General features: G+C 35.2%; 1 protein-coding gene across 3 annotated transcripts; it reads left to right on the forward strand.

Moving 5' to 3' along the window:
- The first annotated feature begins 3,473 nt into the window (after positions 1–3,473).
- On the forward strand, positions 3,474–40,414 carry LOC104891041 (sugar transporter ERD6-like 5). Of its 3 annotated transcripts, XM_010676684.4 has the most exons (18): positions 3,475–3,772; positions 4,788–4,850; positions 12,755–12,844; positions 12,962–13,021; positions 13,947–14,012; positions 15,027–15,092; positions 24,813–24,888; positions 24,968–25,032; positions 26,540–26,632; positions 26,750–26,830; positions 34,014–34,098; positions 35,060–35,103; positions 35,204–35,266; positions 36,133–36,192; positions 36,294–36,347; positions 36,651–36,710; positions 39,995–40,109; positions 40,200–40,414. In XM_010676684.4, exons 1-18 carry the CDS (start codon positions 3,593–3,595, stop codon positions 40,322–40,324), a joined length of 1,446 nt encoding a protein of 481 aa, XP_010674986.2. In that variant the 5' UTR covers positions 3,475–3,592; the 3' UTR covers positions 40,325–40,414. The 3 variants fall into 3 exon arrangements, with proteins under 3 accessions (XP_048499242.1, XP_048499243.1, XP_010674986.2); XM_048643285.2 differs by lacking the exon at positions 36,133–36,192 and having other exon boundaries at positions 3,474–3,772; XM_048643286.2 differs by lacking the exons at positions 12,755–12,844; positions 12,962–13,021 and having other exon boundaries at positions 3,474–3,772.
- Positions 40,415–56,437: the final 16,023 nt, after the last annotated feature.

Raw genomic sequence — 56,437 nt, forward strand, 5'->3', positions numbered from 1 at the left:
GGATGTTGTAAACAAAACTCAATGAAATTATCAACTCCTTTCACAAACTCAGTTCTAAGGGAACGCCCATCAAGTCTGTTATACATCCATGCCAGCTACGTTTCTTCCTTTTCATAATTTAAAACTCTACATACAACTAGAAAATATCAATTCACTATATTCACTACTTGTTAATAGAAGTACGTAAGATATGTAGTAGACAAGTTGATGAACAACACCAATACTAAACATGTTCTTTTATCAACAACACTTAACATATTCAATTATCAACAACAACACTTAACATATTTAATTATCAACAACAACACTTAACATATTTAATTATCAACAACAACAACACTTAACATGTTCAATTATCAACAACAAATTCACTTAACAACAATAACAAATTCACTAAACAACAACAACAATACAATTAACAACAGCAACAACAAATTCACTAAACAACAACAATACAATTAACAACAACAACAACAAATTCACTAAACAACAACAACAATACAATTAAAAACAACAACAACAATACAATTAAAAACAACAACAGCAAATTCACTAAACAACAACAACAACAATACAATTAAAAACAACAACAAATTCACTAAACAACAACAACAATACAATTAAAAACAACAACAAATTTACTAAACAACAACAACAATACAATTAAAAACAACAACAACAACAACAACAACAACAACAACAATCATCACACACCACAACAACCACTATCAACAACAACAACTATACATCAAAAATACCAAAACCCCAATTAACAACAAGAAATTCAAGCCAAAAATCAACAAAACTAAAGTATAAATCCATACCTTAAACCACTGTAGAAGAAAGAGAAAAGGTGGCGGCGGCGCGCACAGCGGCGGGGCGCCGGTGATGGGCTTCAGCCGTAGGCCACGTGAAGAGAGAGAGAGAAAGCAACGGCGCCACGTGAAGAGAGAGAGAAAGCAGCAGCGAGTGCGGCGGCGTCGCGAGTCCGGCAGCGGTGGGAGTGTCCGGCGACAGGAGGTAGAGATTCGCCGGCGAAATATGGAGGTTAGGTTTTTCGTTGTAGCGATTTGGTGAAGGTGTGTGGTCGAAAAATTCTAGGAAGGGACGAAGTATTCTTAGTATATCCGCGCCATTAGCGTCCGCTTAGGGACTTTACCGTCCGCCTAACGGACGCTAATTTACGTCTGCCACAAAATCGGACGCTAATGTCCTTTAGCGGACGCTAAGTGGCGTCTGATATATAGACGGACGGTAAATCAGACGCTATTTACTGTCTGATTGGAAATCGGACGGTATTTCGACGTATACCGTCGGCTTTGTTAGACGGACGCTAAAGGCAGACGCTAAATACACGCATTCTTGTTGTGAAAATAAGAAATATATAAAATATTAAGTTCGGATTAGATTCAAAATAAGCTAAGTGCGAGATACAAATTATAAATTTAGATTCGATATACCTCTTACTACCGAATTTCAAATCTCTCTAGTTATTTGAAGTTGCACCCTATCCATTTTTTTTGTTGCGCAAGTCATTGAATATATCACAATCTGCTCTACTTAGCTTGGTGTAATATTTACGGTCCTTGAAATCGGTATATCCAACTCATATAATTGGATGAAATTTTGGAGTGTGAATGCAGAAACCATAATAGCCAATTGATACAGGACATCCATATTCGGCATGTTTGACAATATTTTCCATCACTTTTTAAGGGTTCCAAAACATCTTTCAATTGTAGTACGGAGAGATGAGTGACGATAATTAAAGTTTTCTAACATGCCTTCTGGAGTGGGCCATTTTGAAATTTGGGGAATATGATATCTTATATTTTTATCTTTAAATGGATTCAAGTATCAAATAGTATTTGGATATTCAACATCTACCAAATAGTATTTTCCTGTTAAAAAAATGAGAATGTAAATATTTTTTTTCTTATATCATAGTTGCAGTAAAACAAACTTTTTTACTAATTCATACCTGCAGGGGGATGTGGAAATTGTAATTTTGGTTCACTTATGCAATGACTCCAAACTGTGATATCATGAGCACTCCCTTCAAATCCAACATTGACGAAAGTGAATAATCTATCAAACGAACATGCAGCCAAAACATTCGACGTTTTGTTTCCTTAATTTGCGTCCCCGAAATGCTACTACCATCATTGTCGCTTACAAGTGCATTTATATGAGTCTCATCTAGAGCTCCAACACAATCCTTAAAGCATGACAACAAATAATGCATTATTGCCATTCTAGATAGAAGATATTATATGCAAGTAATGCAGTGTAAAATTATAAGATGGTGTGAAGTGTTACCTTAAAGAATGGCCAATATAGTTGGTTTTGCACTATTTGTGCAGGCACTTCATTCAAATCTTGATATGGTCTTATGATCTTAGTAGACATATGAACCATTGCTTTCAATACTTGTTTAAAATAGAAACCAACAATTGTTGCAATTGAATGTTGAAATCGATCAGCAACATCACGATAGGAACTTCCGTTAGCCATAATTTTCATTTTATTGCATAATAGTGAATTACAAAGTAATAATATAATAGTAATAATAAATTTTATAAAAAATAAGATCTTGTAAATCAGATCAGACCATATAAGAAAAAATAAGTTTAGATCAGAACAGATAAATTCAGATCAAAAAATTTCAGGTGAACTAAACATAGCTTAAGTAGACAAAGTTTTTTCCTTTTATAAATTTCGGGTAGTATATTATTTTCGCACCGAGTTACGCAGTTTTTCCACAGATCTAGTAAGAGGAATGACAAACCTCTTTTTGCTAAATATTTGCAAACATCTAGCAGATAAAGAGGAATAAAACACTATTTATATTTCATGAACACTATTTGTTAGTTGCATGAACACTATTTTTAGTTACACGAACACTAGTTTTAGTAGCATGAACACTATTTTTTAGCATCGGAATTTTCGCGACTACTTTTTGGTTTGACTGACACTCTGCAATTTTCGAGATAACTTTTTGGTGATATGGGTCCCATGAAATAGAAGATAAATAAAACACTATTTTATATTTCATGAACACTATTTGTTAGTTGCATGAACAATATTTTTAGTTACACGAACACTAGTTTAGTAGCATGAACACTATTTTTTAGCATCGGAATCTTCACGACTACTTTTTGGTTTGACTGACACTTTGCAATTTTCGAGATAACTTTTTTGTTTGACTGACAACTATTTCCTATATATATTGACAGTTTTACCCCTGCTAGATGTTTGCAAACATCTAACAAAAAGAGGTTTATCATTCCTCGATCTAGTAACCTCCACTGGGCACTGACAAACCTAACTTCACAGTCACCCAAAAGATTATAATAAAGAAGAGATAAAGATTGGGCCTCCTGCTAAATGCTAATCGATGGGCCCGAAAATAATCAATGATCTGACAAGGATTTTGCATTGGCTATTTTGCTTATAGCCACAAATGGTACCTAACTCTTTCAAAATGTCCAAACAGTTAAAAAGAATTAACAAATAGTTATATCCATCTTTTTTCCTGAAAAAGAAGAGAAAGTATAGTTCATTTGCTTGTTGTTTGGCAGAAGACAGAAAAATGAAGGAAGAAATAAGAGTCCAACTTCTTTCGAATACTAATGAGGAGAATGTAAGCAATGAGAAGCTGCATAAATTTACTGGAGATTCAGCAATTCATCATACGACGTCGTCTATCACTCCTATGCTACTTTTCTCTGCTTTCATTGCCTTTTTGGGTTCTTTTTCCTTGGGTTATATTGTAAGTTCATTCTTCTATCTTATAATAATGCATTCACTCATTCCATTTGTAAGCAAGCATGCAAATCCAATTATCATAATTTTCGGATTGAGAATTTGAGATCACATGTTTTGATTTATATCTCATCTTTCTTCATTTGGATTTAAGGTTAATAATCCACTAAGAGCGAGAGAGCTACAAGGAAAACGATGTAGTTGGGATTTGATTCCAAGTTTTGGGCACCACCTCCCGAAACTTTAACCAAAACTTTAGCTAGTTTACATCCACAAAAGATCTAATTACTATTAAAATAGTATAAGTGACCATTAATTAGATATACATTAAGAATAATTGATTATAATAATACAACATTTCACCGATTAATTTCTAATAAACCAACCTTTTAATTATTCTTGAATGATGTAACCTTTATACCCTATTTAAAATGATTTAAAATCATCTTAGGCCTTTTTGGTTGTATATAGGAAGTTATTTTTTCCATGTATTTGAAATTCCTAAAAAGTGTAAAATTATGTTTGGTTGATAATGGGAAATAACCCCTAGGTAAGTAACTTCCTCCATTTTGGAGGAAGTAAAACTTCATAGGAAGTGCAAATTCCCATGGTTTTGCCAACCAAACAAGTTCATATACTTCTACTTTCTAGGAATTTGCACTTCCCATGATTTATTTTGTCAACCAAACAAGACCTTAAACATTAACTCTTTCATAGAAGTAGGGACATAGAGAAAAGAAAAAGGAATAATGAAACAAGCTGGAAAGCGAGGCTTACCAAACAAATTGATTATCAACACGTCAAGCCTATTAAAAGCAAATACCCCAAAAGGTTGCATATTTCAACAATAATTGAAATATTGACTTATAAAAATTAATCATAAAAGTTGTATTATTATAATCAATTGTTTTTATACATTATTGATTATTCACTAGAAACTTTAATGTGAATTTGGCTGCGGACAGAGGTGAAAAATTGAAATATATGGTAATTGACTAATATAGTGGATATAAAAATTACAGGTGGCATATACATCACCTGTGCAAGCTGAAGTCATGAAAGAACTTAATCTTTCAACGGCTGAGGTAACTCTTGTTTCTTTCCATATACATATTTTTGAATAAAAGATGGTTACGCGATAAATTATTGAGAGTACGATAACTTTTTTAACTAGATGAATCACTTATATAGAAACTAGTCTTATATGCACGCGATGCGTGCTTTGATTTCAAAACTTGGTACTTTATTATAGATTTTTTTTTTTGCTAAATGCATCTCTTCAAAGTAATCAATTTGTTAATTGCAACCCTTTGATTGCAATCTCTTCAAATTACAACCTCAAATAAACCAAACACTTTTAAAGTTGTTGCAGTCTAAACCCAACGTATCTTCATGCCTTTTGGGTAACAACTTAAAATTGTTTGCTTTATTTGAGGCAGCAATTGAAGATATTGAAATGAAAAGGTTGCAATTAACCAAGTGATCATTTTAAAGGGATACATTTGGCGAAATTATTATATATACTCCATTCGTACTATAACTATGCTTACAATTAAAATGTCAAAGATTAATAGTTAGATGAATTTAGATATATTAATTTGGCAATATAAAAAACTAATAAAGGTTGTGAGTAATTTTTAATATTAATATTGTGTGATTGAATTAAAGAGTATCAAAGGTAGTGAGTGTTTCAAAATTTTCAGGTGAACGTCATGTATACCATATTCTCTTATAAAAAAAAGTGAAGATATTATGTTCGTTTAATTATCTAATGGAAATATTTGACACTACCATTTTTAACTTGTTTTAAATCGCAAGTTCAAATGAGAAATGATTCTTAAATTGTTTTCTTTTGTAACTTTTCTATTCCATTAGATCATTAAGGGTAATTTAGTACTTCCAAATGAGGACACCATCTTCCTCCCCCCTTCCATTATATAATAGAGATAATCGTTTTATATTTATCAGATGAAGTAACATTTTGTTTTATACGAGTCATTTTCATTACATACAAATGATTTGTTTTAGGTAAAAAAGTACCTTTCATTTAGAAATGATCCTAATAGACTTGAAAAGTTATCTATTTTTACTTTGAAATGATACATTTTGGTTAAAAATAAGTAGTCTACAATAAAATTATTGTATACCCAGTGACTTTTTTTTAGGTATAGTCCATTTGTATAGTTCCAATTGAGTAACAAATGAGTAATGAGCTCCAAGATAGTCTCGGGTGCTACAAAACAATTAACATAACTTATACCATACAACTTTGATAAATAATAATTGTAGGCTTGTAGCAAATAGCAATTAGGCATAATTGTTATTACCAATTCTTAAAAGCAGCTTCAATTATAATTTTCAACGAAATTCCAACCAGAAAACGATGACATGACACGCTCTAACAAGTAAAAATTAAATTTGATGTAACACTTATACAAGGATTTTGTGAAAAGTTATTTTATATATTTTTATAGTAGTTAGATTTTAGAATATGTCATACCAAAAACTGGAATAGGGGTTGATTTTTGCAATTGTTGAAAGTAATATGTCTTAGTTGCGCTCTATTTTAAGAAGCTACGAGGGTTAAAAAATCATAATCAATCAAAACTATAAAGGAGTTTGTCATAAAAGCTAAAAAATAGTCTTGGTTGTATGAGTTTATGATAGACTAGAGTGTACAGTTCACCAGGGTATTTGGTAAATAGTCATCGACTCATCGTGGCAATTACGCCTCATTGTTTTAACTTTTTTAAAAGCAGCTCCAATTATTTTTTTTTTCGGTTTTTTCACCAAATACCCCCGACAAATCAAAAAATTCACAATATACCCTTAATGTTTCAACAATTCACCATATACCCTTGACATTTCATTTTTGCGCACCAAATACCCTTTTTTAACGTCCGTTATTTCTCCGTTAGTTTTATTTACGATTTTGCCATTATTAATCCAAAACCCTAATTCTAATCTAACCCTAACCCTAACCCTAACCCTAATCTAACCCTAACCCTAACCCTAATCTTAAACCTAAACCCTCACCCCAAACCCTAACCCACCCTGCCCACCACCCCTCCACCCCCAGGCCCAACCCCCACCCACAGCCGTACTCCCTCCCCCTCCCCTCCACCACCGCATCCCCCCTTCGTCTCCCCTACGTCGCAGCGCCTACCCTCCCCTCCCTCCCACCCCCAACCCCGTACCCCAAAAAATCGAAAGCCACCCCCTTCCCCTCCCCCTCCCTTGTAGTCCAGAAATTCAAAAGCCCCCCCCCCCACCACCACCCTCCCCTTCAATGCTGAAAAAACGCAGACCAAACGACGAGTGGTGTTTTTCAGGGGGGAGTTCTTCAAATTTTTGGGCTACGAGGTGGTGTTTTTCGGGACATTCCGCCATTGTTGAGAGCTTCAAAGGAGGAAAATGAAGATTGAAGCGATAGAAGGGGACTGGGGAATGCGCGTGAACCGTTTCGCGAGAAATCGAAGGGGAAGGATGGCGGCTGAGGAATCGATGGGGATGAGAAGGAGGAAATCGACGGGGAGGAGGGGGAGGAGGAGGAGGAAATCGACGGCGAGGGGTGAGGAGGGGCAGCGGCGGTGGAGTAGGAAATCTACGGGGAGGGGAGGGGTGGGGGCTGTGGCGGTGGAGTAGAGTGGAGGAGGAGGGGTGGGGGCTGAGCTGGATGGGAGGGGGGAGGGTGGGGCTGGGCTGTCACGGGCTTAGGATTATGGGTGTGTTAGGGTTTAGGATTAGGGTTATAATTAGGATTAGAGTTATGTTTAGGGTATTAGGATCTTAGGGTTAGTAGTTAATGGTGGCAATATCGTAAATAAAGCTAACGGTCACTTAACATCCGTTAGAAAAAGGGCATCTGGTGCACAGTTTTGAAAAGTCAGGGGTATATGGTGAATTGTTGAAACATTGAGGGTATATTGTGAATTTTCTGATTTGTTAGGGGTATTTGGTGAAAAAACCATTTTTTTTTTTTTTTGTGATTGGGAAATTAAGTCAGCCCAATGGCTAACCCCTACCAAGGCTACTTGCCTTGTAGGAGCTACCAGCACATTGGCTGGTAAAACATGCAAAGGAAATACCCCAACATAATGTTGGGGGTAAGGATCGAACCCCAGACCTCAAGGATCAGAGGGGAGTGCTCTACCACATGAGCTAGCTCCTCATACTTAATGCAGCTCCAACTATAATTTTCAGTAATCTTCTGTTTGGAAAACGATGATATGATACACTTCAAAAAGTTAAAAAGTATTTTAAATTATTTTAATGTAATCCTTGTAGATTTGGGTATGGGCCGGGCCTGTTCACGGGTTTGGCCAGTGGACTTTGTGCACCGGCGGGCCAGGTTCGAGTCCATGAATGACGGGCCGCGTCGGGCTGGACCTGAAATTTTTAATTTAGTCCACAGCCTGACCCAGACCCAAGCCCACGGGCCGCGCTCGTGCCTAACCTGTTTTTTTTGGCAATTTTAGACTAAAAACAAAGAAAAGGGGCATTCGACCCGCGGGTCGATCCATAGGCGGGATGTGCCAGGATGGGCTGGAAATAAGATTTCTTGATTGTGGTAGTGTAAGTCCTATTGACTATCAATCTAGAAATAATAGCAAACAATAATAGAACAACAAATAACAAAGCAAGAAAAGAACACACAAGAACTTTTACGTGGAAACCCAAGAATTGGGAGAAAAACCACGAATATGCACTAGGAATCGATGAATATTCAAGAAAGATTACAAAATCACTCCAAGAACTCTCTCTATTGCTTTTTCTCTCTCTAATATGTGAATAACGATGAATAATGAATTTAGGGTTACAATAAAAGACGTATTAGAGCTTCTATTTATACTCCCGCATCAAAAACGCGTTTTCCGGACTAAACGTCGAACCGCCCGAGCTGTCCGGGCGAAATTCGCCTGACCGGGCGGGATTTCACTTTTCCAAAACTGCTTGCGCGCCCGACATAAAGTGCTCGGGCGAAATCCGCCCGACCTGCCCGAGCGAGACGCAGAAGAAACAGTTTCGTCAGTTCTTCGTAAAACAGTCATAACTTTCTCGTTTCTGAGCGAAATTGGACATATGACCTATCGTTGGAAAGCTCTCGGAACAAGCTATCACCTCCAATTAAAATCAACTCAAAATAATTTATAGATTAAAAGATATGTGCATTCAAAGTCAGTCTTATGTCCCAAATGATGTTTTCCTTCTACACAACCTCATCTCCACACCCATACACCTCCATGAGCTCCATATCATGCCATATGCCCAACAATCTCCCACTTGGAGATAGGTGTAAGTGAAGAAAACTTTATACCTTCATCATCCTCTCATTCATCTCAACTCCTACACACAACTCCCACTGCAAAAGCAGTCTCTAGTCGTGTCCAAACCATGGCATAGCTCAAGCATCCCATGACAACATATCTCCTCTACACCAAGGAAACTGACATTGAAGTTTGCACCAACTCCAATACAAAAGACATCAAAGTCTACACGACTTTGATTCTTAATGACTAACCTCCAAATCATTGCACCATCACTCCATGAACCTACACACTCTCCTACCGGAGGTCGGATCACCTTAGAGACAAGCACAACCAAATGAAGATCCCTTCCTCTACAACTAAGGAAAAATAACCACTTCCTCTCCAACCAAAGAAGCACATTAAAGTCTCATCAAACTTCAATAAAACAATTACCACCTAAGCCAAAGAAGCTTCTCATTGTTCCAAAAACAAACTCACATTGCTCCCACTCGAACAATACACCCTTTGTTCCACTTAGGATTTCCGGCACTACATGCTTGTGTGCCGTCCTTCACCTTGTGCGCTTACCGGTCAATTTGCCACCGGGATACCGCTCCACCACGGTTCTCATCCCTTAGCCCACTATCGATAGTTTTCCGACCAAACGACACTTTACATGAAGTTCTCATCCCAATTCCGGACCCTTTATGTGCTCCCCATGGTGTAAAGTGTTCCACTCCTTGTCCCACGAGCTATGATCATGCTCCCTTGACAATCTTCCAAGAACCACCATCAAACACAACCTTGTAACCCGATGTAGCAAGTTGGGCTACCGATATCAAGCTTTTCTTCAACCTTGGGATAAATTGACATTCTTCAACTCCAAGAGCCACCATGAGTGAGTTTCACACTCACATCACCTTTCCCCATGACTTCCACTGCCTTGCCATCCGCAAGTAGACCTTTTCAAGTTTTCCGGATTTAAATTCCGAAACAACTCCTTGCATGGTGAGGAATGATGAGAGAACCCGAATCCAAGACCCATGATCCCGAGCACCCAACCAACTCTTCCTGATCATCCATGCTTACCATCAAAGCATCGGAATCGTACTCCGAAATCAAGTTAGTTGATGCATCTTTTCATCATCACTTTCTTGAACCTTCTTTCCCTTTCCCATTCACTTTCTTAGGACAATCTCTCTTTAATGTCCTTCATTACCACACCCCCAATAAGAAACACTAGCCCTGCCTTTTGACTTACTCCAGTCCCCCCTTGACTCCGATTTTTCCTGAAAGTTCCTCCCTTTTCTCCTCCATCTGTATGCTCCAGATGATTCTCCACTCTCCTTTCTTCGAATGCTCTCACTCAAAATCAGATCACGGACAACATCATAAACCAATTTTTCTTTACCAAAGAATTACTAACACAGTTACACAGTTTCCCAGCAGTAGGTAAAGAGGACAACAAAATTAGGGCTTTCACTTCATCCTCAAAGACAATATTAACCGAAGATAACTGACTTATTAATGAATTAAATTCATTAATATGTTCAGCAGCAGAACTACCATATTCATTCTAAACAAAAAACGACGCATCAGATATACCTTATTCATTGCGAGGGCTTCTTTACATATCTGACAGGCTTTGATTAATCCGCCGTTGTTTTGATATCCTTGACATTGAACGCCACAGTCCGAGCCAATGTCAACGCACCACCGCTAGTGCCTGCTATCAGTACCTTCCACTTAGCCTCTCAATTCATCGGCTTTTCAGACAAAGGTTGATAAATTTCTTTGATATAAGATGTCTTCTATTTGCATCTTCCAATATCCAAAATCTGTTCCCATCAAACTTCTCAATTCTAATCTTTGTCCTCCATTGTTAATTATTCTAGATCTAGACAATAAGCCAACCTAGCTCTAATACCACTTGTAAGTCCTATTGACTATCAATCTAGAAATAATAGCAAACAATAATAGAACAACAAATAACAAAGCAAGAAAAGAACACACAAGAACTTTTACGTGGAAACCCAAGAACTGGGAGAAAAACCACGAATATGCACTAGGAATCGATGAATATTCAAGAAAGATTACAAAAGCACTCCAAGAACTCTCTCTATTGCTTTTTCTCTCTCTAATATGTGAATAATGATGAATAATGAATTTAGGGTTACAATAAAAGACGTATTAGGGCTTCTATTTATACTCCCGCATCAAAAACGCGTTTTCCGGACTAAACGCCGAACCGCCCGGGCGAAATCCGCCCGACCGGGCGGAATTTCACTTTTCCAAAACTGCTTGTGCGCCCCACATAAAGTGCCCGGGCGAAATCCGCCCGACCTGCCCAGGCGAGATGCAGAAGAAATAGTTTCGTCAGTTCTTCGTGAAACAGTCATAACTTTCTCGTTTCTCAGCGGAATTGGACATTTGACCTATCGTTGGAAAGCTCTTGGAACAAGCTATCACCTTCAATTTGAATCACCTCAAAATCATTTATATATTAAAAGATATGTGCATTCAAAGTTAGCCTTATGTCCCAAATGACGTTTTCCTTCTACGCAACCTCATCTCCACACCCATACACCTCCATGAGCTCCATATCATGCCATATACCCAACAGGTAGGGCCCACGACCACGTAGTGGACAACGGGTCGGCCCTTGAGCGGGCTCATGCCAGGTCGTGTGCTGGTGCGGCCCATGCCACCTCTAAATCTTTGCAATGATATTTTAAACTCTAGATATTTTATACTATGTATGTTCAAGAATAGTCTGAAAAATTTCTTTTTTTATTTGTCCCAAATTAGTTTGAACATATCCATTTTGATATGGTTCCACTGTTATTTTATTAATTTTTGAACACCCCTTTGGTCCGCACTATATACATCAGTTAAAAAATATCCAACTTTCTTTCATCTTCGATGAATACATATCCCTACTCCTATGGCATCTATTTTTTTATATAAAAGAACATTTGATAACCATATTATATTACAAGTCTACAACGTATCATATTAAACTACATTTCTCAACAAGTGTTCATGTCATCGTTGAAACTTGAAAGTGATAGGGCCTAAATAAAACTACGTGTCTTATTGCAATCTTTACTGTTGAGAAGTTTCATAATATAATAGTGCCTAAACTACAAGTTTCATTTGCAATCTTTATTGGTGAAATTTGACTAGAAACTACTTCCTCCGTTTCATTTCAATCTACACACTTTGACATTTTACACTATTCACAAATTTCACTTTGACCATCATTTGTGATTTATACGCGCATGAAAATATAGTCATGTGGGATCTTGTTAGATTCATCATAACATGTATTTTATTAATATGTACTTTTTATAATTTTTACAAATACAAAACTAAAGATATATGTCCTCAAAGTTTTGCATTGGCATGCTGAAAAGTGTAAGTGTGTAGATTAAAATGAAATGGAGGGAGTATAATTGAGGTTGCATTTCACAGTTGTTGAAAGAAATAGAGCGTAATTGTGCTCTTCTGCTCTAGATTGAGAATTTAAGAGGGTTAAAAAATCAGAATCAATCAAAATTATAAAAGAGTAATTTACCATATTAAAGCAGTCGGAATTCTGGTTAATTTTTAAAGTCTTACAAGTTGATAGTTTGATGCCCAAATTTGAGATTTAACTCCAACTATATTCGAAACTTAATAGAAGTATATATTGAACATTTGTACTCTACAGTATTAGCTTTGAATGTTTTTATGTGCAGTATTCACTATTTGGATCAATGTCTAGTATTGGAGGGGCAATTGGCGCTATCGTATGTGGCAAATTAGCAGATTACCTTGGTCGGAGAAGTGTAAGTTTTTGCACCCAAACCTGAAACCTCTAATAATTCACAATGTCGCAATTCCATTTTTTGTTGTTGTTGTGGACTTGTGGTTGAATCAACTTTGCTTGGCATTTAATAAAACAGGCACTAAAATTGTGTGACTTATTTTACATCTTTGGCTGGTTTGTCATATCAGTGGCGCAGGTTCATTCCTCTCTCTTTTTGATTTAATTCTGTTTATTAGTATTAGAAACTTTAGTCTTCCTCTACTCTATAATTATAAATTTATATACAGAGAGTTTTAAGGTAATTATTAGTGAAAAATGATACATGCAGATGCAGTCTTGAGAAGCTAAAAAGTTAGAGGTGATCATGGACCGGCCCAGGCCGGGTTCGAGCTGGTACGCACCTAAAAAAATTGCCCATTGGTTGAGCTGAGCCGGGCCAAAATTTTGTGACTAAAGCCCGTTGTTTTGGGCCAAAATGATTGGGCTTTTTGGGTCAAAATTGGGTCGGTCCAAAAAAATAGACTAAAAAGTCATTTTCCGCTTGCCCAAAGCTAAAAACATCGGGCCGGGCCGGACTCGATCGCGGGCCAAAATATTCTGCACAAACCCGCCCAAAAACAGGTCGGGCTAGAGTTGATCAGCTCTACTAAAAGTGAAAAAAAATTACGTATTAAGTAAGCACTAATAGCACAAATTGAGGGGTATTTTTTCATAAACTCTAAACTAACGTTCCCTTTATCCCATAATTTTGTTCTCATTTGGAATCATATTTTTTTTGACGCGATCATTTGCAATCTTGGAGACTTGAACTATTAATAAGTAAAGGGAATCTTTTAAATTATTTCCAAAATATAATAAAAAGGGAAATTCCCCTATGGTAATCCTTAAATATGGTTGATTTTTAGTAATAAACTGTTTATTAACTACTGTATTCTTTCTATTACGGATGAAGTATTTAAAAAATACCACAGCTGAGATTTTCTTGCCCCCAATTTTTTGGTCTCCACCAGGAGATTGGTAGCCCAAAATATAATTATGGAATGAGGAAGTAATTTGTTGAAACTTGTATGGTCGAAGTCGCGTTGTGATATAGTTTGCTTTGCTCTTATTTGTTGATGAAGGATGCTTGGTTGCTCGACTTGGGTAGATGCATGTTGGGTTATTCCATGGCCATTTCAGCCTATGTTGTAAGTACACAAATTTTGCAATTCCTTTTTCTTTCTTATCATTCATCAAATTTGATGAGTCTTAGGTCCGGTTCTTTTGAATTTATTTTAGTTGAAGTGAAGTAAACTGAACTAAAAAGGACTGAACTGAACTGAAACAATAATAATAATAATAATAATAATAATAATAATAATAATAATAATAATAAAAATAATGATGATAATAATAATAATTAATATTATTAAAAATTAATATTAATACTAATATTAATAATTATTATATATATATAATAATAATAATTAATAATAATAAATGATGATAATAATAATAAATAATAATAGTAGTAATAAATAATAATAATAATTAATAATAATAATGATAATTAATACTAATGATAATAATTATTATTACTAATAATAATTAACAAATAATAATTAATAATAATAGTAATAATAATAATAATAATAATAATAGTAAAAGTAATTATTATAATTATAATCATAATAATCACAACAATAGTAATAATTAATATTAGTATAAATAATGATAATAATAATAATAATAATAATAATAATTGATGATAATAAATATAATTAATAATAATTGATGATAATAATAATAAATGAATAATTATTATAATAATAGTAAATGATAAACAATAATAATAATAAATATTAATAATAATTAATAATAATCAATAATAAGAATAATAATAATTAATACTAATAATAATAACTATTACAAATAATAATTAATAGTAATAGTAACAAGAATAATTTACAATAATAGTAGTAATAACAATAATAGTAATAACAATAATTATATATTATTGTTATAATAATAATAATAATAATAATAATAATAATAATAATAACAATAATAATAACAATAATAATAATAATAATAATAATAATAATAATAATAATAATAATAATAATAATAATAATAATAATAATACTGAATTTAAGTGAAACTAAGTCCAAAAGAACATGGCTTAATAGTAACTTATGCATATTTGTCATATGCTGTCCCAGGCTCCCATATATGTAGCTGAATTTACACCTAAAGATCTTCGAGGAAGATTTGTATATACACACGTGGTAAGGGATCATAATAAAGATAAGTTCTTGTAAGTACTGCTTTCTTTTTTTTTCACTAGTTTTTTCACTCTAACTTTGACATTATTCATTATATTCACGACACACACCACTTTGATCATGTATTTTTTCTTACTATATGGATTGTATAAACAAAATTATATATAATCAGTTATTGGAAATTTGGAATTGTCTTAATTAAATTTTTTAATATATCAACTTTTCATTATTTTCCTAAATAATCAATTAGAGATATAAATGGTGAAAGTTGTTCAATAACAAATGTAAAATTCAAAGTGAAACAATAAAAAACACGGAAGTAATCTTTTTTAAATCATGAAAGTAGCCTATAAGTATTTAAAGATCATCAAAGTGTAACCTGATTTTTGAAAAACATCAAAATGGATATAGCATAGCGAAATTACATATAATGACATTGTTTTGTGGTCTATAAAAACATTTTAAAGTTTTAACCAGAATTTGAAGACTATAAATTAAGAAATTATATCTTTACTAAACCGCAAGAAAATATTATTACCTTTGTCTATTTTATTTTTCCGTTTTTCTTTTTAGGGTGTATTTTTATTTTTCTCTTCTTAGTTTAACGTTTTCCCTCACAACTACCTCATGTGATTCCAATGACCCATCATTAATTGTTACTCCTTGATTTATTTCCTACTATATTTGGAAAGAACGAAAAAAAAATTACAAAGATGATAACTAGTAATGTACGAGCATTGAGAATAATTGGCTAACCGGCCTGTTTAGGTTGCCTGACACTATTATATATATAGATAATAAAACGGTCTCTACTTAATACAAACTAAGAGTCCAAATAACACTCAAATACCCTAATACACCCCCTCAATCTTTACGAGGTGTAAATACGGATAGATTGGAGCGATGTTTACAAAACAACTCAGAAGAAAGACCCTTAGTAAATACTCCCTCCATCCTCTATTAGTTTACCCCTTTCTTTTGCATAGAGTTTTAGGAGAAATAATATTGTGGGTCATAGAAAGAAAGAGAAACTATTATTTTATATTAAAGTTGAATGTATGTGTAATGAAAAGTGTGTGGTCCCATTCCAAAAACAGCAAAAAAAGAAAGGGGTAAACTAATAAGGGACACCCTTAAAAGAAATACGGGTAAACTAATAGAGGACGGAGGGAGTATATCAGCAACTTGGGACTGTGTCGGAACGTGCTTGACCTGAAGGCCACCTTTAGCAATCATCTTACGAACAAAATGATAATCAACACCAATGTGCTTACTACGATCATGATGAATAGGATTTCCAGTAAGATACATAGCAGACACATTGTCTAGAGTATGGTAGGTCGTCGATGAAATTACCCTAAATCAGCAAACAATTGACGTAGCCAAATTGTTTCGGCTGCAGTGTAGGCCACTAGGCAACAACACGATATTCCATTTCAGTGGAAGACTTAGATACAGTAGGTTGCTTCTTGGAGCGTCAGGAGATCAAATTCTTCCCAAGGAAGACAACATAACCAGTAGTAGAACGCCGACTATCAGGACAACCGGCCCAATCAGCATCAGAATAGGCAATAATCACAGTCGGCGAGCCAATACTGTGAAGAAATGACCCATAATCAGATGTACTATGCAAATACCTGAAAATTCTTTTCACAGCATGAAGGTGAGTAGTACGAGGAGCATGCATAAATTGAGAAACCAAATTAACACCATAGGCAATATCAGGATGAGTCATAGTCAAATATTGCAATGCACCAACCATACTACGATCATCTGTAGGACCAACAAGAAGTTCACCATCTAAGAGAGAGAGGGTGACACGAGAGACAACCGGAGTACGTATGGGTTTGACACTATGAAGATGAAATTTTCGAAGAAGATCAACGACATTTTTGTTTTGGGACAATATTAAACCCTGGGGGTACGTAAAACCTGAATGCCTAAGAAATAATGCAAATCACCCAAATCCTTCATAGCAAACTGAGCGGAGAGAACAGTAATGAATTTTCGAAGCAAGAGAGGGAACTACCACTAAGAACAATATCATCAACAAATAGCAGAAGAATGATAATATGACCTTATATTTGAGAGTGAACATAGAGGTGTCACAACTGCTGCACGTGAAACCAATAGATAAAAGGAAATTGCTGAAACGAGAAAACCAAGCTCGAGGAGCTTGTTTTAAACCATAAATGGATTTTCGCAAACGACACACATGATTAGGGTTCAAAGGATTTTCAAAATCCAGAGGTTGCTGCATATAGACTTCCTCATTGAGAAAACCATAAAGGAAAACATTTTTGACATCAAGTTGATGAATAGGCCATTTAAAAGTGACAGCAATAGTAAGAACTAAGTGAACCCTAGTAGGCTTAATAACGAGATTAAAGGTTTCAAAGTAGTCAATACCTGCTCTACAGTACCATCAGAATTATATTTAATCTTATACACCCACTTACAACCAAGGACGTTTCAATTGTTTTTGCGAGGCACAAGTTCCCAAGTATCATTCTTTATTAATGTCGTGTACTCATCACGCATGGCTTGTTGCCACCGGGAATCTTTAGACGCTTGTTTATAATTAGACGATTCTAAGTTAACAACATCCGTTTTGAGATTCATGAGAGTCTTAAGTTGAACAATTCCATCTTTTAGATGCGTAGTCATATGGTGCACATTAGACGGGTTGACAACTTGAGACGACACACTAGAACGACGACTAGGAGAAGGGACGATGGGAGAAGGGGAAGACACAGGGACTGGTAAGGTGGCGGACGAGGCCTGGATGGAGCCTGGGCTGGCGTGTAGGCAAGGACTACCGAAGGAGATGCAGGCGTGGCCTACGGGCTGACAGAAAATGCCCAGGGACTCGAGAGAGTAGCTACGGATGCAGCAGATAGGGATGGAGACACAACATCATGAGAGATACGAGACACCGCATGAGGCACCAAGCATGGGGAAGTGGGGGGACGCATTGGACACGACTGGACAAGACACACTAAAGGACACTAATGGGAAAACACTAGTCGTGGGAAACCCCAGAAGCAAGGCCGTGAGCTTGGAAGCATGGGCATTCGACGAAGGAGTGGACTGGGAAGACACGATGGAGTGGTAAGGAGATTTACGCTCAAGGAAGAAAACATGTCGACTTATTTAAACTTTTCCAAAAAGCGGATCAAGACATCGATAACCCTTAAAATTTGACGCATAGCCAATAAAAACGCACTGTTTTGACTTAGCTTGTAATTTATTGATTTTAGGGTCTAAAAACAACGGAAAACAAGCACAACCAAAACATTTCAAAATCTCATAGGATGGTGGACGATGAAAAAGTTTGGCAAACGGGGAAACACCCTGCAATGCCTAATAGGAAGACGATTAATCGTATAGAAAGCAGTTTAACACGCATCAACCCAGTATTGAAGTGGCAGATTAAATTGAATAAGCATAGTACGTGCCATTTCAGTAATGGTTCGATGTTTCCTTTCCGCAACACCATTGTGTGCTTGAGTTCTAGCACAAGATTTTCGAAAATAAATACCTGAGTCACATAAGTGTTGCAGTAAAGGTGTGTTATCAAACTCACATCCACTATCACTTTGGAAAAACTTGATTCTAGAATTAAACAAATTTTCAACAAGTTTTTGAAACGCTAGGAAAGTCACATAAACGTCAGATTTCAATCTAAGTGGCTATAGTCAAGAAAAACGCGAGTAATCATCAACAAAAATCACATAATAGTGAAAATACTGATTCGATTTAACTGGCGATTGCCAAAGATCACTATGTATCAAATATAAGGGATAAGGGGCACGGTAAGTCAGAGACTCAAAGGTAAATTATGTATTTTTCCAACTTTTCAATGAATACAATCATCGTGAAAAGTAGAAGTACATGAAATCAAATTGTTTGAGCATAAATTTCCTAAATCTCTAGCAGAGGTATGACCAAGACGGGCGTGCCAAACATCTCCAGACTCCTTACTTGTAATGAAGGCAGGAAAAGACGACTCTGAGTAGACTTGGGAAGACGACTCTAAACATATGATATGAGGCTGAAGAGGATATACACCATTCTTACTGATTCCCCGCAACCAAACCTCCCCCATGGTCTTGTCCTTAACATGAACAGAAGACTCGTCAAAATAAACGACGCAATCATTATCACGACACAACTTGTGAACAGACATCATTTTATGTTTTAATTAGGGAACATGACACACCTTCGATAGTAGAAGGGGGCGTCTAGGGGAGGATAGAGTCACATTTCCTAGTTTATTGATGCATGGGAAGTCTTGTGCCATCACGAACAACAATATAACTCGAACCATTGGAAGGTACAACATTAGATAACTTACCATCCTGAGAGGTCATGTGAGATACAACTCCATAATCCGGATACCAGACGAAGTCGTTTGTTTCACCACCAACATACAGTGCAACTAGGTCATGTGTGACACCATCAGGAGAGGAAGGCACAAAATTGTGATTGAAACGCTAAGGGCAATAGGCTTCTTAATGACCTGAATACCAACACAGACCACAAGAATCTGGGGAAGGAGTAGTAGCTAGATTGTCGTTAGAAGGATTACTCCCTGCTGAAGACAAATCATTAGCAATATAATTACCACAAGAATAATCAAACAATGACTTGTTAGAAAAATTACCCATACCAGTATTTCGACCTGCATTTCCATGACCACCCTCTCCTCCATTGCCACGGCCTCCATTATTATTGCAACCACCTTTGTTACAGTTCTTTCGATTTTTGTTCTTTCCATCCCCTTAACCTTTAGAGTTCGAACCACCCGAGGTAGATGATTGGGACCCTGAAAACCAGACTGAACGACAACTAATGCTAGATGTGTCGTAGGTGTCTCATCGTAAGCACGCATTGCTTGGATGCATTGCTCATGTTGTAACAATTTAGGGCGAAGATCATCAAACGACAAGGACATTTGAAATTGTACCAAAATGGTGACAAGAGCATCATAATCACGATCACGATCCAACGCAGACAAAGTATACTCAACAAGATCATATTGAGACACAGAACACTGAATAGCAGCTAAAGAGTCGACAATAAATTTTATTTCAAGTAAAAAAGCTTCCATAGTTTGCTGTTTAGGTTTCTTCATATGACTCAACCGACCTTTCAATTCCATAGACCGAGCCATACTAGCATGTAAAAGTCGTGACTTTAACCTATTCCAAATCTCCACAAAAGAATGTAATTCATGCACATCAAGCATAACATCACGTGATAATGTAGCATATAACCAAAGTTTTATTTGTTGATCAACACGTAAATACTCGTGAAATTACGGATTAGGAACGGAATTGCCAAGATGATCAACATAATTAGGAGAAGGTATAAAAACAGTACCTTAAACAATGCCAAGTAATTGATGCGTCAACAAAAAAACAAGTAACCTGAATTTTCCATACAAGAAAATCCTTGGGAGTAGTCAGTTTTATCGTGACGAACTGGGTGATATCATTGTTCACAAATTGATTTGCAGAAGTATATTGTTGCATCATAGAAGTGGTGAAAGTTGGCGTTGGAGTGGCAAAGTGATTTGCAGAAGCACCAAAACCGGGCGGAAAACGCCCTAAAGAGCCTCGCAAAGAAGAGGCAGTCGCAAGAGGACTGTTGTGGGCCAACTACTAAGGGGCAAAAACGCCCTAAAAAAGGCCGCCTAGCTGAGGCAGTGTTGCCGTGGTGGCAGCAGAATGATTTAGATACGAAGAGCCAAAGAGAGAAGGAGCATCTTTGAAGAAACTGCTCGACGCAGGCACTGCCGAGGCCATGGGCTACGGTTGGCGTTGCTGGTGGACAGGCGTGAGAGGCCCTATGGTTGTTGTGGGAGCGCCGATGGTGATAGGGACGACCATGGGTGTTAGAGATACGAGATATAATCAGTATCGGAAAATATATGTATGATATATTTTCCATATTGATATTATTAAGAGAAAAATATATTTAGGTTTAATTATGTTAAGATATTATTTAGTGAATAATTTATTGTTATGATAGTATATCTTTTAGGAAGATTGTTTCCTATCTTATGTTACCTTAGGTTTTGTATAAATACTCTACCTATTGATAAATAATATTCAAGCCATACTATTAACCCTTTACACCAAATTTATCATGGTATCAAAAGCAGGTTAGATCTTAAAATAGTCCAAAGAAAATTATATCCTGCCGGTGGGTTGACACATCAATCCCATCGACGGGATTCACAGACACTCATAAAAACATAATCTTTTTTTCCGCTTCCGCAAATCTTGATTTTTTGTAAATTTTTTCCTACAATACACATCAATTAGGCTCCGTGAATTTGGTTTGCCGAATTCTAGCAATGATGACACCTAATTTTTGTTTGTTTGAAGGGAAGTGATGACAACTTATCTAATTTGCCTTGCTCCAAGTCTGTCTTTTATGCCACAAAAGGACTTGCTGCCAATATAATTGGTTTTCTTCTACTTCCTCTGCCTCATTCATTGGCACGTAGTACTTTGATGAATCAACTCATCTATCTTATATTTTAACTTATTCTTGATTACCTTTGATCACATCCAAAATTTCCCTCTTGCTTCATGAAGTAATGTTGCGGGCTGCTATGTTCCAAGTTACAAGGCTTGGTTGGTGTTTTACTTTCTTTTCAAGCACCTAATTTCCTTGGTTTATAACCATAAAATTCCTCCACAAAAAGTTTCAGCTCTCCTGTGTCGTGGGACAGGGATTATTGGTTCTCCTTGTGCCATGAGACAAGGTTTTTAATTGATTTGAGTGTGGTTTGCTCTGAAAAACCAATATTTGATTGGAGCACGTTTTTGCTCAGGAAAAACCAAAATACGACGAGTTCGAGAAGAAGATTTGTTCTCGTTGTAATGTTATATTTGCAGGTTCGAAAAGCATATGTTCCTGTTTGGTTGATGATTGATGGGTTCGAAAAGATGAACGTTCTCATCATTCAAAAAAAAAAATTTGAAGTCGGTGTCACAAGCCCAGTGAATCTCGAATTTCCAATCGCAACATTCGTATTACTATCGTTACGATTGCGGGAGGGTGTTAGAGATACAAAACATAATGAGTATTGGAAAATATATGTATGATATATTTTCCATATTGATATTATTAAGAGAATAATATATTTAGGTTTAATTATGTTAAGAAATTATTTAGTGAATAATTTATGGTTATGATAGTATATCTTTTAGGAAGATTGTTTCCTATCTTATGTTACCTTAGGTTTTGTATAAATAGTCTACCTATTGATGAATAATATTCAAGCCATACTATTAACCCTTTACACCGAGATTTATCATGGTATCAGAGCAAACGATCCTAGCCCATTATGAAATGCAAGATGGAAGGTGTTTAAGATCGGTTTGGAGCATAATAAGCTCAACAATGGCCCCAAGAAGGGGCCCAGTTGACCTCACTTTGGAAGTCCAAAGAGGGCCCAGCGAGGATGTTGTGACTTGTCCAAATTGCAAGATTAAAGGTGGCTCACATGTGAGGGGGAGTGTTAAGAGTAAAGCCCACATGTGAGTTAGGAATAATTGTCCCACATTGAAGAATTAGAAAGAGAATGACTAACATATAGATTGGTGGGTTACTCCATCTATCACCAATTGGTTTTAGGATGGAACCCTGCCAACCTTTATGTGGTCATTCTCTCCTCCGACGTGGGCTTGTATACGGGCCCAATGAAGTTTATCAATGGGAGAAGGAGGCTGCCAGAGAAAAGGAAACCACCGAGGCTCGGTTATTGTGAACCAAGAGAAGAAAGAGAATAGCGGAAGAGAACAAAAAAAATTTCTAAAATTCTAGGCTCGTGATACCATGTATGAGTATTGAGAATAATTGGCTAACCTGTTTGAGTTGCCTTGCACTATTATATAGTAGATTTTTTTTTGCACGCGATGCGTGCTTGAATTTTTTTCCAAACAGAAACTCGATTTTGTTCGGCATAAGAGTCAATATTTGAACATTAGACATACGAAGTATAATTGTTTTTAATTGCAAAATTTGATTGGTTTAGATCCTGTCACTTAAGTCTCTCACCATTCTTTTTGTTTTTTTTTTTTACTTTTCAAAGTTAAATTCTACGAAGAATAGAAATTTTACTGAATTTATTTATGATTTCTAATATTATAATTTTTTAGATGATTTTTGAATTAAGTACAGTACTTCATAAATTGTAAAGAAAGTGGACACTTTGATTTCAACTCAATTTTTTCATAGGTTGTAGTTTGTAAGTGAATTTTTAAGTTTTCTTAAAGTTTCCTCATTTTAGTGATTTGCATAACGCAAATTATACAATTTTATGATTTTAGTTGACTTGTGAGTGATTGTTATAATTAAATTTTTGGTATTTTTGTTTGAAGTCCCCTTGGATTTGTAAGTGAATTTGTAATTTAGAATGGGAAGGGGGTAACATAATCTCTTCATTCGGGGACACCATAGCTCCCCCCTTCCCTTATACTCCCTTCGTCCTCTATTAGTTTACCCGTATTCCTTTTAAGAGTGTCCCTTATTAGTTTACCCCTTTCTTTTTTTTTTGTTGTTTTTGGAATGGGACCACACATTTTTCATCACACATACATTCAACTTTAATATAAATTAATAGTTAATCTTTCTTTTTATGACCCACAACATTATTTCTCCTAAAACTTTGTGCAAAAGAAAGGGGTAAACTAATAGAGGACGGAGGGAGTATAATAGAGATATATTGTACTTTAATTCTTGAATGACATTTTACATAAACCTTTTTACCTTGATAATTAATTGCTATTATATAATAGAAAAAGATAGGTCCAAATATATGTAAAAGTTTCATTACATATAGGAAACACTATAAAAAAGTAATAAAATAATTTTTTTTCTTGTCTAACTTCTAAATTCTAATTTCACTACAAATACAGTACACCTCTATTTTTTTATCATGACCCACCATTAATTGTGAATGGTTCATAATGCTAATTTTAAGTTTTAATAAAGTTTTTTAATTATATATTTGAGTGATTTGCGTATTTTTTTATAACGTGATTTTCTCAATTGTATGAGTGATTTATAAAGTTTCTTCTTTTAAGTGATTTAATTTGTAAGTGAGTGTTGTAAAGTAATTTTCAGTAGTTTTCTTTGAGTGCCAATTTTGATTTTGACATTCCTTTGTTAATTTAGAAAGGGAAGGGGGGCAAAATAGGCATTTCAAAAGAGGACGTCGTTGCTCCCCTTCGCTTATACTACAATAGAGATATAATAGAGATATAGAGAATAAAACAGTCTCTATTAAATACAGACTAAGTCCAAATAATAATCAAATATCCTAATAAGTAACTTGGTCTTTGGTTTAGTTCGTTTTTTTTTTTTTCTCGGCATCGAGGAAACAACCAAACAAGATTTTAGGTAGTTCATTGTTTGTGCTACACTGCTACTTCAGTTTTTTCTAACACCCCTATGTTTGGGTAACGAAAAAATGTGTTCAATACTTTGACGTTTATTAAACACTTTGGTGGTTTTTAAACACTTTATAGACCTTTTTGGCTTTTTATTTTCTTGAGGTGTTAGTGTTATACATCATTATATATAATGGCTATTGGCTAAGACTACTTTGTTGCAAGTTGTTGTTTATACTCTCAATTATTAGATTTGCTTTCTAACAAACCTTTTGTTTGGGTAATTTAACCCGGCTTTACTATCCAATTTTAGTTCATGCTAGCAACAGGATCTTCAGCAGCGTTTCTCATTGGACTAGTAATCACTTGGCGTACTTTAGCTCTCATTGGTATTTTCTGTCTATTCATAAAAAACTAATTTCAGTTTTCTCAATTTCAATATTTAGCTCATTAAACTTTATGTTTCAGGAATTATTCCGAGCCTACTGCAAATTATTGGCTTATTCTTCATTCCAGAATCCCCTAGATGGCTGGTACGAGTATATTACATCAAATCACATAAAAGTGGACTACTAAAATCAGCAGTCAGCACCCTCTTGATTTGAAGAGTGTGATCACACAAAAAAAAAAAAAAAAAAAACAGGGTTGACTTGTTTTTATTGAATTTAAGTTTAGCATAAATTATTAGAATAGCTGGTCTAATTTTAACATAAAATTAGACGAATTTAAGACTGAATTTTTTCAAACAAGTCCATTCTATTTCACTCTAACCCAACATTATCCTAGTCATCCCTTCTCTTCCCCTTACTTTTTTTTTCTTTATTATCGAACTACAACAAATAATTTCAAAAAAAAAAAAAAATAACTCGGTAGTTTTACCGAACAAATTTAATTAGTCACTAAATAGATTAAACTAGTCACTAAATGGATTAAAGAATGTCATCAATGAATAGATTAAACTGGTTACGAAATAAATTAACCTGGTCCCTAAATAGATTAAACTAGTCATTATATTAAAAAAAAGTGGCATGTTCTCCTCTTAATATTGGACTTAGGTCGTGCCTAATTTTAAGTTAAATTAGGCGGTCTCTTACAAGACCAACTATCAGTTTTAGTAAAAGTAAATTTAGTAAAGTTCAATGAATTATAGAAGAAAAATCAATAGAGATTCCATAAAAATAAATACGCATAAGTTTAGTTTAGTAAAAATAAGTTCAATTCTCCATCAAAAATAAATACACATAAGTTTAGTTTAGTAAGAACAAGTTCAATTTAGTAAAAATAGTTTCGGTTAAGTAAAAATGAGTTGATGTCAATATGTCTTTTTTTTTCCTTGACTTAAACTTTTTTGCGACGAACTTAACTTTTTTTTATTGAATTTAGCATTTATTTAGTTGCTAAATATTATCTTATTTTTGCTTAACATAATTATTTTGCGTCAAACTAAACTTGTTCTTATTGAAATTCTTTATGTAAGTAATGAAAACAAAGCCTTGTGCTTCTCACTTCAACTTACGAAAATTACTCCCTCAATACTCAATAGGTTATTAGTCATTCTACTTTAAGTTTCACGTTTGCTAACACAAAACTCTGACAATTAATATTTTTTACCTGAGTTTTTTAGTAATCATACAAAAGTTAATATTGCTAAATTATTTGGAGGAAGATAATGTATCTTAGGATCTGTTTGATTCAACTTATTTTGGTTTATTTTATCTTATTATATCTGAATTTATCTTATCATATGTGATCTGATCTTATTTTATCTGAACTTATCTTATCTTATTTTATTTTATCAAAACTTATCTTATCCGAACTTATCTCATATAAACTTATGTTCTAGTTTATTTTATTGTATAACATAGTTAATTTGTTTTATTCAATCTACTCTATCTGAACTTCTCTAATTTTTTTTTTTTAAGTTCATTTTATCTGAACTTATTATAAGTAAAAATAAATTGACTGAACAGAGCTTTAATCGATTACTGTTTCTTAGAAATGATTGCGCGAATGTGATATAACTTAGGTAACGTTTTGCAGATGATGAAGAGTAAAAATAAGGAGTTTGAAGCAGCTTTACAGTGTCTTAGAGGAGATTCTATTAATATCTCTCAAGAAGCTACTGATATAAAGGTGGCAGATTTTTGTGGACTAAAGTTTGATTGATTTGGTTTTCTTATTTTTTCCCCCCCTTCAAATTGGTGTATGGCATCTAATGCAATACTTGCGTTGTTTTTTAATTTTGTTAAGGAGCATGCTGAAGCCCTTCACCAATTGGAAAAAGTTGGTATCGTACAACTATTCCAGAAGAAATATGCATATGTACTCACGGTGAGTTATCAACATGTTGTGATATTGTTTATTGTACCACCATAATATTTGAAATTTTACGCTATTTAAGTACTAACTTTTACTACATAATACAGATATAAGTGCTATCATAATATATTGATGATGACTTGGTCTAAAATTTCTTTTCAAAATATCAATCAAAATGTTTACTAATCGATAATTAAAGATATATAATAACAGGTAAATAGTGAGTTGCCATATGTGAAAGTCAAAATATCTTGATTTATTAAAGTTGTCCTCTCTCTTTTTTTCTATAAGAAAAACAAACTTAGGCAAATCCCCATATAGTCGGAGGGTCAACCTAAAACATCCTTGCGGATGATGAGGGAAAAATCAATACACTAAGGGGGAAAACAATAAAGGAGAGAGGGATAACTATGGCCTTTATTAGCCATAAAATCCGCCACTTGATTGGCTTCCCAAAAGCAGTGATGCACCTGACAGACAGCGAGCTTAGACATCAGCATTCCTGCATCAGAAATCAAATTGTTAATTTCTCAAGGCGTAGACCAACATTTTTTAACAGCATTAACAACAGAAAGATTATCTCCTTCCACAAGCAAATGCGAAATACAAAGGGAAGCAGCCCTTGTAAGACCTTCCACAAGGCCCCAAACCTCAGCTTGTAAAATTGAAACTGATTTTTGGCACCTGCAACAAGAACCACGCCATTAGAATCTCTAATCACAAAACCACAAGCAACATTGCCATTAGCTAATTTAGAACCATCAAAGTTGAGTTTCGAAAATAGGACCGGAGGGGGGGGGGGGGGGGGCGGACCAAATAAGATTTTTCCCCCACCTTGAAATAGAAGGAGGGACCGAACCACCCTTAAGAGGAGAGCCTATGGGAGGAGGAAAATCAATCCTCCGAGCTTTAGCCCAATTCGTAGCAAATTTGAAATTAGCATGAGCCGCTTGTCTAAATGTGATACCACATTATTAAAGATATTCTTATTTCTAAAATACCACACAAACCACCATACCATGGCAAAAATGATGGATGGACTCCTTGGAGGATATCTCAAGACACAAATTCAAGGATCTCCTGAACGACGACTAATCTGGAGTATAGGCATGAGGGAAAAGAGACCAATTAAATTCCTGATGAAGAGTGTGAATAATATCGTGGGAAAAAGGGCACTCAAAAAATAGGTGAGTGGTTGTCTCGGAGTGGTAATTACATAAAACAAAAAGTTGAGGAAGATAGATATGGCTTTTTCCAATATAGACTTAGTCGGGAGGCCATCATTACAAGCTTTCCATAAGATTTTTTTTATTTTGGGCGGAACATCAAGGTTCCAAATCCACTTAAAATCTACATCTTCATTACGATGATTAAACTCACCTTGGATCAAACGAACCCCATATTTAATAGAGTACTCACCATCTGGAGTAAAGCCCCAGAAAAGTTCATCTTCCATTCCCGAGCACGAAATGTACAATGAGCAGATAGAATCAACTATATGTGCAGGGACAAGATCTAGGAGCTTAGAGCGATTCCATGAAAAATCTAGAGTCATAACATCGACTACCTTAAGATTGATGGAACCCCCAAGCACTTGGATAGTACTGCTGATTTGATAAAGGAAAACCCAGTTATCCTCCAGAAGTTAATTTTCTTGCCATTACCCACATGCCAACGTAGCCCTCTGGAAAAGACATTTCGGAGACGCATAAGGTTTTTCCATTGCCAGGAGGGCACATTGGAGACCTTATGAGATAAGATATCATATCTCGTGCAATATTTTTTCTTAACAAGGTCAACCCACAAGCTAGGGTGGCCCTTAACTAGTTTCCAGAGCAACTTCATTTGAAGTGCCATATTATTTGGTTCCGCCCTGCGAAAACCAAGCCCCCTTTTTGCTTTAGATTTACAGATTCTGTCCCAGCTAATTAAATTAGCACTTCTATTATCCGGGTTTTATTCCAAAAGAAATTACGATAAGTTTTGTCTAAACCAACCAGAATCGACTTAGGAAGCGAAAAACTTTGCATCTGAAAGTTGGCTTTTGTAGCTACATTAGCTTGAGTTAGAACATCACACCCAGCTTGGGAGAGCAAATTTGCTTTCCATTTTGGAAGTTGATTAATAGTTTTGGAGAGGACCGAATTAAAAGTTTCTTTGGTGATCCTGGAATCGATAATAGGGCACCCAAGATAATCCCCCAAAGAGGAGAATTCAGACATGGCTAGAATCGAACTAAAATTTGCTTTGTCCTCACCCTATACATTCTTGTATGAAAGACCAATTTATGAAAGTTCACTAGTTGCCCTGACATAGTACAATACTTGTCTCGTATGTCCCTAATTTGTTTACAACTCGTGTCATTAGCTTTAGCAAATATCATAGTGTCGTTTGCAAAAGTCAAAAACGGAATTCGCACACTAGATTTTCCTATTGGGACTCCCACTTTCCCTTCTTTTGTTCTACTGCCAATTCCCTGGCTAAAAGTTCAGCACACAGAATAAATAGGTATGCAGATAACGGATCGTCCTGTCTTATACCTCGGGAGGGAAAGAATCGCTCACTCGGAATACCATTTTACAAGCACTGAGAAAGAGGGAGAGGAGATACACTATTTAATCCAGTGAATCCATCGTTGGCAAAAAACCCAGTTTGGACAGAGTTGTAGGAATGAAATTCCATTCTAATCAGTCGTAAGCTTTTTTCATATCTAGTTTAATAGCATTCCACCCTTCCTTTCCAGTTTTCTTCCTAAATGAATGGAACACTTCATGTGCAACTAAAATATTGTCTTGAATTAACCTGTTAGGAACAAAGGCCCCCTGAAGGAGGTGAATAATCTTCCCTAAGACAGTTTTAAGTCGATTAGTTATCACTTTTGAGATTATTTTGTAAATTGTAGAACAAAGACTTATGGGCCTGAAATGATTTGCCCAGGACGGGTTCTCAATTTTAGGAATAAGAGCTTAAAAAGTATCGTTAATTTCTCGAAGAATATTGCCAGAGTGAAAAAAGGCTTTTACTGCATGAATCACTGAATTCCCTACTAGCGTCCAATACTTCTGAAAGAAGAAGGGGGGGGGGGGGAGCCCATCAGGTCCCGGAGATTTATCTGCGCCAAATCACATAAGGCACTTTTAATTTCTTCCCCATTAACCTCTCTAGTTTAACATAGATTATCAACAGAAGAGATTACCGGGCATAGAAGGTGAAAATCTGAATCCTCAAAATGAAATGTCATGTCCGAAATAAAAAGTTGTGTAAATTCCTCGGTTATTGCCAACGCAATTTTCGATGGGCTAGTGATGCAATCTTGAGGTGACGTAGTAAATTCCCGAATTTGATTACGACTACGTCTACTAGTCGCGTGCGCATGATAGTATTTAGTATTGTCATCGCCCTGGGTGAGAAATGTTGTTTTGCTTTTTTGTTTCTAGTGTTCTTCGGAATAGGTCAACAGTGTCATGCGTTTTTTTAACAGCAAATTTGCTTGAGTTGCAGGGCTGGGAGATTAGCGTTAATAAGGATTTGATGTTGTTACGTTTGGAGTAGGGTATCTACCTTTCTCATTTGGCAAAAAATATTCCCAAATTAAGTTTGTTCCAAACTTTTGCTTTAGCTTTGAGAGCTTTACATTTATTTACCAAACAGAGCAAAAAATTATGTGCACCATGTTTTTTTAACTAAATTATCAAAGTCCTTTCTAGAACACCACGTTTATTTTGAAACAAAACGGTTGAGCTTTCGTTTCAGATTTAGGTAAGAAGTTAAGCACCACTTGATAATGATCCGAAGAAGAAAATATATTATGTTTAACACTTGCTTGGGGGAACTTAGCTAACCAATCAATATTTGCCACACCTTTATCTAGTCTCTCGCACATATTATTAGCAGAGATTAAACTTTTGCGCCATGTAAAACGAGGCCCAACGAACGGAACTTCAGCACAGTTCACTTGGTTAAACAATGAATCCATGATTTTTAGTCTATTACTATGGAAAGGGGCACCACCACATTTATCTTGCATGCAACTTATTTCATTAAAATCCTCCAAAATGACAAATGGGGAGGTCAGATTATTAGCATACAATATTAATTCCTCCCAAAATTCAGCGTTAAGGGAAGCTTGAGCAGGAGCAGAAATATAGCAATGAACTTAAACTGCATATTTAGGATACTAATTTCAGCTGCAATAAATCTTTGAGCTTTAAAAACAACATTTAAACTAAAAGGATTTTGATTGCAATCTTTCCACATAAGACATGATCCCCCCTGACAAACCAATAGCGGGGATTAAATCAAAATAATGGAAACCACATTTCTGGATACAAGCTAGAGAGGGCGGAGTTTGGGATTTGACTTCACATATCATACATACCTTGACACAACTAGTGTCACAAAAGCCCTTTGCCTCTACTAGCGCATTTTTTCTCCGACATCCCCTAATGTTCCAAAAGGCCAACATTAATTATTAAAATAGTATTACAAAACAACATTTGTCTGGGGGAATCTAGAATCTCTTCCTCTTCAGAGTTGAGGATGCATCATCCTCCTCCATGTCTACAACCCTTCTTTTTGCCGAGTTTGTATGAGAAGAAAGCTCAATTGGGAGGGGCGGATCCATACCTGTCTTCTCAATGTGATGAATAATAGAATTATGTGAATTCAGAGAATGAAAAGAATTTTCAGCTAAGGAGTTAAACTCATTTTGATCATTAGGATCATTAACATCCGTCAAGGAAATTAACATCATCATACTCATCGTTGTCATCCATCAACAAGAACTGAACCACCCCATAATTAAAAGGCATGTATTAGGAAGGATTAACCAGTTCCGCAGTGGAGAAGACTTTAATAGGGCCAGGAGAAGAGGGGGCCAGCATATGAACCTGCATAAGAGCACTATAACCTTTCAAAGGCTTGACAGAAGGGGAGATAAGAGGAGTAGCAGTACCTTCTTCATCACTAGAGGAGTCGGATGATAATAGAGGAGAGGCTATCAGAAGCTTTCCCTTTCCTTTACCTTAGACTAGAGTAGCAGCAGCAGTTTTCTGGTGTCCAACAGCAGCAATCATAGGAGATGGTTCTTTAATTTCAATACCTTTAGGCTGGGGAGTGGAAATGATACCTTTCTCAGCAGCATGAAATCTTTTCTTGAATGGGACAGAATTGGCGATTTCTTACCAAGGTGTTTGGACTGAGCATGTACCACTTGTGCTTGCTCAGCAGTGGATACAACAACCTTGGCTAAAGCTTGATATAAACTCTTTTGCTTAGGGTTTTTCACCAACTTTACAGTAACCGTTTTCTTAGGAGAATTAAGAAGAGGACAGCTATCGATAAGGTACACAGAGTCACTACAAAAGGAACAACGATGGGTATATGACAAAAAAGATCCCTCTGGATATGTCAGGGCCTTTCACTCCAAATAAGAGACAAATCTTGGGGGTTTGCAAAACGAAGGAGAATCCAGTTATTATCCATTTCAAAGTAATCTATATCACCTTTTACAAATCTCCAGTCAGCTTTAGAGTGAGCTATAATGGTGCGTAAATCAATAGGAGCAGATAAGATCTTATCGATGAGGCAAGATTTAGTTAGTTTAGCTATATCAAGCTGGATCTGAATACCTGGTTACCCGTTTTATAGGATAGGAGGGATACCTTCTTGTTATGCCTGAGAGGAGTGATACTCCACAATGGACTGAGACATTCAATCACATTGAATGCACTTGCAGGAGAAAGGCGGCTGCTTTGAGCTCTCCCATCGGGAAAAACTAAAAACCAATGCACGCTAACCCGAAAATTAACTCTTAAAACACTATAATGATGAATTTGCTTCTCAATCGCTATAACCCACACCATCTTTGCCATTAATGCTCTGGAGCAGGAAACCCTAGCCCCTACTCCTACTTTGTACTTAAAGCCAAAAAATTCGAAACCTTTTACCCGAGAGAAGGATTTCCCAGAATATCCAAGGGGACTTAATGATTCACAACTATTAATTAATCCTATAGGGAGGGGGATTAATGTAGCTAGAGCAGACGAAAACTCCCTGTTGTAGTTGCCTTTTACTCACACAGGTGCTTCATAATCACACCCTATTGCTAGATTTACTACTCGTAGCAGCAATATAGCTAGAACAAAGAGGAATTTGAGAGTGATTTTGTCTTGGGAATGCACATTTGGGTGCAGATTGGGGCAAATTTCAGATTTTCGGGGGCTAGGGTTTTCTATTTGGGAATTTTTGGTTTGGTTTTGCATTAGGATCAGACTCTCCCTCTCTAACTTTTTATCTCTCTTCATCTTTTTTGCCCTTTTTTATGTACAAACTAGTTGTCCTCTCATTTGGGTGCATTAAAAAAACAACAAGAAAAAAGGAAGTAGATTTACACTTGTTGAATAATACTGTAGAAATCAAAAGATTAAATTAAACTTGAAATCACAAGCATAAAATTTGTGCCATGTAAAATAATTACTACCTTAGAAGTGAATTTTTCCACCCCCGTTGGGATTCTTGATGATGTTCATCCCCCAAGGTTACACACAAAGATCCCTGATCCAAATAAAAATTAGAATTTCTCAAGGACTGCTCAAAGCTTAGAGAGAGAATAGGTAGGATATATGTTAAATGTTTAGGGTTATACTCCTTTCGGTCTTTATTAGTTTACCCGTATTCCTTTTTGGGATGTCCTATTAATTAGTTTATCTCTTTCTTTTGTTTCTTATTTTTGGAATGAGACCACTAACGTTTCATTACACATACATTCACTTTTAATATAAAATAATAGTTTCTCTTTTTTTTATGACCCACAACATTATTTCTCCTAAAACTCTTTACAAAAGAAAGGGATAAACTAATAAAGACCGGAGCGAGTAATTAGTAAATGAAGGTATCACGAAATATATGAAGGGTGTTAATATGGAACAACAAAAGACAAAATAAAACAAAGGAAATCACGAATACATTCCATTGGATAACATCCAACAAAACTTAGGCCGATTTCACTTCAACTGAATTTTAGATTATATATCATTGTTGGCTAATTTTATTTAATTTTTTGGTGTAAAGTCAGAATGTAAATAATGTAGACATAATTTAATCGTAGTTCTTAGAAATTACTTATCAAGACTTTAATAATTAAGCTGATATCCACATCATTGACTAATTATCGATGATGTGAAAGTGATTGTAGGTTGGTATTGGGCTTGCAGCACTTGTTAACCTCGTCGGTCTACCTGGAGTTATGTCATACGCCAGTTCCATATTCGAATCAGCTGGTTAGTTTGGCACTTAGGCTATGTTAAGTTGACTTTATTTTTGCTTATTTCAGATCAGATCAGATCATATCAGATCAGAAAAAATAAGTTTAGATCAGATTAATTCAGATCAGATGATGCTTATATTTAAAAATCATTATTACTATTAAATATCTTTCATTACATATTAGTAAAAAGTATAATAATTGAATATTAATAAAGTATTCATTGAGACGAATCAAACAAGACCCTACATGACTATATTTTTTCTTATATATTGAGAAAAAATATAAAAGATAAGATCTTGTAAATCAGATCAGTTCAGATCAGATTAGAAAAAATAAGTTCTGATCAGATCAGATAAGTTCAGATCAGAAAATTTCAGGTGAACTAAACATAGCCTTACTCTATTTAGTGTCGTAATCCATAAATTAATGTATTCACCACATAAAACCCAACTTTGATTACTTTTTTTTTTAGGGGACAATTTTGAGCAAAAGTGAGTTTCGGCTAAAAAAATTCAAGATTAATTAGCAAAAAATCTATTTCATGAGAAAAAATTTTAATAGCAAAATATTTCTTCTTAAAAGATCAAGAAATGATAACTATGAAAAAAACAATAATCAATGGAATTCAGGTGTGTGAACATATGATCAGTATCAAGTTTATTTTATATGATTGATATAATTGATATGATGACATGATTAGTTTATTAATTTAATTTTAATTTTGAATAATCAATGGAATTCGAGCATAGAATTTAGTTTCAAATAGTTTTAGCATGACAAAAATCAATTTCAATTAACATAATTAATTTGCTTAGTGACAATCAATTTAGTTCATTTGAATTCATTTTCTCTCTGTAATTTAGTTTCTCTCTGTAATTTAATTTATCTCAGTTTATTTCAGTATAGTTCAGTTCAGTTTCTCTCAATACAAAAGATTATGAGGTCTTAATGTGGTTTTGTTGTTCGATGAGCAGGGTTTTCAGTTACTGTGGGAACTATAGCACTAGCCTTTTTACAGGTCCTTGATTTTTTTCGAATAAATTTCATCTGTTAATTAAAGTGTATATGTAACTGATCTTGATTAGAAATTACTTATTTATATATCTTCCTATTTGCAGCTTCCAAGTGTGGGTTTGGGTATATTTTTGATGGATAAATGTGGGAGACGCCCACTTCTAATGGTTAGAAACTTAAATTATTGCACCACAACTTGTGTTTTTAATTAGTTTACATAATTTGACATTTTTGTTTTTAACTTTATAAACTTTGGTAATAAATTTTAATTAATGTCTATAAAAAAAGTCATATGAGATCATTTCAAATCGCTTTCAATCTCTACTTCTAAAAGATGAAGTTTTTATAGATTTTAAGGTGTTGTTTGGTTGGAAGCTATTTCCCTTGGAAATACAAATTCCTAGGAAATACATTATGGGTGTTGTGTTTGGTTGGAGGGAAATGGGAGAAGCATAGGAAATACAAATTCCAAGGGAAATAGAATTTCCCATGAAACATGGGAAATCACTCACCAAGCCCCCCCTTGGTGAGTAATTTCCTAGGAAATACAATTTCCTATGGTGGCAACCAAACAGTTTTGTCTAATTCCTAGGAAATTAACAAGGGAAAGAATTTCCCATGAAATGTAAATTCCCATGGGAAATTACTTCCCATGTGAACCAAACGACGCCTAAGCATATTGAGTCAATGTGTATGCTCGAAACTATACAAGTTAAACGGTACGTTTAAACTAATTTGAAATACTTCCTCCGTTTTTTATTAGATGTTACACTTTTCAAATCACGGATTTCTAGGTAATTTTTGGAGATTAGAGATAGAGAGAATGAAAAACAAAAGGGTCCCATGTGAACATGTGATAAGAGAGAGATAGAGACAAGTTATTACCCAAAATAAAAGTATAACATCATCTAAAAAAGAACGGATGAAGTAGATGTAATATTAAAAGTTTTGATTATGATAGTATTGGTTGATGATTATATCTTTCACCAAAATATCGAATCATCATAATTCATAATCATGATGTAATTTGCAGGGATCAGCAGTTGGGCTATGCTTGGGTTGCTTGATAACAGGCTTTGCATTTGTGTTTGAGGTTTGGGCAAAGCTATTACACTTTTATCACAATAGTTCCTCAGTTCGTAGATTATTCATTATGATCAATCACCTTTATGGTATTGTTTGGTGTTCAATCAGGAGCGTCGATTGTTGGGTGGTTTCAGTCCTTATCTTGCACTTATTGGCATATTGGTAATCAACCTCAAAATTTGCATTGATTCTTTTTTTTTATTATTTTGACTAAATTAAAGAAAGCATCTAGAGGTGAAAAATGAGTCTTATGAATATATTTGAATTCGGTTCCTTTTGGATCACGAAGCATTCGGTTTATTTTTGATTCATTTTGCCAACAAAAAAAAATTCCTAGAAAAAAAGGATTCGCTTATATGATATGATTAATCAACATTTATCACATTATTTTTCGCTCGGTTCAAAATTAGGTTATATAACTTCGCTTATTGTTTACATGACTAAAACTAAAGTTACTTCTGACAGATCTTTGTGGCTTCATATCCAGTGGGCATTGGTGGAGTATCAGCAGTTATTACTTCAGAGGTATGAATTATGACTTATGACCATTCTTACCTAAATATTTTATTATTGATAAGGATAATTCCCTTGCAAGAAGTTAAAAAGGTGGAGGGGAAGCCGAGAGGAAAATATTTATTGCGTATTTAACCAAGTACTAGATATAAATCATAAAAAAATCTAAATTGATGATTAGTATTAATGTTATGGATAAATGATAATGTTGGGTTGTTAGATATTTTTCTTCATTGTCTTTATTTATTTATTTTCCTCTGTTATTTAAGAAAGGTTGTTAGAGTTGTTTTTGTTGATAGGTTGTATATATAGCTTTCCTTGTCATAGTTTTTGACTTGACTTTAAAATCAGAAAAAGAGAATTTATCTCTCTTCTCTCACTCTCATTTACATTGTGTGAGATAATGTCTATCTCCAGTGGTCTATCTCAAGAATCGCAGTTGGAAGAAATATTTTACCGTAATGACCCATATCTATATATTTTTTTGACAATAGTTGAATTTGCATAAATTAAAGCATCGAGTAAAAAAAAACTAGTGAAAAGACACAGATACACAACAACTAGGGGAATTACAAGCAGAAAGTAAACTACAACTAACACGAGCTTCTTTTTTTTTTTTTGACATCAAGAAAACGTGCATTGATTAAATAACAAAGTACAACATATAACTAATACAACCACACGAAAACAAAAGGAAATCTAAAAGAGCTTTATGAGCTCTTACATGTCCCAAAAAACATAAAGAAGCAAAGCCAATTAAGAGTCGTCAAAGAAAGATTGCGCCGCTAGTCGATGAATGCACTGGTGGAAGCAAAACTCGGATGACAAATGGATGTGATAGGAGAAGCAAATATCGATCACGATCTGGATAACTAACCAAAGGCAAGATTTGCATCTCGCCGCATGAGCAATCCCAACGAACGTCTGACGCGTGGGATTCTGGGCTCATGAACTGTGAAAGAGTCACATTCCTAGGTGACTCAGGACTCTCTCGCGAGAGTACCTCATGTTTCTCCTTAAAGTAGGAGAAATGGGGCGCGCTGAAATCCACCAGATGAAACTGGGGTGCCGCCTGCAAATTTTGATTTTTCAAGGCAAAGATCGTTAAGATCATTGCCAAGCGAAAAGGAGAGCTAAACATGATGAGCTCTCGAACACACCACCGGTTTGAGAAACCGGAAAACTGAACGTCCAACCATGAATAACGAACATCGCCTCGACCAAACTCACAATTCGCATCCATGTGATGTACCCGTTCCTTCAAACATTTCAAGGAAACTACAAATATATTTACTACAACCTTACACCACCATCCCTTAATCAACTGGTAATTATTTTTTTGAAGCCAAAACCAACAACAACCTAGATCTTGATCAATTCGGACTACTCGACTACCACCAACTAGACAACTAATTATACAAACAGAGAAAAACATCTCAAAAATCAGCACTAACATAGCTATGGGGGTAGGGGAAAGGGAAGCCCAACTACCGGGGGGAAGGGAAGGGGATGACCGTACACAACCAAGCAACAATAAGGGAAGGGGGAGTCGACCGAACACTCGCACAGGGGATGGGGTTACACCTTGACTGAACCACTCAAACATAGGGGGGAAAGGGGAGGGGAAGCCCGACCGAAAACGGGGGAAGGGAAAGGGGAAAACGACGAAAGAACATGGCAGGGAGAAGGAACAGCCGGCGAAAGGGGAGGAGTGCTAACCGGCGGCGACATGAGCCTACACACGGCGACGACGAACTGTATGTGCGAAGAGTTCCAAATCGCAAGCGAAGAAACTGGCGATGAAGGAACCCGATGACCCGACGAACACGACTGACCTACGAAGAGCCTACAAAGAACCTAAGAAGAAAAAGACAACAAGCAGCAGGCTCGCCGGCGACTTGCGGCCACCAGCGAGCCTGTTGCGACGAGGTTTTTTTGTGGGGGCTAGGGTTTCGTATTAGGGGGCAGAGAGAAGAGAAAGACTAGGGTTTTGGCATTGGCAGACTGTCAGTAATATACACAAGCTTCTTTGCTTTTACAACAATTCCAACATGACTGGAAAATATCAGAGGCAATTGTTGCTTGAGACCAATAAGTAAGAACTGACTCTTAACTTTACAAATCTTCCTTTTTAACTTGGATGGTGTATCCTTACTCGAGGATTTGCAATGATGGTTGAAAATATTGGGGTTGTTTGGCAATGGGATGTTGGTTGTTGGTTGTTGGCTGTTTTAGTTGGCTTGTTTGACTGGCTGGAAGCATTGGTTGTATGTATCGGCTTTTTAAGTTGACTGTTCAAACAAGCTATTTGCAAAAGTGTTTGGTAAAATTAGTTGTGGTTGTTGGTTGTTGGTTGTTTATGAGAGAGTTCGTGGACCAATAAGTTAAAAGCCAATCCAAAAAGCTACTAAATATGCCTTTTTCATTTGGGCTCAAAAGACAGTTTTTCAGCCGATGAAAAAGTCAAAAACCAAACACTTTTTTTTGGTTGTTTGACCAAATTGAAAAGTCAAAAGCCAATGAAAGAGTCATTTACCAAACATGGCCATTGTGCTTTGATGGCATACTAGAGAAAACAAAGTTAATATCGCAAGAGACGGTGGATAAGAGGATTGGAGAAGTATTATGAGAAGTGATAGTGTCACTAAGCTTGACATCTTCCATTGCAGAAATTGGATTATTATTTTCTGTGGTGGATCTTGATTAGAAGTTGTTGTGAGTAACTTGACTATATCTTTGCTTTTTGGAGTAATGAGACGCACCGTTATCCAAGAAAACTCATTAAGTTCAGAACTGAACTGTTTGTCCTTGTAGCAGATGAATAAAGGCGGTTGCATATAGATTTAAACGAGACCCATTCTTCTTTTTCAACGCAAACCTTGATTTTTGGTGACTTAACATGGAAACTAACTAGCCCCAAAAGAGAAAGAAGAGTACTGCATGCAAATTTTGATCAACTAAACTAAGGAACTACAAACTTCTAACAATTCCTATTACGAGTACAGTAGTAAGACACAGAAACATCCATAGGAAATTAAAACCTAAAGTGATTAGATCAACTGAACATGAAAGACTTAGCTGAGATTGCTCGACTACAGTTGCGGAATTCAGCACAATTGGGGTGTTGGACCGCAGAACTAACGTTAATGAGTAATGACCCATATCATATGTACTATGTAGGGATCGCATAGAAGTTAAGTGATTATTTTTTTTTTTTGATCCATATGAGCCACGAAGGCGGTACAAAGTACAAGTTAAGTGAGTATTGAGCTAATGACCGGATATGCATTTTATAGATATACCCCTTGAACATAAAAGGGTTAGCTGGAAGTGTTGCTGCTTTAGTATCTTGGCTTTCAGCATGGACTGTTTCTTATGCATTTAACTTCTCTATGGAATGGAGTTCTTCAGGTAAATCCTTATTAATTTTTAGATTTTACTGTTTTTTTTTACCATTTTTGAATTTGACGCAATGATGTTACTTGTATGGATCTTTTTCAGGGACCTTTTTTGTATTGGCGGGTGTTTCTGCATTTGCTCTTATATTTGTGGCCAAATTAGTGCCGGAGACAAAGGGAAAAACTCTTGAAGAAGTTCATATGTCAATTAGTAATGTTTGGCAATGATGAAAGCCTTCCAATTTTATGTAGCTGGAATTCAATTGTATTGATCACAATAGTTTCTGGTTGTTATGAGCAAAGTTTAATTATTTGTTATGCGCAAAATATTTTTTTTGGGTGTAATGTTATGTGCACAATATTGATAGAGCATATTGGTAATCATGAGAAATAGGGGTGTAAATGAGACGAGATAATTTATGAGCTATTCGAGATCGACTCGAGTAGGCTCGACTCGAACTCGAGCTTGACTCAATGACTAAAGAGTCGAGCTAAGTTACTACCTACTCGACCGGAAGAGCTCGCGAGAAACTCGAAAAAGAAACATATATAATACTTGTAATTTAAATAAATAATTTTCAAACCTTTTCAAAGAATTTAATCCATGAAATAAAATTAATACTAATATATAGAAAATATTTTCATGGTGGACTTCAATCATAATTTGTCTTTAGGTGATGGTTAACAAGTCGGGGTCAATATTTTAACAAGCCTTAGCCTTGGTTCGGCTCGAAAGTTTATGAACAAACTGAAAAATTATTAAAAACGATTGTCCCACATTGATTTATAGTGTAAATAAACAATACCTTTTTTCCTATATAAAATGTTACTATTATAGCTATACTTAGGCTATGTTCAGTTCACCTTATTTTTGCTTATTTCAGATCTATTCAGTCAAGAAAAAATAAGTTCATATCATATCATGCTTATATTTAAAAACTCATTATTACTATTAAATATCTTTCATTACATATATTAGTAAAAATTATAATAATTGAATATTAATAAAGTACTTATTGACACGAATCAAACAAGACCACACATGACTATATTTTTTCTTATATATTGAGAAAGATCTAAAAGATTCTCTCTGATTGTGAATAGTGTCAAGATTCTAAGTGAGAAGGATAAAAAAAATACAAAGGGAGTATTATTATTTACTAGTACATTTGTTTAAAAGGATTATTATTGTTGTTTTTGTACTTATTAGTTATTAATATTGGTAATTATTATTAATCTTGTTGTTATCATTATAGATGTCAATATTATCGTTATTTTAAGTTAGTTGTTTGTTATTAAATAATAGAAAATTAAAAGCCACGTGTTAAGAACATAAGATTGACGCAAAAATAAGAAATATATAAAATATGATAGCTCAAAATCATGACAACGAAACTAAAGTTCGGATTACATTTCAAAATAAGCTAAGTGCGAGATACAAATTATAAATTTAGATTCGGTATACCTCTTCCTACCGAATTCCAAATCTCTCTAGCCATTTGAAGTTGCACGCTATTTATTTCTTTCTTGCGCAAGTCATAGTTGTTTGTATATCTTATTTTATTTTATATGAAAAAAAAAAGAATTGAGTCTGCCGACTTCTCAAGTGTGAAATATTTTTTTTAAGGGAAAGTGTAAAATATTGTATAAATAAGTGCTCTTATAAATTAATGACTTGGGTTATATAATTATTTTTAGTAATAATTATTAATATTATGATTATAATTATTGTTGTTGTTCTTATAATAATGATAATAATAATAATTATTATTATTAATAAAAGTTGTGTAAAAGTTGTAATAGAAATAAAATGATAATAATAGTAATACTATAAATAAGATCTTATAATGTATTGCATAATAATGAATTACAAAGTAATAATATAATAGTAATAATATATTTTATAAAAGATAAGATCTTGTAAATCAGATCAAATCAGATCAAATCAGATCAGATCTAATTAGAAAAAATAAGTTAAGATCAGATAAGTTAAGATCAGAAAATTTCAAGTGAACTAAATATAGCTTTATTGCGTGAATCTAAGTTGTCCTTGGTTCGGAAAAATGTGGAAGTTTTTGTTCTTTTAAATGAAACAAAGCTATTTGTTGCATTTTTTCATTATGTAGAAACTACTACTAAAGTTTATTTCATAAAGACCCACATTGGTTGGACAAGAAAATACTAACTTTTTTTCCGCTATAAAAGGCTACTTCAAGTACCTTTTTAGAGGAACTATTCCAAGTACCCAACTCAAGGTTCTTTATCCATAAACTCTCTCCAAGGTTCCAGGGTCCAACACTTCACTCCACTGCTAGATATCGTCTCAACGAAAATTTCGAGGTGGACTCATTGTGCGCTTTCTCAACCGACAAAGTTGATAATCATCAACTCTATTCTGGTCGCCTCCATCATGCATCACCTTTCAGTGTTTGCCATCCCAGCTACTATTCTTCACAAACTGGATTCAATGCTTATTCGGTTTTTCTGGCGTAACTCTAATCATCACGGGATCCATTGGAAAGCTAAGACGACGCTTTATCAACCAAAGAGTCAGGGTGGTCTGGGCATACGAAGTCTTGGGTGTTTTAATAATGCCCTTCTTATGAAAAAAGTTTGGAGGATCTTCCATCAACCAAATCTTCTAATCTCAAAGGTCTTTCGTAGTACACCTCCGGCGAAGTCATGGATTCGTTCTACTAAATACAATATTTCTCTCGGTCGCAACAGTCTTCTCCGAGCAAGCTCCAACCTCCAGGGTTTATGTGCTTGGAAGGTGGGTAACGGCACTTCTCTCAAAGCTGCCTCTCATGCGTGGGTTCATGGGAAAGTGCCTGTCATGAGAGATGGTATTTCTCTAAGGGAGGCTTCTGACACATTGGTAGCTGGTCTCATTCTTCCTGAGCATCGAGGGTGGAATATTTGTAAAATCCACCGCTTGTTCGTTCCGTGTGATGCGAAGCAGATTAAAGGACTTGAGCTGCCATCCCACCCACAGATGCCGGATACTCCTTATTGGCCTTTTTCTAAGACAGGCCTTTATTCGACCAAATCTGGCTATTGTGCGTTGTTACATCATCAGCAAAACCATATTCATAGCATGACCCCCCCGACTACTTCCGATTTTTTTCGGAAACTCTGGGGGTTGAGCATCATGCCCAAATGGAAATTATTCGTGTGGAAGCTTTGGCATAACTGCCTCGCAACCGCGTCTAATCTTTCATATCGTGGGTTGCTCCTCGCTGACCAATGCATGACTTGTCTGCATGATGGTGAGGATTCCTCTCACATCTTTCGAGAATGCCCCCTTGCTTGTGAAGCTTGGGAAAGGTCTAGGCTCCATATTGTGGTGTCTCACCAGCCTCTTCTTTCGATTGATTTATGGATTGACTACTGGCTAGAGAAATTTATTAAAGACGATGGTATTCATAGTACCCGTGTGCCGTTATTCATTGGCACCCTTTGGGCTATATGGAAAACGCGGAATGACCAGATATTCAGGAACCAACGAGCTACCTTGCCCCTTTTGTTGTCTCATATGCAGGCTAGTGAAGATCAACACCATAAGTTTCAGTTACAAGGTCCAGTGGTTACTTATGCTCGGTATCCTAAGGTGGTTTCCCACCCACCGGGATTCTCAAGTGTCAACTTGGGTTGCTCCTCTGCGAGTGGCCCCCCTACTCCTATTCAAACGGATGGCTCCTGGGACGCACATTCGGGTCATGGAGGCGCGGCTTGGGTGCCTAATCTTCAGCTGTCTCAGGATAACCCCCGCTTTGGTATCTTCATGTTTGCTCCTTCTGCGTTAAGTACCGAGGCAGCAGCCTGCCTTCATGCCATACGGTGGGCGGTTTCCCATGGTCTCAGTAATATTATTATCTTCACTGACTCTGCTAGTTTGGTTCAATATGCGGAATCTCGAGCTTCGCCGGATATCTCCATTAGGCACACCCTTAATGATATTTGGGCGGCAGCCTCCTTGCTCCATTGTGCTGTATTCTAAAGGTGCCTCGAGTCAGCGTTCACCAAGCACATGCCACTGCTAACCAATGCCGCCAGCAACGATCTTCGTTTAATTTAATTTAAGTTTGTTTCTTTTGTTTTGTATGTTCCCTCGATGTCAAAAAAAAAAAAAAAAAAAAAAACTCTCTCCACCAATTAAGAACCTCACTTACTTGATTCTTAACCATAAAATCCATCCATTAACAGTTTTTGCCTCTCCCTATGTTGTGAGATAGGGATTCTTTTTGGTTGTTACTGTGTTATGAGACAGGATTTACTGGTTCTAATTGTGCCAAGAGACAAGGGTTTTATAATATGGTGTGAGCATGGTTTTACTCAAGTAAACCATTATCTGATGCAAGTTTGCTTTTGTTCTAGAAAAACCTACAAATTTCCGAAGCCGACATCACTAGTTTGTGGATGGACTTCACTGAAGACAAGTTCTAGTTCATCCGATTGATCTGCAACTATTACTTATACTAGATGTTTTTTTGTTATTGTTTTCTATATTCGATTGCAACGTGCGCATTTCTGCTGTTACGATTTCAGGAGAGTGTTAGGACAGATACACGAGTATTTTCCTAAATCTATATATTTAGAAGCCTTTTTCTAAACATATTTAAAAGTATCTATTTAAGAATAATATTTTTTAGTATTATATTTAATATGTGATATGTTTTTCTAATTCTACCTATTAAGTTAGCGTTTATATGTATAAATATCTTTTGAATTAATAATAATTTCAAACTTTTTTTTCTTCAATGTATTATATCAAAAGTTTTTTATAAATGTTAATGGGTTCTCGGAAACTGAAAAAAGAACACACAAGAACAGAACATTTATGTTAATGGGGAACACATACTTCTTGTAACAAGAGATCATACCCTATAATCGTCCACCTAAGAATTATGTGGAAATTCAAAAGGTATGGGCTACCAGCCTACCACTGCCAACCAAAATGAACCGCATTCGTTTAACACATGTGTAAAACGCCGCGATAGCAATATTTCATTAATATCAAGTAGCCAAGTAGGGTAAGATATTGTACTCCATCTTAGGGCTTGTTATCCCCACCTTATTTTCAGTTTAGTTCTGTTCAGTTTAATTCAGTTTAGTTCAGTTCAGTTCAGTTCAGTTCAATTCAGTTCAATTCAGTTCAGATCAGTTCAGTTCAGCGCTTGACAATACTTTTACTCTCACACATCACTATTCAGTCCAGTTCAATTCAGTTCAGTTAAATTCAGTTCAGTTCAGATCAATTCAGTTCAGATCAGTTCAGTTCAATTCAGTTCAATTCAGTTCAGATCAGTTCAGTTCAGTCCAGCTATTTTATGCCGAAGAGAACAAGCCCTTAGTACAATTTATTTTAAAGGTGGAAATATCTCTTATCCATATTAACCCCCATTTACAAAAGCTCTTGCTTGTTTAACAGGGCTAGCTTGATGAGCCGTCTTAGTTGGATAATAATTTCTCCTTACCAACCCAAAAAAAAAAAAAAAATTCAATTGTACTTCTATACGTCCTCTATATATTACAATAATTTACAAGTTTGTCTTTCCAGATCAAAAACTAACCTATATACACGTTGCGTCGAGTGCTTGTATTATTTTTAAAATTTTATTTAAATATAATTTTAAAAGTGTAATATATAATTATTAGAATACAAACTAATGTAATTTAGAAAGCATTTAGAAATTGTGATATTTTTCTTATTGTGTCAAGTTACTTTGTTAATGCTTATTTAGTTTATTACTGGAATTTTAAGGAGATACTTATACACATCATGACTCCATCTTTAAATAAAGAAAAGATATAATTGTATAAAATCTGAAAATATGCAATTATATATTTAGGTAAGGACAAAAAAGATTTTTCATAAAGAGATACTGTAGCTCTTCCTTGACTTATATAATAGAAATATGTACTAGTATTGTTTACCTTAGCTTATTGCCACTTTATAATTTATGGTAAGTTTTTTGGTTTTCAACTTTTCGTTCAAATTTTGAGTTGATTGTAAGTGAATTAATTTCATTGATATTTTTGATCAAGTTTATTCATATATATAGTATTTTTTTTTTATATAATTTTTGCACTACAAAAAAAAAACACTCATATAGCGACGGAACTTTAGAAACGGATTTGTATCTGTTCAAATTTAGAGATAGAAAATTTATAATCCGTTTCTAAACTTATATATAGAAGGATTTAAAAATCAGTCTCTAAGTTAGAGATGGATTTTAAAATCCGTCCCTAATTTTGAGACGAAATTATAAAATCCGTTTCTCGTGTATTTTACCAATTTCTCCCAACTTTGTCAATAAAGTTAGATTTATTTAGAGACGGATTTTTTAAATTTCGTCTCTAAATTGGGGACGGATTTTTATTTCTATCTCTAAAATAGGGACAAATTCTAATTTCGTCTCTAATTTAGTCAAGTAGATATGTTTTATAATGCACTTTCGAGAATCCGTATCTAAATTAGAGACAGATTTTTAAGATTTGTTTCAAATATTTCTTTCAATTCTTATCGATTCCACACGTAGAAGTAAACAAGTAGTACTTGGTGTAGTTGGTATGAGTTTCTCCTTGTCACTTAAAGATCACAGGTTCGATTGCTACCAATTGCGCTTCTTGGGAATGGGTATTCCCCTTACCCTTTCGCCTGCTTCCAAGAGTCTTGCCTATAAAGCCAGACCGGATTGACCAAAGCGAGATTTCGAACCGAGTGAGTTTCGAACCGGTAATGGGACGGGGTTGACCTTGAACTGAACAACTAATAATAGGTGAATTTAAAACATCTATCTCTAAGTTTAGGGACAAATTTTGAAATATGTCACAAAAAATCAACTCAAAATTAGAGACGGGTTTAAAATCCGTCCCTAAAATTAGAGACGGATTTCAAGATCCGTCCCTAAAATTAGAGATGGATTTCAAGATTCGTCCCTAATTTTAGAGATGGATTTTGAAATACGTCTCTAATTTTTGCTACGGGATCAGAAATGGGTATTATTTTGTCGCTAACTTAGAGACGGAGTTTTGAGATGTCGTCTCTAAGTTCGTTTAGCGATGCGTACTTTAGCAACGGACATGATCGGCCTCTAAATCCATCTCTGAGTACATATAGCGACGGAGTTTGACGATTTAGAGAAGGATTATGTCCGTCGCTATAGAGTGTTCTTTTGTAGTGCTGTTCAAATTTGAGTTGATTGTACTGTCGATTAATTTGATTGATGTCTTTTGGTAAGTTTATGCATGTAATTTTTTTTGTTTCAAAATTTTCCGGTCAATGAATGTAATATGATGGATTTATTTTTTGGCATAATATGTTGTTTATGTTGATGGGTGATTGAGAAAGTAAAATTAATGATGTTTAAGGTTAAACTAGTATTTGTGGCCTAGACGATGCCCCGAACAATTATAATTATCAAATATATTATTACTCATAAGTTTCATATCTGACTTTATTAGCTTTTCATATTTTTCTTTCTAGTGCGAAACTGAAAAATGGACGTCATGGCATGATGATTTTTTTAAAAAAAATTCCTCATAGTTACATATATTTGTAAGATTTTATTATATTTCACTTTGAAACATTAAACATTGACATTGTAGTAGATTGGTGGTTAAACTCTCATATTTTATGTCAAAGAACCTGTATTCGGTTCCTAATAGCTACACATTGTTAATATTTTTTAACGAGATCATAAACATGTATTAGAAGCTTGGGCAGAAAGCCACGTGGCACCGTTTGTAATCACCCGTAAATTTATGAATTTTATAAATATATTTTAGTATATATGTTTATATTTAAATACAATTTAGTATTAAAATAATTATTTCTTTAAAAGGTTGACTATTCGAAAGTCAAAAGAATTATTTTAATGATTTAAAGAAGTTAAAATATTTTGTTTAGGCATGCTTTGAAAAATATTTGAAACACTTTTTGAATTATTTGAAACAGGAGTTTAAGTGGGCTTGAGAAATTCAAACACTATTTAGATTAGGAAAAGGACTTCTAGTTGTGTAAGGAGATCCAAACACTAATTTTACTCCTCATTAAACTCTATTGAGCCCAATTACTTTTTCCTAAGCTCACAAGAAAAACATATATAAACACATTAAGCCCATATTTTCCCCACACAATATTTTCTCTCTCTCCTCACACACAAAAGTTTCGGCCCTTCTCTCCCTAATTCTCTTTCTTGGTTTTTCTTTTCTTCCTTCCCAAGCAACGCTTTCTCCTTCCACAAGTAATCTCACACCTCCTTGCCAACCACCGTGCTGCCACCAGCGCTGCTGCCGCTGCCACCGCCACCTTTGCTAGTGTGTTACTCTTACTTTCTTCTTTTGCTTTGGTTTGATTACTTTTCTTCCTCCTCAAGTTTTTATATAAAGTTTGTGTTTTTAAGAATTTTTTTTTAGTTTGATCATGTTTAAAAGCTTTAGTTTGATGATTTGATTATGAATCTAAGGCTATATAATTTATGTATTGAAGAAATAAAAAGTCAGATTTATTTATTATGTTTAGATTGGATTTTTAATCATCAAAGCATGAATTTTTAGGGTGTTAAAGATTGGAAAATCATAGTAGTATGTTATAAACTATGAAATTGATTATTCTTATAAGTTTAAGTATGTTTAAGCATATTTAAAAGGAGTTTTAACAGATAATACGTTGCTGGAATTCTAAAAAGGGTATTATTGTTGGAAAAAAACGTATTTGAAAACATAGTATTGGGAGGAATTTAACAAGATCTCACTTGACTATATTTTTTCTTATATAATGGTGAGAGAAAGCTTGTCAAAGTTGGTTTATGAATAGTGATTAAATGCCAAATGGTGCAACTATTTTGAAACGGAAGATGTTAATAGAGATAATTAACTTTAGGTATTATCATATAAAATCTTGTTAGTTTTGTTTATATGTTGCAACGAACTAGTGTGTATATCTCTATTATATAAGTGAAGGGGGCAGAAAGATGGTGTCCCTTTATAAAAAGTCATCTATACCCTTAATGAATTGAAATTGTTATATATATTAAATAATATTTTCTTCATCCTACTTGCCATGTATATTAAACAAGCTAACAACGGAATTGAATTTGAAATATTAATTAAACACTAAATTTAAAATAATGATTTTCTATTCTTAAATATGTGTGAAGCCTTTGATTAAAATTAAATAATAACTTGATTGAACAATCAAAAGAAAAATAAAAACTTGAATTCCATATTAATAGTTATACTAATAATATTTTAAAATCTAAATATTGATTATTGTTCAGCAATTAATAATAGAGATAAATCAAACTCTTCCACTTTATTAAAATTCAACGATTGAACCTGATACACAAAATCCTTCTCTCAATACTATATTTGAATAATAATAAACAAATAACTAAAAAAATCAACAAAACATTAATTAAGAAAAATATAATTAAAAAATTAAAAATAATTGTAAATGTGTATTCGAATCAAATGTTTTGTAACACTTTTAATTTTTATAACTAATTGAGAAAAAAATTTTAATATAACACACAGACATAGCGTGTAAAAAATGCTAGTATGTATGTGTGTCAAGGCTAAGTTATAATATTTCGGCTGTTACAATTGATATTGTAATTGATTCTTACCCTACTTAAATAATTATGTTCTTTTTAATTTGTTAAATTTTCTTTCTTGATCTCTTTTGGGATGTTCATTTAAAATATAAAATAAAATTACATATCAACTTTGTTGACTTACACAGTCCGTCCTATTCTAGTTGAAATCTTTTATTATTACCGGACCAACTGGCACCCTTAGCAACCCCACCCCCCACCCCCACTGGCAACCCCCCCCCCCCCCAACCCCAACCTAGCAATAGATTACTAATTCTTCATTAATCATTTATCTTATTTAGATATTTAAAAAATATAATAATCACTGACGCCAAATGATTGCTAGCAGTTAGCACGAGAAATTTGACAAAATCAAATCAGAAATAAAGCACCCATGACTACATGAGGCATGACCCATGTAGGTGACTTAACTCTTCTAATCTCAACTATTGGATATTACTGTTAATTAATAGTTGATCTCAAATTCTGAATGGACATTGCTAGCTATACTAACTATTGGATAATATTATATTGTAAAGGGTAAAATGGTACTTTCATAGTCATAGGTCTGTACTGTAAACACTATATATATTGAATGTCAGGTCAACCTACAATAGGTTAACACAATTATTTCTCACACCATCTTTTAGACGAGTAACCATTGGGTGGTTACTAGCAACAGTGGTGGAATGACGAGGCGTAGAGGGAGTGGGTGACAGAGAAGTAGGTGGCGAGGGAGGGGGAGACGACTCGAAGGGAGACGCGGGGACAGAAATAGGCGAGGGGGAGGGCTGCAGTTCGGGGGACGCGGGCAGACCAAGCCGGCCAGCACTGGACCTAGCAGGCACAGGTGGGCGAGTGAGGAGTGCCAGTAGAGGCTGGGTCCTCGACAAGGCTGTCCGAGAGAGGGGACACGCCAGGGGCAGGCGAAGAAATGGAGAGCGAAGACGCAGCAGCCCGAGAGGCAGCCACATCACGACTCGGGCAGACGAAACCGGGGGGGGGGGATGAGGCACAGGAGGAGACAAAACGTTCGTGGGACTCCAAGAATCATCTAAGACCATGGGCGACGTGTAGGGCAATGTTAATTGGGAACCAACCAAAGCACGATATGGAAATTTATGTTCATGAAAAAGAACATGACGACTAGTGTAGACTTTCTTGGTAGTAGGATCAAAACATCGATACCCTTTACATTCCAATGCATATCCAATAAAAACACAAGTTTTCGATTTAGGTTGCAGTTTGTGATTTTTAGAGTTCAGAAACAAAGGAAAGCATTCACATCCAAACGTTTTCAAGAATTGATAGGAAGGAGGACGATGAAATAATTTTGCAAAAGGAGAAACACCCCCTAAAACCGAGCTGGGTAATCGATTGATAGTGTAAATGGCAGTATATGATGCATCAACCCAAAATTCCGCAGGAAAGTCAGAATGAATAATCATAGTACGAGCCATTTCAATGATATGACGATGTTTGCGTTCTGCAACACTGTTTTGAGCTGGAGTATGGGGACAAGATTTTTGAAAAATAATACCATTATCAGAAAAATGTTGAAGAAGAGGAGAATTGTCAAATTCCCTTCCCCCATCACTTTGAAATATTTTAATTTTGCAATTAAAAAGATTTTCAACCATCTTTTGAAACATAAGGAATTTAGAATAAGCTTCCGATTTTCGACGTAAAGGATATATCCAGGAATAGCGCGAAAAATCATCAACAAACACAACATATTAGCGAAATAATTGATTTGACAAAACAGGAGATTGCCAAAGATGACTATCAATTTTATATGAAGGATATGTAGAAAGATGTTCAACAGAATCAAAAGGTAAACGATGTATCTTTCCTAACTTACAGCCTACACAATCATCATGAAATTTAGAGGTACATGTGATATATTTATTTGAACATAATTTTCCTATAATGCTAGAAGATGTATGACCCAGGCGAGCATGTCACACATCACCCGACTCCTTAATGGCTAGGAAAGTAGGAATTGAAGGCTCAGGAGGGACAATGTTGGGCTGAAGAGGGTAGACACCTTGTTTACTGGTTCCCTGAAGCAGAACTTCCCCTGTTATCTGGTCCTTAACATAAACATAATTTTTATCAAAACTCACAACACAATCATTTTCATGACACAACTTGTTAATTGATAAGAAATTATGTTTCAAATTAGGGACATGACAGACAGATGAAAGGCGGAGGGGACGACTTGCAGTTTTTAAAGTTAAATTACTAATACTTTTAATTGGGAGTAAGGTACCATTACCAACTACAACAAAACTAGACCCAGTATAAGGAGTTTAAATAGAGAATGTACCATCCTGAGGAATCATGTGAGAGGCAGCTCCCGAATCCGGGTACCAGACTGAGTCATTAGCTTCACCATCAACAGACAGTGCAGCTAAGGCTCGAGTGACACTTTCTGAGGAGTAGGGAACAAAGCTATGATTGAAACGCTGGGGACAGTAGGCAGCTTGGTGACCTGGAAACCAACACAAACCACATGTATCGGAAGTAGGGGTAGAGGTAACATTGTTACTATTTGATGAATTACTCCCTGCAGACGACAAATTATTAGTAATATAAACTAAGCAAGGCATACTATAGGATGACAAAGTTAGAAACTTTACTTATACCATTTGAGCGTCCCCGATTACCATTGTTGTTGTTGTTTCCTCCAGAGCCACGATTATTATTGTTTTCACCATTCCCACCATTATTATTTCGAGCATTGTTGCCCCCACGATTATTATTACCACCTCTGTTTCTGTTATACCTTCCCCGATTTCTCCCTCCAGAATTATTCTGGGAGGAGGAATTTGAACCAGTACCAGTAGATTTAACGGCAAGTAATGCATGATGGGACGATGAATCAGATGCATCCTTAGAATTTATCAATCTTTGTTCATGCAGTAACAACTTGGGACGCAAATCATCAAAACTAATTGGGAATGGATAATGCAAAAGGGTAGTAACTATATGATCGTACTCAGAATCACGATCTAAACCAAAAAGAGTATACTGCACTAAATCCTGGTTCGACACAGGACATTGAATAGCAGCAAGGGAATCAGCAATCACCTTAATCTCACGTAAATATCCATCCATGGTCTGGGAAGCAGTCTTTTTAATACGAGTAAGACGACCCTTTAATTCTATTGCTCTGGCCATACTAGCATGCATAAATCTAGTCTGTAATCGAGTCCAAATTTCCACAGAAGTAGATAAATCATGCACATCTACAAAAACATCCCTAGAGAGTGTGGCAAAAATCCAAGATTTTATTTGTTGATCCACATGCAGATATTCATAGAACTGATTATTAGGAATAGAAACACCATGTTCATCAAGAACAGTTGCAGGGGGAATAAGAGCAGAACCATCAACCATAGCAAGCAGATTATAGGAAAGTAATAAACAAGTAATTTGGGTTTTCCATAATAAATAATCTTCAGGGGAAGAAAGAGTTATTGTTACCAAATTACTAAGATTCGGAGCCGAAAGTTGATGAAAACCAAAGTTTGGCGGTGGGGAGGTCGCCGGGAACATCTGCGGTGGTGGTTGGGGTGCCATAAAACCAGGCGGATGTCACAGAGGTGTGCGGGAGGAGGATCCCGGTGAGGCGGCGTCAAGGCCGGAGTACATGGCGGCTGTGTACGATGCGGAGGGACCGACAGCAAAAAGAGGCCGTGAGAAGAACGTTGCAACGCTTGGCTGCTGGCCGGAATATGCCGACGTCGTCGCGGCAGGGGAGGCGGACACCGACGAGATCGTCGGAGCGGCAGAGGACGTCGCTGGCAGGGGCTGCGACATGGCAGCAGATGCAGCGGAAAGGTGCGTGGGATACTCCATGCCCAAGAAGAAGAACGTGAAAGAAAAGAGAAAAAAAAAATTCTTTCACGTGTAAAATTTTGTGGAAAAAAAAATTTAATTCTTTAGAAAATCCTGGGCTGTAATACCATGTACAAGAGTGAGAAATAATTGTGTTAACCTGTTGTAGGTTAACTTGGCATTCGATATATATAGTGTTTACAATACAGACCTATGACTATGAAAGTACCATTTTACCCTTTATAATATAATATTATCCAATACTAACACGTCTGACAAGTTACAATTTGTGTATTCATTATATAACCGTATATATCAGGTACATTGTACATCCATGTTATTTCTTGCTCCTTTGGAACTTACAATTGAGTATTAATGAGAGCTCTAAATGAGTAAATGAGCAATAAAATAGTAGTTGGTGTACCATGCTCATGATACACCCGAACTAAATGGTGATTTAACATAAACACATCTTGGAACCAAGGCAATTTTGGAGCAGCTTTATGATAATGGAACCAACCAGCAAAAAACATTAATGCTGCAAAGACCAATGCACCAATTGCGATACAATAATAGTTATTCTAGATGCTCGCCAAATCTGAAAAAACCCAGAGGTTATTTGTATTCCTTGCCCCCCCCCCCCCAACATCACCATTCAAAAATACTCGAGTCAAAATATTAAAAATCACACGAAGAAGCTACCGCTTTCGAATAAGTTCGGGAGCCCTTGAAAGGCGCACGAATGTTTATGAATAAGCTAGTAAGCAAGTAACTTCCTTTTAAGGATAAAAGCGAGTAGTTTGTATGAGATCAATAAGTGGCTAATAATAGTATTATTTCCATTTTCAATTTGTCGTTTTTAGTTATTTTGACTGGATGAATCTTGGCAATGTAATAATTAAGTCATAATGCATTGGTTGATTGTATCAATAACCATTTCTTTTTTTTTTTTGTGTGAGGAATTAACTTATCATGAAACCACTGATTTTTGCCGCTTCCGTTATTGCTGCTGGATTGGCTGTAGGATCTGTACGGCCTTCCGGATAATATCCATAAATAACTTGTTTTTGGTAAACGATGAACATTATTGTCATATGTAAATTCGGGTGCATGGTACAAATCAGTATTCCAGTGCATTTTTTCCTTCTGCGTCAGAATAAATATGTTTTCGAACCCTTTCCTTAAAAATACTTCCCATACAATCGACTCTTTTTTTCGAATTTTACGCTTAGCAACTCATATGTTCGAAGCAATATGTTGCCTAATTAGACCGCGAATTACAAATGTCTGGATCGGAAGAGCTCTATTGCAATTTCACGAGGCAATCCACATCAATGTAATGAAAGTGAAGAGCCTACGACAATGACAGAACGGCCGAAATAATCGACCCGTTTATCGAGTAAAGTCTCTCAAAATCTCCCCTCTTTACCTTCAATTACATCTGAAAATGACAAACTTTATTATGACCATCCCGCATTGGCTGTCTGTGGATTCCATTATATGCTTATTGGGAATTTTTTAATCTCAATAAAAAAAATTCATTTCGAAACTTTTTTTCTATTTAGAAGGAGCAAAGAAGTGAAATAATACAACGATTTTTGGAGTTTATCTATAAGAGGAGATCATATGAAAAGCTTGGGTGGGGGTATATGCCCTTTCTTCTGTCACTTCTTTCAGATCAAAAAGTAATAGAGTAAGGAACCTTTGTTTACAAAGCTATCACTCCAAGAACTCGAAGTAAAACATCGCCGGGCCAGATTAATCTTCTTTTCTTCTTCCTCTTGACCTTTCATTGATTGATCTCGTTCCCACGGAAACCCCCTACTTCAAGGGGAATCGAAGAAGGCACTGAAAGAGATAGTGAAACTATAGATTTGGTATTCATCCTAAATGATAGAAATTGTATAATTAACCTGATATGATATCACTAATTTAATTGGCAAACTAGCATATAATCAAGTGATATGTCTTTTAGATGAATTTCATTCAGATTACTGCACTACTTTTGTGACTTCTTATATACCATAGATCTAATACTCCTTGTGCATTTAAACACTTTTACCCCTTTAGGCACTTCTAAATAACATTAAGTTAAAGAGTACCCCATCCGTCTAAAAATGATGTTCTCATTTGCAATATTAACATTATTGATATATAAAGAGAATGAATCTTCTACATACTTTTCAATATATAAGAAAAAATATAGTCAGTGAGATTTTTTAAGATTATTCTCAATGAATACATTACGAAAATCAAATTAAATTTTTATAATTTTTACTAATATATAGTTAAAGATATAAATGACAAGTCTTATAAGAATGAATAATGCTAACCTCACTCAATCAGCTGTTAATTCGATTATGGTGCAATGCTTAAACCTTGAAAGAGATAAGTTTGAAGTTGAAAAGGTGTTGTAATCAATAAGTGACGTACTCCATTTTTTTATATTATTCCTTAAACTTGCTTTTCATTTTAAGATTTTTTCACTTTAGCCACCTTATATAGTCGACTTTTGTCAAATAACCACCTTATAAACACTTATTTTAAAGGAAAATTTATCAAAAAGAAACCTATTCCCATTTCTCTTTTTAAATAACTATATTATATGATTATTTTTATTTTAGATTTTCAACAATCAACTGATTCCATCAGATAAATCCGCAATTTTCACGGAAAATATCTCATATTTCTCACATAATCCGTCAATTGATGGTAATATAAACACAATAAAGTTCCATATTAGGTGGTTATTTTTTAAAAAGTGTTTATAAGATGGTTATTTAGAAAAGCCGACCTTATAACATAGTTAAATTGAAATAATCCGGTCATTTATCCTATAATATATAATCTTTTCACTTTCATCTTTAGAAATACATATTTTTCCTATTACCACAAAGTT

Source organism: Beta vulgaris, chromosome 4 (genome assembly GCF_026745355.1).
Source record: "Beta vulgaris subsp. vulgaris cultivar EL10 chromosome 4, EL10.2, whole genome shotgun sequence".
NCBI lineage: Eukaryota > Viridiplantae > Streptophyta > Magnoliopsida > Caryophyllales > Amaranthaceae > Beta > Beta vulgaris.

Bases quoted from the DNA above. Each gene is read 5' to 3' on its own strand.
- LOC104891041 (XM_010676684.4), top strand. From the start codon at position 3,593: ATGAAGGAAGAAATAAGAGTCCAACTTCTTTCGAATACTAATGAGGAG. The intron at 15,093-24,812 runs GTAAGGGATCAT...ATCCAATTTTAG, and splicing joins GATTTGTATATACACACGTG to TTCATGCTAGCAACAGGATC. The intron at 24,889-24,967 runs GTATTTTCTGTC...TTTATGTTTCAG, and splicing joins GCGTACTTTAGCTCTCATTG to GAATTATTCCGAGCCTACTG.